The sequence below is a fragment of the Drosophila yakuba genome, chromosome X, assembly GCF_016746365.2.
Source record: "Drosophila yakuba strain Tai18E2 chromosome X, Prin_Dyak_Tai18E2_2.1, whole genome shotgun sequence".
NCBI classification, from domain to species: Eukaryota; Metazoa; Arthropoda; class Insecta; order Diptera; family Drosophilidae; genus Drosophila; species Drosophila yakuba.
In genome coordinates, this window is record NC_052526.2 from 22,340,431 (window position 1) to 22,412,519 (window position 72,089).

The window sequence follows — 72,089 nt, forward strand, 5'->3', positions numbered from 1 at the left end:
GAACTCATATTACAGACATCTAGAGAGGGAAAACATGTTCTAATAGTTTACGCCAAACCGATCTCGGCCAGCCTCCGGTGTTGTTGGAGGCCTTCGTTGACCCGCCCTACCAATGGCCATCTTATCATCAAAATTTTCCCTGACGGCCCCTTTGGAAACCTAATCTATTCGCAAGGCCTCATGCTAGCTGCCGCGAAAACTTAGGGAATTACCACATTATAAATCGGATTTTATTACTAGTGCATATAAAAATTCTTAAAACTAGGCATATAAAATAAATTGGAATGAATGTGTAAAAAGATAAATTTTTTCATATAAATAAATTATTGTTTTTGGAGTTCACGAAAAGTGAGGATTAAAAATATATAAAAATTGACAAAAAAAAAATTACAAGACATTAATATACGTGAATTTAAATAGCGATTGTCTCGGATTTCTCTCAGTGTGAATATGTTTAGTTTTTTTGCATTTCCTTTTATGATCTTTACGTTATCATTTATTTGAACATTTTAAGGAAAAAAACAATAGGGACATCTACGTTAATGCTTTTGGTGTTGAACTCATTTTAATTTGGCCAACATACATAATTAACATGGTTTTCTTTGGTGACTCACCCTTTTCTTTGGTAACTTCCATCGGAGAAAGCGCTTTCGGCGACGGCAGCTATTTCATTGGGAGTAAAGTTTTCTTTTTGGATTTAAAATATAAAAATTATTGATTATCTCGCATACATTCTTATCCCTGTTATTTTTTTTTTTCTTTCTCCTTTTAAAGTCGGGACATTTTTTTTTTCCGTGTGGCTTACAAATTGAACACAAATATAAAACACAAAACAAAGAAATCGGACACTTCTCCTCACATTAATTTGCACATTACTTTTTTCCACAATAATAAAAAAAATTCTTAACCTAATTGACTAAAACATAATTATCTTTTCTTTTCCCGTAGTTAGGGTTTTTCTCCCTTTTTCCCTGGATTTTTTTTTTCGTTAAATTTTAAATCGCGTTCTGCGCATTCGCGAGCGGATCGGACTTTTCTTTCGATTTTCAATTTTTATAAATTCATGCTGCTAGCGAAACGCGCGAGCCAACCGACAAAAATCCACTAATCGGCGGCTACTTCTTCCGCGGTCCGTAGGCCTTCCTTGGTCGCAGAAGCTGCAGCCGAAGATTTGTTGTCTGCTTTGCCTTTTAATTCCCTTTTGTGGCCTGACAAAAAAACTGCAATCTCTGGCGCTACCTGGCTGTAGCGCTTCTTCCTTCCGGATCAGTAAGCTGGTTAAACTTGGTTCTTTTAAAACCCTGCACAAAATTTAGGCGATAAAAATCTGGGTCTCTTAGCCCTTTTTCCTCCACTTACCCCAGCTCTCCGCCGGTCCAAGCTATTCGCCAATCTAGTTCGCCTGTAGCACTTGTACTTATTTGGCTTAAATTGCCCACAATCACAAAGCGAACTTTCTCCGCCGATCTTTAACTGGAGAATGGCTGCTGATGACGCCAGAATAAGGCGGCAACCTAGCATCTGCCCGATTTGTAGAAATTTTACTCTCTCTGGGAAAACTGACAATTAGCCCTGTAAGACCCGTGACCCTGCCGCTAACCCCTTCACGCGTTATGCAGGTGGCGCACGCCTCGCAATATGACACCTAGATGGCGTTGCAGTTTTAGCTCTGCCGCAAGTGCCACAATAGTACCTAAGCGTGTCAATTGCAAACCAAGCTCTATGTCTTCAATATATTCAGTGAATATCATTTGTTCTCCTTCAAAGTTATGATTTAAATGATTAGTCAGTTCGATTCCTTGATTAATGACTTCTATTACGTGGTTGAGTTCGCTTATTTGTACATTATTTTTAGAGATGTCGGCTATTTGTTGCTGTAATTCTTTTTTATCTTCTTGATCTAAAGTACCGAATAAGTATTTGTAAATTGTTCCTATGAAGTTAACAAGACCGCGTTTACTGCGTTTTACAATTCTTATACCGTTCATTTCTCTGTTTAGTTTTTCTACGAGATACTGAATTTGTGGTAAATTATTAAAAGGTTGAGTTTGTTTAATAAGTCCTTCAAAAGTATTTTCGGTTTTAGTTAAGTTAATCGATAAGTAATGATATTCATGGTTTATTGGTAAGTCTATTGATCCGGTTTAAAAGATTAGATAACCGTTTTTGGCCTGGATGGGGGTTACTTCTAGATATTGTGTGTTAATTGTATAGGCAGATTGGGATAGCTTAAGAGTGAAGTTTAAGAGTATTTAGTTATAATTGTTTATTAAGAGAGAAGCTCTCGAAAAATATGAGAGAGAAGCTCCCGAAAATAGGAGTAATTGGAGAATCCTGAGACCATTGCGTGGGCGGAAGTTTTTGTTATTTCAGTTGGCCTCGCCAAGTGATCGAATGTTTAGGGGACGACGTTGGCTCGCCACAGAGTCTAGACTTTGGAATATGATGCTGTGCGTAAATGACAGCTAAGCTTAATCGTAGGGCTCTCGATCTTTGATTACATTTTGTTCTTAGACATTAATGTGTGCGTGTTGTAACGGATTGCTACTCGGCTTGGGTGGTGATGGGAGGTATTTGGGACGCACGCGCAATGGTCCAGCTGCTCCTTGTCGGCTATTTGGGGTGGTGGTCTTGTCCCTATACCTCAGCCTGATCTTCCTCTAAATATTCAAATAACTTCGCGTGCAGCGACAAGAATTGGTTGAGGGCTGAAAGAGTTCAACATAAAACAGAAAATCGGACGACAACTACTTTTCCCCATCTTCCTTGCGATCCTCTGATGGCCTCGAGGTCGCTAATGCCCGCCCTGCCTTGGCCGCCTTTCTCCAAAAATCTGCATTGCACAATATACTCGGACGGCCCCTTTTAAGATCACTAACACATATTCACACGGGAGTTATCCTAGCCATAGGCAAACGAAAAGCTTTCTAGCACATTATAAATTTTATTCGTAACACACTAAGAGAATTTTCTTACAGCTAACAAATGGGTAATTCAGCATGGAGGCTAGCAACAAGTGCATGCGCCAGTAACAAAACGTAAACAAAAATGAGTAAAAATCGCATGCGAGAAAAAATGTGGGACCTTAAATAACTATCAGAATTGTATGCGAGTCGAATAATAGAGAAAATTTCGATATTTAGATCTCCACTAATTTCGAGTGTGCCATAGGCACCCAAATGGAACTTAAGAATATTAAAATTAAACAAATCAAATAAAGAGAGCGATTGCTGCTCTGGTGGCAAAAACAACATACATATGTGCGAGAGTTAAAGAGAGACGGACAAACAGAAAAAAATCAGATTCTAATTCCGACATTCCACTCTTGGCCTTGGCCTTGAATTCGCATTCCTCCTCTTCCTTTTCTTCAGAGGCTCTAAAACTTCGACCTAATTTCGCTCGCGGCGGACAGTGGGACAAGGAATCGAAAATTCAGACGTAATTACTTTCTTTCTTTTTCACCAAATTATGTATACCTCATTGATCATTGCCATTGCAATTACGTGATTTAATCACTCACCAACAATCCGGAGTTCCACCGACGAAAGCGCTTCCGTTGGAGTCTGCCGCACCTGTGGGAAACTTAAATATTTTTTCACTCTCTGTATTGGTCTTTGACCCACTGTGCCTTATTGCTTAATCATAGGCTTGCTAAAACTGAACAAAAGAAACAAAAAAAAGGAAGAAGAAGACGGAGCACATAAGGGACACTAAAAAAAATGATGGACTCTTTTCCTTATCTTTCCCTCTCTCCTTCGCACTGCCACTTTTCATTTACATAATAACTTATTCCACTATACAAAAAAAATCTCTCCACTATTTTCCGGCCTTCTCGCTCACTAAGGGGGTTTTTCCCGCGCCGTCGATCAGCGGATTTTCCTCCGGTCGGATTCGTCAAATTACGGCCAGACCGCGCGACAAAACTTTTGCTCGCCCGCCGAACAAGAAACCGCGATTGCAACTGCTGGACTTGGTTATTCTCCCCTCTCCTTTTCGTTCCTCCTCTTCTCGTTCCCTTCTTTAAGTGCGCAAGGGGAACATGGCGACAAAATGGAACGTGGAGATTTCTACGTCATCGATGGCTCTCTAAGAGTAATTAACCAAAAATAAGAGTCCGCCGAAATGGAAAAGAAATTGTGTGCTGCCGCGATTCCTAATTGGGACGTATCTATGCCTGCTTGCAACCCTTTTCTGCCATTCAGAGGCCTAATTCAAAGGTTATTAATTAGTAATCAGCTAAATGCAGCTCCTCGCTACGGGAGTTTCGAGCCGCCGTTTCGTTTCTCCCTGGGCTGAGCGATCCGTCGTTCTCCGAGGAAAATGTCTGCCACCTGGCTCGATGTTAAGCCGTCCGTTTGGCTCGCACTTGCGCTATATATTTAGCGCCAAACCCTGAAACTGGATTCAGCGCTGCCTGTAGATGTATTCCTTTATAAGATTCTTTCGCCAGTTTTCCCGTATATGCCTGCTCCTGGTTCCGTTTAACTTTGAACTAACCTTGTGGACAGCCAAATTGGAAAAGAAAGCTGGCGTCGAGTTGATCTAGCTGGGAAGCTATCTCCGCTCTCTCCAGCCAAACCTACGGTATTTGCCGAAATTTGACAGCTGCCTATGTTGCCTCTTCCTATGCTAAAGCTCTCCCCCGACTTTCTTCGTCTGCCCCTTGTTTCGACGCGGGAACGACATGTAGATGGAGCCACCGCCTTTCTGGCCTGCCGCCCGATTCGTCTTGCCACAAGCGCTACAAATTGCCCCCTCCACAAGATCGGACTTGGGGGTGACACTCCCAAGGCTGATCACACCAAGCTTGGGGCAATTTAATTATTGCCTCAGATCCTTGGCATGGTATCGTCCAACCAAATGTCCCTGCAGATCCTCTATATCGTAATAGGCATTACCTAGCTTTTTCCGCACCCTGGCTTTGAGGTAGCTGGGGCCTAACTTGGCATTATATCCTGCCTGGAAATTACTCTGCTTGTGGTTCTTGTAGAACACTTCCTGGCCAACTTTGTAGGAAACTTCTCTGGACCGAAGATTGTAATTTCGTTCGTTCTTTTCGTTCTGCTTCTTCATCACCTCGATAGCTTTGCTGCGCACTAACTCTAAGGAATCTTCCCTTGAGAACACTGCCGAATGGTCTTGCAGCAAACCCAAGGCTTTCAACAACTTATAGGTGGACCCAGATCCGACAAAATGCTGGCCGAACACCATGTAATAGGGCGTAGTACCCAAGCTGGAATGAATCGCCGATCGTAGAGCACAACAAATACTACTTAGCTCTTCGTCCCAGTTTTTTTGATCAGGCCGAACATAGGATCTTATGGCCGCTATCACCGATCTGTTTACCCTTTCAGACGCATTTGATTGCGGGGAATACACTGCTGTGCGAATATGACTGACTCTGTACTCACGCATAAACTTCTGGAATAGGTCTGACTTAAACTGTGAACCGTTGTCTGAAATAATCGTCTCCGGCACCCCATACGTGTGAAATAGTTCCCGTTGCAGGTATTTTATAACCACCTCGGCTGACAGCTTTTTGACTGCCTTGAGAAAAACGAACTTTGAGTAATGGTCTAAAACGATGAAAATTCCAATATTCCCGCTTCTAGAGCGGGGATACGGGCCCAAGAAATCTATATATAATCTTTGGAAGAATCTTTCCGACTCTGGAGGAACCCCTATTGGCGGTCTCTGAACTGTGTTAGGAGCTTTTGTCATCTTGCAGGTATCACAAGCTAGAACATATGATTTTACGTCTTTTAATAACCCAGGCCAATAACAATGCCTCCGAACTCGCTCTAGCGTTTTGTGAATTCCCCCGTGTGAAGCCATAGGATGATCGTGGGCATTCTTTAAAACATCCTGGACCAAATCCTTCGGAATCCACAACTTCCAGATGAACTGATCGTTCAGGGAATCCCCCGTAGCATGCTCTGTTTTCTTATACGCCAAGCCATCGACTACTTTTATATCGGGTAATTTATCCAAATTCGCTTTGAGCCGATCTACAAAATGCACATATTCTGCTGACTTAAACCCCTCTGAGTCCAAATCGACCAGAGAACCACTATTACCTTCCAATGCCTCGACCTCCTCATTTACTCTGGAAAGTGCATCTGGCACGACATTTAGTTTGCCACTGCGATGCTCGATTTTAAAGTTAAACCGCTGCAACTTCAGAGCCCAACGAGCCAACCGCGAGTGTAAGTCCGGCTGAGACATCAGCCATTTGAGGGAGGCATGGTCTGTAATGACCGTAAACTCGTGGCCTTCCACATAAGCCCTGAACCTGTTAATACAGACTATCGCCGCCAAACACTCCTGCTCTGTCACAGAGTAATTGCGTTGAGCTTTATTTAGCTTCTTGGATACGAACGCTATCGGATATTCGTCGCCATCGGAAGTTTTCTGCACCAAGACTCCGCCGACACCAGTCTTACTTGCGTCACACTGCACAAAGAAAGGTTTTTCGAAATCCGGACTGCGCAGAACCGGAGCTGAACATAACATTGTTTTTAACTGCTCGAATGCCTGCCTTCCTTCCGCGGTCATAACGAATTTCTGTCTTGGCTTCAACAAATCGGTCAGAGGCGAAGCTACTGACGCAAAATTCTGGATAAATTTTCTGTACCAGCCGACCATGCCCAAGAATCTCCGGAGACTTTTAAGAGAGTTTGGCAGAGGGAAATCGGTCATGGCTGATACTTTGTCGGGATCGATTTTTATGACCCCTTCTCCGACAATATGTCCAAGATACCTCACGGAGCGCATGCAGAATTTACTCTTTTCTACGTTCAACGTGAGTCCAGCCGCCTTTACATGCCCTGCAACAACCTCTAATACCTTCAAATGCGATTCAAAGCTGTCCGACACGATCAATAAATCGTCCAAATAGACAAAAACCTCATTTCGCAATTCCGCTGGAATGACTTTGTCCATTAGTCGCGTCATTGTTTGCGAAGCATTGGTCAGTCCGAAGGGCATAACTTTGTATTGATAAAGTGGCTTTCCAGGTATTGTAAATGCCGTCTTTTCGCGAGAATCTGGGTCGAGCGGTACTTGCCAATAGGCATCTTTAAGGTCTAGGCTGGATATGTACATAGCCTTTGGAAGTCGACCCAAAATTCCATCTATCTGCGGGAGCGGATAAGCATCCTTTTTGGTCACCGCATTGACCTTTCTACTGTCCAGGCAAAGCCGAACCTTTCCGGGCTTTTGCACTAAAACTACTGGGGAGGACCAAGCACTGTCGGACTCCTCAATGACCCCGAGCTTTAGCATGCGATCCACCTCTGCGTACAGGAGTTTTTCTACAGCCGGTGAGACCGGAAAATGCCGTTGCTTTACCGGCTTGGCATCCCCCACATCAATTGAATGCGAGAGAATAGAAGTTCTACCTAAACCGACTTCAGCAAAAGATGGAAACTTGCCTATGACTTTTTGTAAACTCTCGCGCTGCAAAACAGTAAGATCATGTGTTGTAGATTCTATTTCAGAAACTTGCATCTCTGGCGGCAGTAAATCGAATTTAGACCAAAAGTCAATGCCTAAAATTAAATCTTGGCTAAGAGATGGTGCTAGGTGAAGCTCAAGATTTCTTTCCTGAGTTTTATATCGGACCGGAGTATTTATTCGTCCTAACACTTCCTGCTTTTTCCCATCTGCAGTACTTATCGAAAATAATCCGCGCTTAAAAGATACTCGATTACTAATTATCTGCTGTGCTAAACTACCACCTATTACGCTTACTGCTGCTCCTGTATCCAATAAACCCAAGACGATGCGATCTAAAACTCGCACCTCGGCATATGGGCGTTTATCCTTATCTTTGAACCTGATTGCATTAATTGATTTGAGGGCTGCCCAGTAATTTCTCATGCGCTGAGCATTCCTTGAATGAGACTTTTGACGCTCTAGATACGGCTGCACATTTGGGGAATTTGAACTTAAATCTACTAAACTTGGCCACACCATCGTTGAACTGGATTGTGCAGCTGCATTGGAACAATCTATGGGTTTGATTTTGGGCTCGACGAGCGTTGGCGTTGAACACACAACGATGGCCTCGGTTGTGTGTTCCCTTTCGAGTTTTTTTGACATTTAGGGCACGAAGGTTTGTACGTATTTGGTTTCCCACAACCATAACAAAATATTTTGCGCTTCGCTTCACAGTCGTGGTAGCGATGACCCTCCTTGTGGCAATTCCAGCAGAGCAAAGCCATAGCTCCAATTTCTGCTTCGCCCTCCGCCTCGGAAAACTCGGACGCATTATCGGACAATTGCTCTTCCAACAGCTCACAACCTTGTTTTCGGTATGGAACAGCCTTCTGATACCCTTGGGATTTCCGTACGTCTTCTAAAAAGCTTTCCCTACGCCGGCATACTTCCCTCAGTTTTTCCACTGTGCGGATGGGGAGATTAAGAAGTTCATGTCGAATTTCTGGCCTTAAATTTCTTTTTAATATCTCAACCATTTCCATCTCGGTTAACGGCATATCCAAGCTATCACCCATATCCTCTATAGCACTGCAAAAAGAATCGAAGCCTTCCTTATCCCGCTGCTTCCGATCACGAATAGCTTCACGGATATCCAGATCAGTGCGTGCATCTCTGAATTGCTTCCGCAACGCCATACACAAAGATTCCCATCTGAGATTCTGGGTTTGTTTGTGGCATCTCCAGTAGAAATCTCGCGCTTTCCCTTCGAACAAAAGGCTAGCGTTGCTGCTTAGTACTGAGAAATTACCATCCAAAGTTTGGCCAGTCAGCGCCTCTACCCGATAAATAAAATTGTCGACACTAATTCCTTCCGGATTCCCACTAAACCGAAGCTTCCAACTGTTTACGATATGGCCAACCTTATCTGGCCTTTGGCTGAGGTCCGAATGGTTGCTCCTTGGCGTTTCGCGTCTCGAGCCTGCTTGGCCACCCAACTGGTCCAATACTATATCCCCAAAAGAATTATTTCTCAAATCCCTTTCTTGACTCTCGCCCGCAGTGGCCTGAAATTGGGCAGATAGATTTGCCTGAATTAATTCGGACATTTTTTCCGATAACTGCACGAGCAAATCGTTTTGCATGGACTGGACAGCGTTGACCACCGCGCTTTGGATCAACTCTGTTTGAGCCTTTCCCAACCCTGCTGAGTTTGAAGAGCCACTCGGAGTCTGCTCGCTTGCTACTAAAACTTGTGTTTTCTGACCTCTGGTGTTCTGAGATGGTGTGGCCGCTTTTTCAAAACACACCGTGTTGCACGTGGGACAGGTAGTTTTATTTTTTGAATGTGCTACTATGCAAGACTGATGGAACTCGTGTCCACATTTGGTTCGGTAAATTTTCCCACCTTCTAAACTAACTTCACATAGGGGACACCTTGTTGCGGCTGCTCCCTCGGAATCGGCCATTGCTTCCAGTAAAAAAAATACTTTAGTTTGGGCTTAAGAAATTTTATAATAAAGACTAAGATAAAGATTGCTTTTAATTTGGATATTTTATCCCTAATAATATTAAAAGATTAAACAGATATAAAGTATTTAAAAGATTTTTGAGCGATAAAACGAGATTTGATATATCATAAATAAAATTTGCCTTTTGGCATAGGTTTTGTAGGAGGCGATTCAAATGCGGCCGTTCTCTCTTCTTGTCACAAACGAAGTGTTCTTTATTTTCTTCGTTCCGTTCCTTCTTAGCCTATTACATGTATGTATTGGTGTGTCAGTTGCTGATCGTGCGAACGGGACGCACAAAGTAGTGTCCGTAAGCACGATCTTAACATTAGCGTAAAATTGTACTTAAAACTAAGAGTATGTATATCTAGGACTGTATGTACAATCACTGTGTGTATGTTACGGTAGTGTGCCTGCTTGCTACAATCGGCCATCCTGACCGGAGAGCTCCTGATCTCTACAAACATGTTTACTTTTACTTTTGTTTATCCATGGGCGCATATTTGCTACTGCCCAAACTCCCTTGTATGGAAGTCTAGACTGTTGAAAACCTTCAACGTCCTCCACGACATACCTATCGTTACGCAAAACTTTTGTTATTCTATATGGACCTTTGAACTTGGGGATTAATTTTTTGGATACGCCTATATGCGAGTCGAAATTCTTGATCATCACCAAATCTTCTTTTTCATACTTATAAGGATCTTTCCTTTTCGAGTCTGTTCGTAACTTGTTGTATTCTTGCAATTTATTGATGTTTTTGCCAGCATTTTCTCTAATTTTCTCAAAATTTATGTCATCATTTGTTTTATTTATTTCTTCTAACCTTTCTTTTAAACTATCTATAACTCTGCCTTTTTGAGATACTCCAAACAGAACTTTACTTGGATGTTGGTTAATTGATCTTTGCATTGTATTATTTAACGCATATTCGACCATTTCTAAAACAGTGTCCCAATGCAGTCCTTTGTCTGGTTCAGTTAACTTAGCTATAATGGGACCTATGCTTCTGTTCACCCTTTCGACCTGACCATTAGCCTGTGGAGAACCGGTAGCTATCTTTATGTGTTTTATTTCACTTTCTTTCAAGAAATCTTGAAATTCCCCAGAGGTAAAACATGTCCCGCGGTCCGAAATAATACATTTTGGCCTACTGTAAGCCCTAAAATAGTCCTTTAATGCAACTATTGCTTCCTTTGATTTTGTTGTTTTTGCAGGATATAGTCTTACGAACTTTGTAAACGCGTCTATAATCACTAATATGTGTTTGTTCGACCTACTTTTATCAACAGGACCATAATGGTCTATATGTACTACATCAAATGGAATATTTACTTTGGGAATGTTGTGAAGGAATCCCTCTTCTTTTCCAGACTTTTCAGAATAAGCTATACACTTCAAACAATTGCTAATGTGTATCTTGCATTTCTCTCTAACTTTGGGAAACCAATAGCTTTTTGAAATAACTTCTACCATTTTGTCTATTCCAACGTGTCCTAATTGATCATGATAATTAAACAACACGTGGCTTTCCATTTCGTTCGGTACATAGAATAAGAGAACTTCCTTATCCTTCTTTCGATAAACTATTCCATTACGCATTTCGTAACCTTTGAGTTCTGATTGTTGTAGCTGTTTAGCTATCGTTTTGATCTTCTCGTCTCTGCTTTGACAAATAATTAAATTTTCCTCAAAAGAGTTACAATCAATTGTTAGTATGTTTGTATTTCTACTTAGTGCATCTACGTGCTGCATGCGCTTACCGGACCTATGTTCTAAGATGTAATCATAATCTTGTAGAAACAGCGCCCACCTGGCTATTCTTGGACTTAAATCTTTTTTATTTAATGCTAGAGTAAAAGCACTACAATCTGTGACTATTTTGAACTCAATTCCTTGAAGATAAATCCTAAAACGTTGCAAAGAGTAAATCACCGCGAGGGTTTCTAATTCGAAACTGTGGTACTTTGCTTCAACATCAGTCGTTCGTTTTGAAAAGTAAAATACTGGATGAAACTTATTGTCTTTCTTTTTCTGCATAAGAATAGAACCGAACCCTAAAGCGCTAGCGTCGCAATGTAGTTCTGTTGGATCTGTAGGGCTGTACAATGCTAAAATAGGAGCTTCTAGAAGATTTCTTTTTAATGTTTCGAAACAATCTAACTCTGTCGCACCGAAATCGAATTTTCTATCTTTTCGTACAAGATCGTATAAAGGTTTTGCCTTTGTTGAAAAATCTTTTACAAATCGTCTAAAGTAGGAGCACAACCCCAGAAAACTCTGAACTTCATGAGTTTTTGTCGGCATTGGAAAATCTCTTACTGCTTGCATGCCTTTTGAATCTGGTTTAATACCATCACCTGATATTACATATCCTAAGTACTTTATTTCACTTTGAAGGAATTCGCATTTGTCTATTCTTAATTCCAGTTTGTTATCTACTAATCGCTTAAACACTTCTGTTAGTATTTCTATATGGCTTTTACTATCTTTTGTTGCTATCAAAATATCGTCCATGTAAATGAGGACCTTGTCCTCTTTTACCAAATCTGCGAAAATTCTATTTACAAATCTCTGAAAAACTGCGGGGGCATTTCGTAAGCCGAACGGCATTCTGAGCCATTCGTACTGTCCCATAGGTGTAGTGAACGCGGTGTATTTAATTGAGTCCTCGTGCATATGCACGTGAAAGAACCCGTTTCTAAGATCTAATTTGGTGAAAATTACTTTTTCAGAAAGTTTATCAATAAGGTCGTCTATCAATGGAGTAGGGTAGTTGTCTTTTAGCATGTTTTTGTTGAGAGTTCGATAGTCAACGCACATTCTTAATTCTCCTGACTTTTTCTTAACTAGAACAATTGGTGATGCATATTCTGACTCGCTTGCACGTATAATCCCGTCTTTTAAGTAATCGTCTAATAAATTCTGAACTTGACTTTTTTCTGCATATGATAATCGCCTTGGAGGATAATTGAATGGTTTTGTGTTGTCAAAATTAAGTTTCATTTCCCATTTTACTGCTGGGATTTCTGGACGTTTCGCATTCACGTAAAGTTTATCAAATACGTCTATTAATCTGTTTCTTAGATTCGATTCACACTTCTCGTTAATATTTAACTGACTGCATTCTATTGGATCGGGGTATTCAATTGATAGTATTTCTAATCCGTCATAAGGACTACTTGTTTTGCTCTCATTTCCATTATTTATATTAATTGAACACTTATTTCCATAATTTTTGACATTAGCCACGTCATTTTCAGATTTTCTATCATTTAAACCATTATCTTCAGAATTTTCATTATTTAAAACAGCATTTCCGGAATTTGAATCATAATTTTCACAATATCTATCGTTTGCAATAAAATTTTCAACATTTCTATCATTTGAACGATCATTTTCACAATGTCTATCATTTGCAATAAAATTTTCAAAGTTTCTATCATTTAAACAATCATTTTCGCAATGTCTATCATTTGAACTATCTTTTTCCCTAACAATCTTAAAATTACTAATTTTCATAAAATCTCTTCCCAAAACTGTTCCATATGCCATCGATCTGTCTGTCACAATTAGTAACTCAAAATTTAGAATTTCTTTATTGATAATAACGAAACATGATATTTTTCCAATTATATCTAAAGGGCTACCGTTTAAGCCAAAATAATTTTTAAGAATCTTTCCATTTAACGTAATATCTTCCTTTTTCAAAATTTTTTCGACGTATGACTTCTTTATGAAACTAATTGGACTTCCAGAATCGATTAGGCATTCTAAAAACAGGCATTCATTAGGTTTTGAACTAAAATAAATCTTAAACGGTCTTACATATTCGTTGTCGGATACGAACTTCCTCTCAGTGCAGTTGTACACCAGATGATCCTTACTGCCACATGCGTAGCAGGCTCCATACTCGCGCTTGGGCTTGCGGCAGTCGGCGGCGAAATGCCCAACAGCATTGCAATTGAAGCACCTTTTTGGAGGCGCCGAACCAGGTTCCTTATCGAACGAAACCTTAACACGTCCAGCCGGAGAAAGTAGCGGTTTACGTAACGAGACCTTGGCAAATGCGTGCAACATCTGCGCAGACGAATTAAAACAGTGCATGTGTGCCTGTTGTCGTAGAAGGGAGTCGGGAATCCCTTCAATGATGTTGTCGATTAGCTCCTCATCGTCTATTCGAATCTGTGTAGCCAACAGCGTTTTTTCTTTGAAGTATGTGGAGAAATCTTCCGACGGTTTCCACTTGCGCTCTTGAAACTTGCGTCGAGATATTATTTTGCTCTCCTTACCGTGGAAAGCTTCACCAAGTTGAAATAGAAGTTCTTGAACCGGCAAAGTCAGCAAACGTTCCGAAGAGTGCAACCAAATTTGAGCATGGTCCTTTAATTTGGACATCACTAGCATGCGAATTACATCGTCGCTTAGCTTAAACATTTTTGAGACCGCGTTGAGCTGGGCGACCCATGTGCTAACATTGAGTTTGTTGTTAGAAGCACCGTCGAATATCGGAATCATTTCCTTGGCCATTGCTAGCAATGTTTGTTTATTTACAAATGCTTCCTCCGATCTGGCATCTCCGCCAGCGACTTCTTGATCTTGAGTGGCATCCTTGTGTTGATTTGGTTTGGCAACACTGCTTCGAATTAGTGGGGTAGCCTTGTTATGACCCGATGTGGCAGCGCTGTTTTGATCCGATGTGGCAGCGCTGTTTTGATCCGATGTGGCAGCGTTATGGCGTCGAGCAGATTCCAATTTCAACATTTCGTTTTCCAATTGGAGCAGCCTTAGTTGACGCTGCATGGCGTCGAACTGCGTAGAAACTTCTGGAAAATGTTCCTCGCGTGCCAACTCCGAATCGCGATGATTGGTAGATGTTGAGGGCCTGGCGTCGTCATGAACATTCATGCTTTCAGCATTGGTGCAGTGTTCGCTGCTTGGCGGCACCACTCCAGCGGCGGCGTCCTCGATCATGCTCCTTGGGCTTTCCATGTCGACCTCTGGTGCTGACTCTCCGACGATTTCGTGCTCCAAATCATTGTTAGCGATTTCGCCTTCTAATTCGCCAATCACCGGGCAAACTCCTCGGGCTTCTGGGGGCACACCGTTCAATCGCGCCGCAAGCGTGGCCTTGTTACCGCTTTTCTGCATGCTGAGCTTTTCACACCAATTGCGCAGTTCTGCTGCTGTATAATCGTCCGCACCGATGGTTTCCATTTGATTATATTTAAAGATATTGATTTTACTTTGCTTCGTAGGTTGAGTTTTTTGTGAAAAAAAAATTCACAGTAATCCCACTTCTGAATTTGTAGGAGGCGATTCAAATGCGGCCGTTCTCTCTTCTTGTCACAAACGAAGTGTTCTTTATTTTCTTCGTTCCGTTCCTTCTTAGCCTATTACATGTATGTATTGGTGTGTCAGTTGCTGATCGTGCGAACGGGACGCACAAAGTAGTGTCCGTAAGCACGATCTTAACATTAGCGTAAAATTGTACTTAAAACTAAGAGTATGTATATCTAGGACTGTATGTACAATCACTGTGTGTATGTTACGGTAGTGTGCCTGCTTGCTACAGTTTGCTCCCCGCAAAAATAATGTTAGCAACTTTCGGAAGATTGGGTAAAAGATAGCTGAAAAGAGATTAGAAATTTGCTGCTTATGCAGAGTTAATTGGCTATGTTTTGCTAAACTGCGATAACGACAACAAATATATTGCCAGCCAAACTCAGATTCAATTAGCAGAAATATACCCTACTTTGGCGAATCGGTACATCGTTTTCGTTGTGAAGCGTGGCCAGTAGCTTTCTTTTAAAAGAAAAACCAACTGTGACTCCTATTCACCTCACAAACGCGACGCCGTTCGACCGTAAACAAATTGGAGTCCATAGCTCAGACTAATTATCCGTGGCCAGGAGTTGAGTTACTTATAACTCTATCGCCTGTCAGTCCAACGCGCCTAATTAATCTTTGCTGCCAATCCCGGAAAGAAATTAAAGAGAAAGATTTGTCTCTATTTTACCCACTTTATCAGGCGTGGCTAGCTCTGAGCTTGCGGACAAGTTAACAGGCTATAGATCCTATGCACCTAATAACGCGCTTAAACTGAGACGAGAAATAGATTTGAGGTGAGTGTCGCGGCAACCGTTGGCTGAAAGGTCAACACCAGTTTCAGCCCACCGTGATCCTACTGTCCTCCCAAAAATTTAAGAAAATGATGAATAGACGAATTTTCTGCATGTGTTGGTGTTTTGGTGTTGATACCAATGTTTTTCGACTAGTGAAAACGACTTTCAGGCCCCACGTTGGGCGCCAGATTATTTAGAAAGATAATTATCACTGTAACGGATTGCTACTCGGCTTGGGTGGTGATGGGAGGTATTTGGGACGCACGCGCAATGGTCCAGCTGCTCCTTGTCGGCTATTTGGGGTGGTGGTCTTGTCCCTATACCTCAGCCTGATCTTCCTCTAAATATTCAAATAACTTCGCGTGCAGCGACAAGAATTGGTTGAGGGCTGAAAGAGTTCAACATAAAACAGAAAATCGGACGACAACTACTTTTCCCCATCTTCCTTGCGATCCTCTGATGGCCTCGAGGTCGCTAATGCCCGCCCTGCCTTGGCCGCCTTTCTCCAAAAATCTGCATTGCACAATATACTCGGACGGCCCCTTTTAAGATCACTAACACATATTCACACGGGAGTTATCCTAGCCATAGGCAAACGAAAAGCTTTCTAGCACATTATAAATTTTATTCGTAACACACTAAGAGAATTTTCTTACAGCTAACAAATGGGTAATTCAGCATGGAGGCTAGCAACAAGTGCATGCGCCAGTAACAAAACGTAAACAAAAATGAGTAAAAATCGCATGCGAGAAAAAATGTGGGACCTTAAATAACTATCAGAATTGTATGCGAGTCGAATAATAGAGAAAATTTCGATATTTAGATCTCCACTAATTTCGAGTGTGCCATAGGCACCCAAATGGAACTTAAGAATATTAAAATTAAACAAATCAAATAAAGAGAGCGATTGCTGCTCTGGTGGCAAAAACAACATACATATGTGCGAGAGTTAAAGAGAGACGGACAAACAGAAAAAAATCAGATTCTAATTCCGACATTCCACTCTTGGCCTTGGCCTTGAATTCGCATTCCTCCTCTTCCTTTTCTTCAGAGGCTCTAAAACTTCGACCTAATTTCGCTCGCGGCGGACAGTGGGACAAGGAATCGAAAATTCAGACGTAATTACTTTCTTTCTTTTTCACCAAATTATGTATACCTCATTGATCATTGCCATTGCAATTACGTGATTTAATCACTCACCAACAATCCGGAGTTCCACCGACGAAAGCGCTTCCGTTGGAGTCTGCCGCACCTGTGGGAAACTTAAATATTTTTTCACTCTCTGTATTGGTCTTTGACCCACTGTGCCTTATTGCTTAATCATAGGCTTGCTAAAACTGAACAAAAGAAACAAAAAAAAGGAAGAAGAAGACGGAGCACATAAGGGACACTAAAAAAATGATGGACTCTTTTCCTTATCTTTCCCTCTCTCCTTCGCACTGCCACTTTTCATTTACATAATAACTTATTCCACTATACAAAAAAAATCTCTCCACTATTTTCCGGCCTTCTCGCTCACTAAGGGGGTTTTTCCCGCGCCGTCGATCAGCGGATTTTCCTCCGGTCGGATTCGTCAAATTACGGCCAGACCGCGCGACAAAACTTTTGCTCGCCCGCCGAACAAGAAACCGCGATTGCAACTGCTGGACTTGGTTATTCTCCCCTCTCCTTTTCGTTCCTCCTCTTCTCGTTCCCTTCTTTAAGTGCGCAAGGGGAACATGGCGACAAAATGGAACGTGGAGATTTCTACGTCATCGATGGCTCTCTAAGAGTAATTAACCAAAAATAAGAGTCCGCCGAAATGGAAAAGAAATTGTGTGCTGCCGCGATTCCTAATTGGGACGTATCTATGCCTGCTTGCAACCCTTTTCTGCCATTCAGAGGCCTAATTCAAAGGTTATTAATTAGTAATCAGCTAAATGCAGCTCCTCGCTACGGGAGTTTCGAGCCGCCGTTTCGTTTCTCCCTGGGCTGAGCGATCCGTCGTTCTCCGAGGAAAATGTCTGCCACCTGGCTCGATGTTAAGCCGTCCGTTTGGCTCGCACTTGCGCTATATATTTAGCGCCAAACCCTGAAACTGGATTCAGCGCTGCCTGTAGATGTATTCCTTTATAAGATTCTTTCGCCAGTTTTCCCGTATATGCCTGCTCCTGGTTCCGTTTAACTTTGAACTAACCTTGTGGACAGCCAAATTGGAAAAGAAAGCTGGCGTCGAGTTGATCTAGCTGGGAAGCTATCTCCGCTCTCTCCAGCCAAACCTACGGTATTTGCCGAAATTTGACAGCTGCCTATGTTGCCTCTTCCTATGCTAAAGCTCTCCCCCGACTTTCTTCGTCTGCCCCTTGTTTCGACGCGGGAACGACATGTAGATGGAGCCACCGCCTTTCTGGCCTGCCGCCCGATTCGTCTTGCCACAAGCGCTACAAATTGCCCCCTCCACAAGATCGGACTTGGGGGTGACACTCCCAAGGCTGATCACACCAAGCTTGGGGCAATTTAATTATTGCCTCAGATCCTTGGCATGGTATCGTCCAACCAAATGTCCCTGCAGATCCTCTATATCGTAATAGGCATTACCTAGCTTTTTCCGCACCCTGGCTTTGAGGTAGCTGGGGCCTAACTTGGCATTATATCCTGCCTGGAAATTACTCTGCTTGTGGTTCTCGTAGAACACTTCCTGGCCAACTTTGTAGGAAACTTCTCTGGACCGAAGATTGTAATTTCGTTCGTTCTTTTCGTTCTGCTTCTTCATCACCTCGATAGCTTTGCTGCGCACTAACTCTAAGGAATCTTCCCTTGAGAACACTGCCGAATGGTCTTGCAGCAAACCCAAGGCTTTCAACAACTTATAGGTGGACCCAGATCCGACAAAATGCTGGCCGAACACCATGTAATAGGGCGTAGTACCCAAGCTGGAATGAATCGCCGATCGTAGAGCACAACAAATACTACTTAGCTCTTCGTCCCAGTTTTTTTGATCAGGCCGAACATAGGATCTTATGGCCGCTATCACCGATCTGTTTACCCTTTCAGACGCATTTGATTGCGGGGAATACACTGCTGTGCGAATATGACTGACTCTGTACTCACGCATAAACTTCTGGAATAGGTCTGACTTAAACTGTGAACCGTTGTCTGAAATAATCGTCTCCGGCACCCCATACGTGTGAAATAGTTCCTGTTGCAGGTATTTTATAACCACCTCGGCTGACAGCTTTTTGACTGCCTTGAGAAAAACGAACTTTGAGTAATGGTCTAAAACGATGAAAATTCCAATATTCCCGCTTCTAGAGCGGGGATACGGGCCCAAGAAATCTATATATAATCTTTGGAAGAATCTTTCCGACTCTGGAGGAACCCCTATTGGCGGTCTCTGAACTGTGTTAGGAGCTTTTGTCATCTTGCAGGTATCACAAGCTAGAACATATGATTTTACGTCTTTTAATAACCCAGGCCAATAACAATGCCTCCGAACTCGCTCTAGCGTTTTGTGAATTCCCCGTGTGAAGCCATAGGATGATCGTGGGCATTCTTTAAAACATCCTGGACCAAATCCTTCGGAATCCACAACTTCCAGATGAACTGATCGTTCAGGGAATCCCCCGTAGCATGCTCTGTTTTCTTATACGCCAAGCCATCGACTACTTTTATATCGGGTAATTTATCCAAATTCGCTTTGAGCCGATCTACAAAATGCACATATTCTGCTGACTTAAACCCCTCTGAGTCCAAATCGACCAGAGAACCACTATTACCTTCCAATGCCTCGACCTCCTCATTTACTCTGGAAAGTGCATCTGGCACGACATTTAGTTTGCCACTGCGATGCTCGATTTTAAAGTTAAACCGCTGCAACTTCAGAGCCCAACGAGCCAACCGCGAGTGTAAGTCCGGCTGAGACATCAGCCATTTGAGGGAGGCATGGTCTGTAATGACCGTAAACTCGTGGCCTTCCACATAAGCCCTGAACCTGTTAATACAGACTATCGCCGCCAAACACTCCTGCTCTGTCACAGAGTAATTGCGTTGAGCTTTATTTAGCTTCTTGGATACGAACGCTATCGGATATTCGTCGCCATCGGAAGTTTTCTGCACCAAGACTCCGCCGACACCAGTCTTACTTGCGTCACACTGCACAAAGAAAGGTTTTTCGAAATCCGGACTGCGCAGAACCGGAGCTGAACATAACATTGTTTTTAACTGCTCGAATGCCTGCCATCCTTCCGCGGTCATAACGAATTTCTGTCTTGGCTTCAACAAATCGGTCAGAGGCGAAGCTACTGACGCAAAATTCTGGATAAATTTTCTGTACCAGCCGACCATGCCCAAGAATCTCCGGAGACTTTTAAGAGAGTTTGGCAGAGGGAAATCGGTCATGGCTGATACTTTGTCGGGATCGATTTTTATGACCCCTTCTCCGACAATATGTCCAAGATACCTCACGGAGCGCATGCAGAATTTACTCTTTTCTACGTTCAACGTGAGTCCAGCCGCCTTTACATGCCCTGCAACAACCTCTAATACCTTCAAATGCGATTCAAAGCTGTCCGACACGATCAATAAATCGTCCAAATAGACAAAAACCTCATTTCGCAATTCCGCTGGAATGACTTTGTCCATTAGTCGCGTCATTGTTTGCGAAGCATTGGTCAGTCCGAAGGGCATAACTTTGTATTGATAAAGTGGCTTTCCAGGTATTGTAAATGCCGTCTTTTCGCGAGAATCTGGGTCGAGCGGTACTTGCCAATAGGCATCTTTAAGGTCTAGGCTGGATATGTACATAGCCTTTGGAAGTCGACCCAAAATTCCATCTATCTGCGGGAGCGGATAAGCATCCTTTTTGGTCACCGCATTGACCTTTCTACTGTCCAGGCAAAGCCGAACCTTTCCGGGCTTTTGCACTAAAACTACTGGGGAGGACCAAGCACTGTCGGACTCCTCAATGACCCCGAGCTTTAGCATGCGATCCACCTCTGCGTACAGGAGTTTTTCTACAGCCGGTGAGACCGGAAAATGCCGTTGCTTTACCGGCTTGGCATCCCCCACATCAATTGAATGCGAGAGAATAGAAGTTCTACCTAAACCGACTTCAGCAAAAGATGGAAACTTGCCTATGACTTTTTGTAAACTCTCGCGCTGCAAAACAGTAAGATCATGTGTTGTAGATTCTATTTCAGAAACTTGCATCTCTGGCGGCAGTAAATCGAATTTAGACCAAAAGTCAATGCCTAAAATTAAATCTTGGCTAAGAGATGGTGCTAGGTGAAGCTCAAGATTTCTTTCCTGAGTTTTATATCGGACCGGAGTATTTATTCGTCCTAACACTTCCTGCTTTTTCCCATCTGCAGTACTTATCGAAAATAATCCGCGCTTAAAAGATACTCGATTACTAATTATCTGCTGTGCTAAACTACCACCTATTACGCTTACTGCTGCTCCTGTATCCAATAAACCCAAGACGATGCGATCTAAAACTCGCACCTCGGCATATGGGCGTTTATCCTTATCTTTGAACCTGATTGCATTAATTGATTTGAGGGCTGCCCAGTAATTTCTCATGCGCTGAGCATTCCTTGAATGAGACTTTTGACGCTCTAGATACGGCTGCACATTTGGGGAATTTGAACTTAAATCTACTAAACTTGGCCACACCATCGTTGAACTGGATTGTGCAGCTGCATTGGAACAATCTATGGGTTTGATTTTGGGCTCGACGAGCGTTGGCGTTGAACACACAACGATGGCCTCGGTTGTGTGTTCCCTTTCGAGTTTTTTTGACATTTAGGGCACGAAGGTTTGTACGTATTTGGTTTCCCACAACCATAACAAAATATTTTGCGCTTCGCTTCACAGTCGTGGTAGCGATGACCCTCCTTGTGGCAATTCCAGCAGAGCAAAGCCATAGCTCCAATTTCTGCTTCGCCCTCCGCCTCGGAAAACTCGGACGCATTATCGGACAATTGCTCTTCCAACAGCTCACAACCTTGTTTTCGGTATGGAACAGCCTTCTGATACCCTTGGGATTTCCGTACGTCTTCTAAAAAGCTTTCCCTACGCCGGCATACTTCCCTCAGTTTTTCCACTGTGCGGATGGGGAGATTAAGAAGTTCATGTCGAATTTCTGGCCTTAAATTTCTTTTTAATATCTCAACCATTTCCATCTCGGTTAACGGCATATCCAAGCTATCACCCATATCCTCTATAGCACTGCAAAAAGAATCGAAGCCTTCCTTATCCCGCTCCTTCCGATCACGAATAGCTTCACGGATATCCAGATCAGTGCGTGCATCTCTGAATTGCTTCCGCAACGCCATACACAAAGATTCCCATCTGAGATTCTGGGTTTGTTTGTGGCATCTCCAGTAGAAATCTCGCGCTTTCCCTTCGAACAAAAGGCTAGCGTTGCTGCTTAGTACTGAGAAATTACCATCCAAAGTTTGGCCAGTCAGCGCCTCTACCCGATAAATAAAATTGTCGACACTAATTCCTTCCGGATTCCCACTAAACCGAAGCTTCCAACTGTTTACGATATGGCCAACCTTATCTGGCCTTTGGCTGAGGTCCGAATGGTTGCTCCTTGGCGTTTCGCGTCTCGAGCCTGCTTGGCCACCCAACTGGTCCAATACTATATCCCCAAAAGAATTATTTCTCAAATCCCTTTCTTGACTCTCGCCCGCAGTGGCCTGAAATTGGGCAGATAGATTTGCCTGAATTAATTCGGACATTTTTTCCGATAACTGCACGAGCAAATCGTTTTGCATGGACTGGACAGCGTTGACCACCGCGCTTTGGATCAACTCTGTTTGAGCCTTTCCCAACCCTGCTGAGTTTGAAGAGCCACTCGGAGTCTGCTCGCTTGCTACTAAAACTTGTGTTTTCTGACCTCTGGTGTTCTGAGATGGTGTGGCCGCTTTTTCAAAACACACCGTGTTGCACGTGGGACAGGTAGTTTTATTTTTTGAATGTGCTACTATGCAAGACTGATGGAACTCGTGTCCACATTTGGTTCGGTAAATTTTCCCACCTTCTAAACTAACTTCACATAGGGGACACCTTGTTGCGGCTGCTCCCTCGGAATCGGCCATTGCTTCCAGTAAAAAAAATACTTTAGTTTGGGCTTAAGAAATATTATAATAAAGACTAAGATAAAGATTGCTTTTAATTTGGATATTTTATCCCTAATAATATTAAAAGATTAAACAGATATAAAGTATTTAAAAGATTTTTGAGCGATAAAACGAGATTTGATATATCATAAATAAAATTTGCCTTTTGGCATAGGTTTGCTCCCCGCAAAAATAATGTTAGCAACTTTCGGAAGATTGGGTAAAAGATAGCTGAAAAGAGATTAGAAATTTGCTGCTTATGCAGAGTTAATTGGCTATGTTTTGCTAAACTGCGATAACGACAACAAATATATTGCCAGCCAAACTCAGATTCAATTAGCAGAAATATACCCTACTTTGGCGAATCGGTACATCGTTTTCGTTGTGAAGCGTGGCCAGTAGCTTTCTTTTAAAAGAAAAACCAACTGTGACTCCTATTCACCTCACAAACGCGACGCCGTTCGACCGTAAACAAATTGGAGTCCATAGCTCAGACTAATTATCCGTGGCCAGGAGTTGAGTTACTTATAACTCTATCGCCTGTCAGTCCAACGCGCCTAATTAATCTTTGCTGCCAATCCCGGAAAGAAATTAAAGAGAAAGATTTGTCTCTATTTTACCCACTTTATCAGGCGTGGCTAGCTCTGAGCTTGCGGACAAGTTAACAGGCTATAGATCCTATGCACCTAATAACGCGCTTAAACTGAGACGAGAAATAGATTTGAGGTGAGTGTCGCGGCAACCGTTGGCTGAAAGGTCAACACCAGTTTCAGCCCACCGTGATCCTACTGTCCTCCCAAAAATTTAAGAAAATGATGAATAGACGAATTTTCTGCATGTGTTGGTGTTTTGGTGTTGATACCAATGTTTTTCGACTAGTGAAAACGACTTTCAGGCCCCACGTTGGGCGCCAGATTATTTAGAAAGATAATTATCACTGTAACGGATTGCTACTCGGCTTGGGTGGTGATGGGAGGTATTTGGGACGCACGCGCAATGGTCCAGCTGCTCCTTGTCGGCTATTTGGGGTGGTGGTCTTGTCCCTATACCTCAGCCTGATCTTCCTCTAAATATTCAAATAACTTCGCGTGCAGCGACAAGAATTGGTTGAGGGCTGAAAGAGTTCAACATAAAACAGAAAATCGGACGACAACTACTTTTCCCCATCTTCCTTGCGATCCTCTGATGGCCTCGAGGTCGCTAATGCCCGCCCTGCCTTGGCCGCCTTTCTCCAAAAATCTGCATTGCACAATATACTCGGACGGCCCCTTTTAAGATCACTAACACATATTCACACGGGAGTTATCCTAGCCATAGGCAAACGAAAAGCTTTCTAGCACATTATAAATTTTATTCGTAACACACTAAGAGAATTTTCTTACAGCTAACAAATGGGTAATTCAGCATGGAGGCTAGCAACAAGTGCATGCGCCAGTAACAAAACGTAAACAAAAATGAGTAAAAATCGCATGCGAGAAAAAATGTGGGACCTTAAATAACTATCAGAATTGTATGCGAGTCGAATAATAGAGAAAATTTCGATATTTAGATCTCCACTAATTTCGAGTGTGCCATAGGCACCCAAATGGAACTTAAGAATATTAAAATTAAACAAATCAAATAAAGAGAGCGATTGCTGCTCTGGTGGCAAAAACAACATACATATGTGCGAGAGTTAAAGAGAGACGGACAAACAGAAAAAAAACAGATTCTAATTCCGACATTCCACTCTTGGCCTTGGCCTTGAATTCGCATTCCTCCTCTTCCTTTTCTTCAGAGGCTCTAAAACTTCGACCTAATTTCGCTCGCGGCGGACAGTGGGACAAGGAATCGAAAATTCAGACGTAATTACTTTCTTTCTTTTTCACCAAATTATGTATACCTCATTGATCATTGCCATTGCAATTACGTGATTTAATCACTCACCAACAATCCGGAGTTCCACCGACGAAAGCGCTTCCGTTGGAGTCTGCCGCACCTGTGGGAAACTTAAATATTTTTTCACTCTCTGTATTGGTCTTTGACCCACTGTGCCTTATTGCTTAATCATAGGCTTGCTAAAACTGAACAAAAGAAACAAAAAAAAGGAAGAAGAAGACGGAGCACATAAGGGACACTAAAAAAAATGATGGACTCTTTTCCTTATCTTTCCCTCTCTCCTTCGCACTGCCACTTTTCATTTACATAATAACTTATTCCACTATACAAAAAAAATCTCTCCACTATTTTCCGGCCTTCTCGCTCACTAAGGGGGTTTTTCCCGCGCCGTCGATCAGCGGATTTTCCTCCGGTCGGATTCGTCAAATTACGGCCAGACCGCGCGACAAAACTTTTGCTCGCCCGCCGAACAAGAAACCGCGATTGCAACTGCTGGACTTGGTTATTCTCCCCTCTCCTTTTCGTTCCTCCTCTTCTCGTTCCCTTCTTTAAGTGCGCAAGGGGAACATGGCGACAAAATGGAACGTGGAGATTTCTACGTCATCGATGGCTCTCTAAGAGTAATTAACCAAAAATAAGAGTCCGCCGAAATGGAAAAGAAATTGTGTGCTGCCGCGATTCCTAATTGGGACGTATCTATGCCTGCTTGCAACCCTTTTCTGCCATTCAGAGGCCTAATTCAAAGGTTATTAATTAGTAATCAGCTAAATGCAGCTCCTCGCTACGGGAGTTTCGAGCCGCCGTTTCGTTTCTCCCTGGGCTGAGCGATCCGTCGTTCTCCGAGGAAAATGTCTGCCACCTGGCTCGATGTTAAGCCGTCCGTTTGGCGCGCACTTGCGCTATATATTTAGCGCCAAACCCTGAAACTGGATTCAGCGCTGCCTGTAGATGTATTCCTTTATAAGATTCTTTCGCCAGTTTTCCCGTATATGCCTGCTCCTGGTTCCGTTTAACTTTGAACTAACCTTGTGGACAGCCAAATTGGAAAAGAAAGCTGGCGTCGAGTTGATCTAGCTGGGAAGCTATCTCCGCTCTCTCCAGCCAAACCTACGGTATTTGCCGAAATTTGACAGCTGCCTATGTTGCCTCTTCCTATGCTAAAGCTCTCCCCCGACTTTCTTCGTCTGCCCCTTGTTTCGACGCGGGAACGACATGTAGATGGAGCCACCGCCTTTCTGGCCTGCCGCCCGATTCGTCTTGCCACAAGCGCTACAGTGTGAGTTGTTACAATAGTATGTGCGGTTTTGTACTTAGACATTAATGTGAAAGTGTGAGTTGGGGAGTTGTGGGTGTAGAATGAATATGTTACTATATCATATATATATACATATCTTTTAATTTTATAGTTACTAATAAAAAGCGTCTGTATCTGCTATAGTGCGGTGTAGTACTATTACGGTCCAACATATGTTGCGTGGATTAGGGAAAACCCACAAAAACCTATACATCCCGTTAAGTAAATTTATTGTTAAATTTAGGTCAAACGATGTTTCAACGTAAGAAAAAAAAATTAATAAATAAAATTATAACAGCCTCTTGAATTTCCATGAGATTTTTTCTCTTCAGTTCAGCAAATTCATTTGATCTGTCACAAAAACGTGACTTTACTTTTATATTTAATTTTGTTAGTAGGGAATTTAGCCAAATAGCTTCACTAACTGCCTCAAATAAGGCCATGTATTCTGCTGCTGTTGATGAAGCTGCCACCGAATTTTGCTTTATATATTCATGTATTCCAACATTAAACATCTTGAACAAGTATCCAGTTGTAGTTTTCATATCTGATTCACTTCCACCCCAGTCTGAGTCCACATAGCCAACCAAAAACTCTTTAAAATTTGAGTTTTTCTTGAGAGATAACTTTCTTTAGGCATTGCCAAATGCCAAATTTTCTCTAGCCAAACCCCCTTCCTCTTGTCTCTTGTATTGTTCGGAAATGATAACCACGTCGATTTGGTTTTCTAGCACAATTTTGTGCAGCAGGTCATTTGCCGTTTTGCTTCTATGCATATTAGCTTGAAGAATCTCCTTTCTTCCTTTTCTGGCTACGCTAGAGCAGTTCGCTGTCCCAGGGAGGTGTCCAACGTCGCTCCTGTTCTCCGATGCACAGATACAACATCTCGGTGCTTTTGTGCAAGTCTTCATTTTATGTCCACTTTCATCACATCTGATGCAGAGGTCTCTCCTATCCGGTCTGTTGCAGTTATTTTGCAAATGTCCGACCCCGAAACACTTGAAGTATCTCTTTATGTCAAGACACCGCTTAACCTGGCAGCGGGTCTATCCTTTCTTTATCCTCTGCTCCGTCAATATCTTTGACGCGTTCTTCACAGGTAGTGTAACAAAGGCTCGCCTTTGTTCTGACCTATTTACTCCTGTCAGGTGTATTACAATTTCTTGGCTTGTATCGCCTATTCCTTCTCTAATAGCTGAGGTTATTTCATCCTCTTGTGTAATGCTGTCGATGTCTCTGATCAGTTTGACCAATTGCTTAATGGTCTTCACTGTAGCACACTCCTTGAGTGTATCCTTGATGTATTCGCACAGTTTGTCCGTTTTGCTCCCTTTTGAAAGTTCCAGAAGCATATCACCTGACTTGGTTTTTCTAACCGAGTTATTATAACACTTGTTTGACCATTACTTCAACATTTATTCCCAAGAAAAACTTAATTTCATTTAAACCAATCATTCTAAATCTTTTCATTAGATATAATTTAAAATCTTTCATATTTTGTAGGGATGTCGTAATATTAAAAAAATATCGTATCGATGATATTTTTTTTATCAAAGCAAAATGATGATAATATTTAAAATATCACAAAAAATATCGATATATTGATATTTTGATATATTATCAACAACAACAAAAAACAATTTTATTTGAAATGAATAATACATAAAAACTTTCATAACCACATTTTTTTCTTAAAAATAAAAGGTTAACACTTTTCTTAAAGCTAAATATATTTAATGCGAACATACGTTTTTTTATTATTTATAGGATATAAATGTAAGGGGGCGGTGTCGAATTCACTTAACTTTTTTATTAAAAGCTCTTTTGCACAGCCAATTTCGTAAGCACGAAAATGTTTATTAAAGTTATATACTTCGATTTCTTGATTTCTTCTGTCGACTTCCAGCAAAGTGTTCTTATTTAGTAATGCTTTTCCGTGTTCATTCTCCGATAATAATGAACGAATGCTCTGTAAATATGATACGTTATAAATATAGGATAAATAGGGATAAAATTATGAAATAAATACCTTCTTTAGAACGAAGTTTTTTTCATGGTCTTCCTTATGGTCATTGGTTATAGAAGGTTTCTCACAGTTCTACAAAAAGTTATAAAGTATTCAGGAAATCGAATTATAAAAAAAAAATCTTACATTTCTTTGATTCCATGAGCAAAGTGCTCTTTTAAATTCCATCCGAACTCCTAATTTGGGAATCACCTCTTTTAATTCTTCGTCTGTTATATCTTTTAGTAAAGACAAGGTCACTCCAGATTCTACAAAAATAAATAATAAATATAAATATAATATAAATATATAATACATTTCTTTTATGCTGTATTCTTGCATACATATGTACATATGTATGCGTGCATGCGAACACGTGCATAGGCCAGCAACGCTAAATCTTGGCGGTTTTTTTTCGTGCTTTTGTGTTTCACTTTCTTAGTTAAAAATGTTTTCTCAGAATAAAACGAACAAGTGTATTAAACAAGAAACACGAAATTCGCTAATGCATGTAAATTAAAATTGATGTTAAAAAATTATTTAAAAAAATATTTTATTTTTATATTTTAATAAATTTATTGGTGATAAACTTTTTCACTTAAACAATATTACAAGACACTATTATCTGATTTTATCTTCGATCGTTCTCGATCCGATCCCGAAACAGACTGACTCTTAGATTCTAAATCCTGATCCATTCAACCTCGGCCAGAAGCTTTTCTTTGGAAACTTCTTGAACTTTTAATTATGGTTAGAATAAAAGCTTGATGCTGAAATTATTTCTCTGCATTGTGAAATTCAATTATGCTGACCGATGCAGTTTGATTGAAGCGCAATAAGTTGACCATGGTTTGGTCTCCAAGCGGAAGCTGTGTTTTTTTGGAGTTTGATTGTTTATCTTAGCGGGGAGCTAAGCGCTGGCAAAGGCAATGACAAAAACAAAGACAAAGGAAATGCCGCCTAGATTGAAATTTAAAATTTGTTTATAAACTGGGATAGAGTGCTATGTTTACGGGTTGGATAACTCTCCCCCTTCTAAAATGACGCGTCCCGCTTCATTACGAATTTCGTTTAAACGTTCATTTAATTCTGTTAAAAATACTTCCTCATTATTTGGTTTTTCTAGTTCTGGCCGTTTTTGTTTGGTTAAAAATAAAAAATATCTGAATTTTACTATTAATGTAGTAATCAAATACAAAATGAATAAAATTAATAATATAAAAGAAAGTGATATGTTGGTATTACTTATTTTAATGAAGGGATTTAAAATGTTTATATTATCTAGAGAGAGTTCCGAGTTATTGGATAATATGTAATCGGATATTTCATAATCTGTAAAATGGTTTGTGGTTATGTATTCAAGAATTTTACTTTCTAAATTGGTATTTGAAATGTTGTTTATTGTGGTTGTTCCGTTAAATGTTATTAGAAATGACCCATTTAAGTGGGAGTTGTTAACAATATTGTAACCATTTATAAAAATGGCACCATCTTGGATGATATCTATTTCCTTATTTTTTCCCCTTATTTTCTTACAAGTGGATTTTTCTCCATTTAATAATTTGGTAAAACAGGTTTTTTCCTTACTTATAGTACAGTAATTGTTAAAAAGTTCGGTCTTAAATGTAGACATTTCATAATATGTATTGTCGGATTTTGCGACTTGATTGCTTATTACTAGTTTTCCATCGCCTTTTGAAATCGCTCTAGCATAGTATATTTCGCATCTGTTATAAACTATAGGGTATTTTACATAAATTATTAAGAGTTCTTTATGTAATACGATTTTGAACACAGAGATATCCATTAGGTCTGCAATGATTACTGGTCTTAATTCGTGACTTAATATTTCTTTTATTTCTTCATGGTTTAAAATTTTAGTATTAAAGACATCAATTTTAGCTAATGTGATAGTATCGATTCAATTTTGCAAGTCAAATGTTAAAAGTTTTAGGCGATGTTTTCTTAATGGTAAATCTTGGTCCATAAATACATGTTTAAAATCATCAGAAAGTAATTCTATTTCTTTAAACAATTTGGAATTGATAATAAATTGTTTGTTATTATTTTCTATTAAGTCATTGATTGTATTTTAAATTTTGACGAAGTCGTCATGATCCGGAGTTCCAGCTAACCACTTCCACACGGTGTCTAATTCATTAATTCCCCTTTTGGATCTAGATGATGTTAACTGTGATAAAATTAGTTCGATAACTTGTAGGTCGTATGTGATTTCCCATTGTGATCTTTTGTTAGTGTCTCTCTTTATGTTTTCTGTTTCAACATTGATTATTTCTTTATAAAAACTTAAATTGGTTACGTGGAATAAATCGCTATAGGATTCGTAAGTAAGAACATCCTTTTTGTCTTTGAACAGGAAAAATTCGTGATTGGAGTAATCAATTATTTCTGAAGTGGCTATCATTACGAATGGTATTAGAAGTAACAAGAAATGCATTGTCTGTAAATTTAAAACAAATATAATATTTGTTAAAACTTAATATTGTCTTTGTGAATAGTTCTGTTTCTACTATTGATTACTATTTTATTAGATAGGTTTTCCTTAACAATCTGTTTTTTAAATCTTGTTTTTAGCTTATTTCTTTCCCCATGTTTCTTTTCATAAACAACCTGTCCTACATGATATTCTTTTTCTTTACGGCCTTCATTATGTGTTTCTAACATTTTTTCCTGAGTGTTCTTCAGAATGTTTGGAATGTTTTTGTGTTCAATTTTATTATAGAGAATATCAAAAGGTTTTTGGTTTGTTGTAGAATGAATACTCTGATTGAATTCTTTTGCGGCTCTAATAATTATTTCAGAATAGTCAATGAGATTAAATTCTTCTTTTATGCAACGAGCTAATTCTGTTAATGTTGAATGTGCCCTTTCAATTTGTCCGTTCGAGGTACTATGTCTGGGGTCTGCGAAATGTAGAGTTAAACCACATCTTTGTGCAAAGGATTAAAATTGATCAGAGGTAAAGCTCGGTTCATTATCGGTCATAATTACTTTGGCGTGTGGAAATTGTTGAAGTAATTCCATTACTTTATTCTCGATGTTTAGTTTATTTTGAATTTCTTTTACTACTAGGAATTTTGAATATGCGTCAATACAAGTTAAGAAAATAAGATTCTGCGCGTAATAAATATCGATGTGTAAATTTTCTCCCTCTTTAGTTGGGATAGGAGCTTCCCCAATAGGAATTTTAATTGGATGCCTGTTATATTTATTTTCGTTGCAAATTGTACAATTTTTTTTGTATTCCCTTAATTTGGTAAGTAAATTTGGCCAATAATATAATCTATTGATTTGTTTGTAATTTTTGTCTAGTCCTCTATGAGCTCGACAATGTGTTTCTTCTATTATAATCGCCCTATCTTCATTTTTTTCCACGTCTTGTAGAAATATTTTAGTAAAAAGTTATTTTTTAAAGGCAATTGAATATGATAAAGATCTTCTAAAGTGCAATGAATTCCTACCGCTATGTTTGGTGGTAGATATTCCCTTAATATTGTTATTAAATTTTCTGGCGTATCATATTCGATTATATGTCGTGTCTTGTCAAAAACTTTCAATGACTCATGTATTGTATACCTTCCCGTTGTTAATAACAGTTGTTGTTGAAACTGATTTAACGGTTTACGGGTCTCTTGTATTACATTTTCAAAACTACTTTCGGCAGAATGCTGTGTATTTTGATCTGAGCTTGATTGTTCTATATCGCTGTCTGTAAGGTTTTTTAATTTTATTCGAGATAATGCGTCAGCGACGACATTTGTTGTTCCGGGCTTATATATTATTTTTGGGGTGAAACTTTCTATAAAAGAATACCATCTTTTCATTTCTATGTTCGGGTTTTTATCCGAGATTGTAAAAGATAAAGATTGATGGTCTGTTTGTATTTCTATACCGATTACTCCATATAAATAATTTCTGAGATTTTTAAGAGCCCAAACTATGGCTAACAATTCTTTTTTATTTGTGGCGTAAAGTTGTTCGGTTTTATTTAAAGTTTTGGATATGAAAGTAATTGGTTTATTATCCTGTGATAATACCGCTTCGCTAGCTACATCTGATGCGTCTGTTGTCAAAGTGAATTTTTTGTTGTAATCTGGTTGAACTAATTCCACTTGTGCTATTAAATTATCTTTTAGTTCGTTAAAAGCTTTTACAGCTGGATCATCTAACTGTATTGTAATTTTTGTAGACATTCTTCTAGAAATTTTACCATTATCTCCTCCTAAGTATTTGGTTAAGGGCTTGGCAATTTTTGCATAGTTTCGGACAAATTTTCGGTAATATCCAGTGAGTCCTAGGAAACTTCGAAATTCTCTAATGTTTTTTGGAATCGGATACTTCATAATTGTAGAAATTTTTTCAGGATCAGTTTTAATTACATTGTGAGAAACGATATAACCAAGAAATGCTGTATCTAATTTAAAGAATTTCGATTTTTCAACAGAAATTTTCATATTAGCTTGTTGTAAAATATTAATTATTTGAATTAGATCAGTATAATGTTGTTCAATTGTATTTGAAAAGATTATTATGTCATCCATATAAACATGGCAGGTTTTTCCGACTTGTTCTCTTAATATATCGTCCATTGCTCTTTGAAATATTCTGGGGGCGTTTGTTAACCCAAATGGCATACGTAAGAATTCAAATTTCCCGTTATAAATAGAAAAGGCTGTTTTTTCAATATCTGACTCTTTCATTAAAATTTGGTGGAATCCTGATTCCAAATAAATATTTTGACTTTCCTAAGTTAAATAGTATTACAGACGGGTCTTGCATCGGGTATCTGTCCGGTATTGTGCTTTCGTTTAATTTTTTATAGTCGATAACTAGTCGGTGCTTTAGAGTTCCATCTTCGTTTTGACCCTTTTTGGGTACTACTAAGGCTGGTGAATTATAGGGGCTTCTACTAGGTCTTATTATTTGTTCTTTTAACATTCTATCGATTTCATTATTAACGAAGTCTGAGACTGACATAGCATAAGGATATTGTTTGCTATAAATTGCCCTGTCATTGACAGTATTTATTGCTCCTCGAATATCGGTTCGAAAAGGGATTTGCATATTTATTTTAGAATGCTCCTTTTCAATTTTATTCGAAATTTTATTTTCGAAATCTTTTAGTTGATTTGAATTTATTATTAGATTATGAATTTTTTCTTTGTCGGAAAATTCAACGACGGCGTGTTCAGGATTTGTGGATCCCAAACTATTAGTTTTATTGTTGACTGATAATTCAACGTCGGAGTGATCAGGATTTTTTGATCCCAAGCTTTTTGATTGTTATTTGACGGAAATAACATCGTCGGCGTGTTCAGGATTTTTTAATCCAAAACCTTTCAATTGTAATTTGACGGAATTATCATCGTCGGCATGTTCAGGATTTTTTGGTTCCAAACTTTTCAATTGTAATTTGACGGAATTACCATCGTCGGCGTGCTCGAGATTATAAGATCTCCAGCTATAACTACTTCTTTCTGCAATAACTGATTCAGTTTTATATTCTATTTGATTGCTAAAGTATTTTTTTATAATATATTCTTTTAATGGAAGAGTGTTATTTTCTCCAATTAAACACAAATCGTTTTTCTTTTCATTGTCATAACATTCTAGTTTTTCCTTTTTTCCATTATATTCAAGAATACCTTTTTCTACATCTATTTTAGCTCCAATTTTCCTTAATAGATTGTACCCAATTAATAAGTCGGATTCTAAACCTTCTATTTCATAAAATATATGTTTCGCTTCAAATATTGTTAGTATATGGTAATATTTTATAATTGAGTATCCATGAACTGTTGATACTCTCTTGTAAATTGGTAATTCTTTTTTATTTTTATAAATTCCTTTTTTGATATAGCAAGAAGAGGCTCCTGTGTCAATTAATATTTTTAGTTGTTTTTTTGTATTTCTGTCTATTCTTGTTATATGAGGCATTCCTCTGTAGGACCTTGATTTAAAAAATGATCCTCATCAATGTTATTTATTCTCATACCTTTCTGGGCTGGTTGACTTACTGTCCCAGTTGCTTCCCTTTTTAATGGGATTTGTGTTTCAATTTTATGTAAGGCATTAAAGCCAGTTTATTAATAGAATTATGCTGGATGTGTAACAAAAGCTTGCGGGATGACAATTAACTGAGATGGCGCCTCCTCGGCTCTGCTGGCGATGGCTGCAACTTGAAGACTCAACGACTCGACGACTTGACCCTCCGACACACCAACTTATATGCTCGGACTTGATCCCTCGACGACTACTTTCAACTTGACAACTGGACTCTAACTTTTTACGATCTTATGGTAATTTTCTGCTCTTCGTATGCCTTGCACTCGCTATATTTTCTCGACGCTAGTGATGTTACTTCCTTAAAAACTATCGTAATGCTATCCCTTAGTGGGCACGTTGATAGCTATCGATAGCCAACTCTACTTTACATTTATGTGCTTGGTTATGATAATAATTATATCTTTGTGCAAAATTATTATAATTCTGTCTGTTATTATTATACCCCCTGTTGTAATTATTACTCGGACGATAGTAATTATTATTCGGACGATTTTGATACTTTATGGAACTTTTGACTTCCATTGGTTTTGGTGGGGGTTGTACCTTAGAATTGTTATTTGAATTCCAATTATTATTTTGCCCAAAGTTCCCGTTTTGCGGCCAATTATTATTCAGGTTGTTATTCCAATTATTATTCATTCTGTTATTATTATTATTATAATTAATATTATTATTGTTGTTATTATTATTATTCTGTCTGGAATTAACTGTATTAAATCTTAAGTTGTTTCCCTGACCTTTATTTTCATTCCTAAATCCATAATACCTATTTGCAAATTGGGCTCGAAAATTGTTAGACTCTAATTCTTGACACTTTGCCAAAGCATTTGGCAAGTCTGGTGTATTTAGAGAAAATAGTGTTTCTGAGATTGAACCGTTCAATCCAGAAATAAAAATTCTAAGAGCGTTGCTCCTAATTGTTTTATTTGTTTCTTTGGTTATTTCGCTGTCTTTTCCATATGTCATTATGGTTTTATTTATCAGTAATGTCATTTTCTTGTTTACCTCGTTGTAGAATTCTGTAATGGTCATACGTCCCTGCCTAAGGATGCTTAATTCTGATTCGAGAATATGGATTGGGGTTTTATCGTTATAAATAAAATCCAATCTGGAAAGAATTGCTTGAAAGTTTAAAACTGTACCATGGTTAGTTAGAGCATCATGTGCTGCTCCCATGATTTTATTACGTAGAATTGTTAAAGCGATAAAATATTGTTCGCTTTGAATTTTGTATAGACTCATGGCAGTTTCTGCCGCTTCTCTACAGCCTACATATTGGGTTATTTCTCCTGTGAATTTTGGTAAAGATTTAACAACCTCTAGGGTAGTTTCACATTTTATAGTTGGGTCGATTGTTTGGATTTTATAATCTTCCACTACATTTTTGCTAGCGATTATCTGCCCTTCTATCCCTTCAATTTTCTGGTCACTTCACTTAATTGTATACTAATTAATCGGTTAATTAATTCCATCGTCAGATTGCTGGCTATCCCGACCGCAGAGAGGATTGGCGCTGAACCTCCGGTTGCCATTGTTAAATTTAAATCTTCAAAACTTTTTATTAAATTTTCCAGATTGTTTTCTTATATTAATGGTTTAAATAGATTTTAAAAATTTTTTTCTTTTTTACACTTTATAGTATTTTGTATATCCTGATCTTGTTTTATTAAATTGTTTAAAGACTTAAAATTATTTTATTCTGCTCACGATACTTTCCGTTGTATTCTTCCTCAGTTTAGTTGTCCTGATTATTTTCTGTTGGGGTCTTCCTTCAAAAATTTTTTTGTATTCAGCTGTGGCGGGGGATGGCTCTCTGCTCTTCCTTCCTTCTTGGTGTTGATTTTTTATTATATTTTTTTGAATATTTTGGTTATATTTTTTGGTTTGGTTTCATTTCTTTTTATACCCGTTACTCGTAGAGTAAAAGGGTATACTAGATTCGTTGAAAAGTATGTAACAGGCAGAAGGAAGCGTTTCCGACCATATAAAGTATATATATTCTTGATCAGGATCAATAGCCGAGTCGATTTGGCCATGTCCGTCTGTCCGTCCGTCTGTCCGTCTGTCTGTCCGTATGAACGTCGAGATCTCAGGAACTACAAAAGCTAGAAAGTTGAGATTAGGCATACAGACTCCAGGGACATAGACGCAGCGCAAGTTTGTCGAATCATGCTGCCACGCCCACTCTAACGCCCACAAACCGCCCAAAACTGCGACGCCCACACTTTTAAAAAATGTTTTAATATTTTTTCATTTTTGTATTGGTCTTGTAATTTTCTATCGATTTGCAAAAAAACTTTTTGCCACGCCCACTCTAACGCCCACAAACCGCCCAAAACTGCCACGCCCACACTTTTGAAAAATGTTTTAATATTTTTTCAATTTTGTATTGGTCATGAAAATTTCTATCGATTTGCAAAAAAACTTTTTGCCACGCCCACTTTAACGCCCACAAACCGCCCAAAGCTGCCACGCCCACACTTTTGAAAATGTTTTGATATTTTTACATTTTTGTATTAGTCTTGTAAATTTCTATCAATTCGCCAAAAAAAATTTTGGCCACGCCCACTCTAACGCCCACAAACCGCCAAAAACTGTCCTTCGCACTTACACTAGCTGAGTAACGGGTATCAGATAGTCGGGGAACTCGACTATAGCGTTCTCTCTTGTTATTGTTGTGTTCTGGTTTTGTAGAGTTCTGTTTTTATTGAGTTCTGTTTAGTATCGTGTTCTTGTAATTTGTATTAAGTATTCAGTCCACCTTTTTTTTAACTTCTTAATTGGATTATTGCATTAATTAATTTCCAATTAAGTTTTTCCACGATCACTGTCACAGTAGTTAAATGTCGTTGGATTAATGAGGATGTTTTAATTTTTCCTCTAAAAATATGGGTTGTTGGCGGCGCGAGTTCCATTTTATATTTAACTTATTATCGTTAATATTTATTTAGAACTTTTAAATGACACCGCCCCACGTTGGGCGCCAATTAAAATTGATGTTAAAAAATTATTTAAAAAAATATTTTATTTTTATATTTTAATAAATTTATTGGTGATAAACTTTTTCACTTAAACAATATAACAAGACACTATTATCTGATTTTATCTTCGATCGTTCTCGATCCGATCCCGAAACAGACTGACTCTTAGATTCTAAATCCTGATCCATTCAACCTCGGCCAGAAGCTTTTCTTTGGAAACTTCTTGAACTTTCAATTATGTTTAGAATAAAAGCTTGATGCTGAAATTATTTCTCTACATTGTGAAATTCAATTATGCTGACCGATGCAGTTTGATTGAAGCGCAATAAGTTGACCATGGTTTGGTCTCCCAGCGAAAGCTGTGTTTTTTTGGAGTTTGATTGTTTATCTTAGCGGGTAGCTAAGCGCTGGCAAAGGCAATTGTGAGGAGTCTTAAAACTCCCCACAAATCCGGGTGCAGGAGATCGGCGTAGCAACAGCGAAGACGGCTGAAATGCGAGAGGAGTCAAGGGCGGTCAGGTCAAACGGGAAATAATGGACCTTGGACCCCGGCAAAGCGGAGAGACCGTCAATTAACGGTACCGCGCTGGACCTTGGACTCAAACCCGCCAAGGGCATAGAGGTCATACGGTAACGGTGCGGACTTTGGACAGGCACAAAGAGGACGCACCGTGAACTAACGGGACATGTTTGGACCTTGGACCCGAGCGAGAAGTCTGCAAAAGGGGAAATAACGGGATTCCCGCAGCCGATATAAGGGACGGCGCCGGCGCAGCTCGGGACAGTAAATGAGAAGTGCGCGGAGAGCCATACAGCCTCACAGTCGATCGGGAAAAGTACGCGGAGGACACAGACAGTCAATAAGAAAGTACGCGGAGTACCACACGGGCAGACAGCCGATCCGAAACAGTGCGTGGAGAGCTACACAGTGACGCTTACAGGTGAAAGTACAATTGCGTCGAAGCGAGCATTCAAAAAGGATCCCCGCAAGGAAGGACCAGCGAAGGAGAAGCAAACACCAGGACCTGGCGTGGTCAAAAAGGGACAGTGGAGTCAGTGGTCGCAAAGGTGGTTCGGGGAGCAGCCCCAGCTGATCTTACGGACGAAACACCCTGCCCCATAACATCCTAAGCCCCGGCCAAGCCCGCAGGTTGGTCCTTTGGCAAGGGCGACGAGTGCCTGGCTTACGCAACAAGGGACGGTGGAGTCAGTGGTTGCAAAAGTGGTTCGGGGAGAAGCTCTAGCTGATCTTTCGGACGATACATCCTGCCCCATAACATCCTAAGTCCAGTCGAGCCGGCACGGATACGCCGTCGAGGGCGACGCGGGACCAGCTAAGAAGGACGACGAAGGAGAGACGACGCGCGTCCGAAGGCGAGGATCACAGGATTCTCTGTATCAAGTCACTGAATAAAGGGGGTTTAAATCTAAAACTCTGTCTTCTCTTGGTCGGGCAATCACACAAATCATAAATTTGGTGGGACGAACAAACAAACTCTCTGAGCTAGCCGTTGCATTTCGTAGCGAGCAGAAATAAGAAAATCAGTTCGTTACATCTGGCGCCCAACCGTGATTGTCCTGACCAAAAGAATAGAGAAGATGGGGAAATCGTGGCTATACAGCCTGAAGAGGGATGACTTTCCCGCAATAGCGAGCGCCCTAGGCATTAAGCTCGAAGGGTTGGTCGAGGATATGCGGAAGACGCTGTCCGAGTTTATCCAGCAGACCACAGACGAGCCCGAAACGGTCGCCATACTGGAGGCGTTGGAAAGGGAGTACGCAAGGAGACCGGCCCCGGAAATCAAAGTCACCGGCGTGGAAGGCCTGATGAGGAGCCTCGATGTCCACAGCATGATGGAGGCCAGCGGGAGCAGACCCGAAAGGCAGGAAACCGGGAGTGAACGGCGGGAAAGCAGCCGCGAAAGAAGGGAGAGGCGGGAGTCCAGCCGCGATCGGCGAGACATCGCAAGGGTAGCCCCTCCGGATTACGCGAAGGTGGCGAAACAGGTGCGGAAGTGGAGCTTCCGGTACGACGGTCACGACAAGCCATTGGAGTTCCTGGAGCAGGTGGAGTGGTCAGCAATGACGTACGGCCTGGATATCAACCAAATCCCGCGAGCGATGCCGGAACTGCTGAAGGGCAGGGCTCTAAAGTGGTTCATCGCCAACAACAGATTCTGGGAGACATGGGCTGAATTTATCCACAGCTTCCAAGAATTTTTCCTGCCCAGAGGCTTCATGACGAAGCTGGCAGACCAGGTCAGGCAGAGGAAGCAGCGGCATGCCGAGTGCTTCAAAGATTACATGGTGGACATGCAGACCCTAATGCGGCCTTTGGGGATGTCCCAGAAAGAGACCTTGGAGAGGATAAGGGAGAACAGCACTCCAGCTCTTCGGATGTTTGTCCGCCCGTACGAGTGCCGACACCTGAATGCTCTGATGGTCCTGGCCGACGAATTCGAGGAACTGGACTCCCAAAGGGAGCGGTTCGAGTCAGAGCGGACGCACAGAGCCCGCCACCAGCGGGATTTCCAAGGAGGGGAACAGCACGCGGTGTGCAGAAGGTGCCAAGAGGAGCCCACAGGACCATCGAGGCACGAAGCGGACGGGCGAGGACCAGACCCGGCGCGGCGGGGGTTTGTGTTAAACCCAGCGCAAGCCTGCCATAGGTGCGGAAGCCAGGATCACTGGATGCGGGAGTGTCGGAACCGACCGATCACATTTGCTGGACGTGCGGGAGAATCGGCCCGAAGACCGCAGAATGCTGCCCAAGATCGGGAAACGCCATGCGACCCCAGCCTCAGAGGGGCAACCAGGGTTCGCAAGGTGCTGCCCCTCAAAATTAATGGGCAAGCTGAAGGCGGAAGAAAGTCAACTGTCCGCCACAGTGCTCATAGACGGAATGGAAGTTAAGGCCACGATGGACACCGGAGCCACAGCAAGCTTTATTAGCCAAGAGTTGGCGGACAGGTTGCGGGCAGTGGGAGAGGTCGTAGCCACGAGAAGAGAGGTGCGGATGGCTGATGGACGGTTTGAGGAGGTCACATCGCTGCTCGAAGTGGACGTAGGACTGGGAGAGAGGACCGTAAGAATGCAACTGCTAATCCTCCACAACATCATCGACGCTCTATTACAGGGATGGGATTTCCTAACAAAAGTTGGAGCCAGGATAGCATGCGCGGGTCTAAGCGCAACGATACCTGCGGGACAGCTGGTTCGAAGCAATGTACGCGAGAAGCTGTCAGTGGCAGCTAGATAAAGACGGAAGATAAAGACGGCTTCCTGAAGGCAGAGCTAGCAGAGTTGGGAAGAGTCCAAGGGACGTCAACGGTGGCGGTGCACAGAATCACGATGAAAGACGATCAACCGGTCAAACAGCGCTACTACCCGAAGAACACGAAGATGCAGGTGGAGATCAACGCCAAGGTCGACGAGTTGCTACAAAAGGGGTGCATCGAGCCGTCTAGGAGTCCGTACAGCTCTCCCATAGTGATGGTGAAAAAGAAGACGGGTCAGTGGCGTTTGTGTGTGGATTTCCGCCAAATAAACGCAAAGTCCGTGAAGGACGCGTACCCGATGCCAATGATCAACTACATTCTGGATCAACTAAGGGAGGCGAAATACATAAGCAGTCTGGATTTGAAGGACGGGTACTGGCAGATTCCGTTGGCAGCAGCAAGTCGGCAATATACGGCATTTACGGTGCCGGGAAAGGGCCTGTTCCAATGGAAAGTAATGCCGTTCGGACTGCACTCCGCATCGGCAACGTTCCAGCGGGCGTTGGACCAGGTGATAGGACCAGAGATGATGCCACACGCATTTGCGTACTAGGACGACATAATTGTGATCGGACGGACACTACAAGAGCACAAGCGTAACCTGAAGGAGGTGTTCCGGAGGCTGAGGGCGGCAAACCTGAAAGTTAACGCAGATAAGTGCAAGTTCTTTCGAAAGGAGCTACAATACCTGGGCCACCGGGTGACGGATCAGGGCATCGGAACGGATCACGGCATCGGAACGGATCCGGAGAAGGTAGCGGCAATAGCTCAGCTAAAGCCCCCGGGAAACGTTAAGGAACTGCGACAGTATCTAGGAGTGGCGTCGTGGTACAGACGTTTTGTACCGGATTTTGCAACGTTGGTACAACCACTGAACGCACTCCTAAAGAAACAAGCAAAATGGGAATGGACTGACGCCCACCAAGAAGCATTCGAGGCCGTCAAAACTAGGTTGGTCGCCGACCCGATCCTGGCATGCCCCGACTTCACACGGACGTTCGTGCTACAGACGGACGCCAGCGACTACGGGCTGGGCGCTATCCTCACACAGCACTCCGAGCAAGGCGAGCGGGTCATATCCTACTCCAGCAGAGCTATGAACGGAGCGGAGAAAAATTATTCTGCAACAGAGAAGGAGTGTTTAGCAATAGTGTGGGCTGTCAGGAAATTAAGACCGTACCTGGAGGGCTACCATTTCAAAGTGATAACGGATCACATGGCCCTGAAGTGGCTGAACAGCATCGAGAGCCCGTCCGGAAGGATCGCGAGATGGGCATTGGAGCTCCAACAATTCGACTTCGAGATTTCATACAGAAAGGGCCAGCTAAACGTCGTAGCGGACGCCCTGTCGAGACAGCCGCTGCAGGAAACGAGCCGCAGGATAACTGCGAAGGAAGAAGGGCAACCGGACGAGCAGCAGGAGTGCAGGTGGATAGATGAGATGAGGAGGAAAATAAAGCAGGAGCCCCAAAAGTACCCGGACTACCTGGAGGAGGCTGGCCAATTGTATAGGCACATTCCGCACCGGGCAGGAAACGAGGATGTGGTGTCATGGAAGCTGTGTGTACCAACCAGGGAGAGGCAGCGCGTCATGGCCGAGAACCACGACATGCCGACGGCGGGACACCTGGGAAGTCGGAAGACTATGGCGAGGGTGGCAGCCAGGTACCACTGGCCAGGAATGCACCGAGACGTCAGGAAATACGTAAGGAACTGCGAGAGCTGCATGAAGTACAAGCCCAACCAACTGCAAGCAGCCGGGAAAATGCTGACACAGGTGCCGGAAGAACCGTGGGCCACCGTATGTGCGGACTTTGTGGGCCCATTGCCGAGGTCAAAGCACGGCAATTCGATGCTGCTGGTCCTGGTGGACAGGTTCTCCAAGTGGACCGAGATCGTTCCGATGCGTAGGGCGACCACCGAGACGCTGCGAAAGGCCGTGCGAGAGCGGATAGTGGCCAGGTACGGAGTGCCAAAGGTCATGATCACGGACAACGGAGTCCAGTTCACGAGCAGGGCATTCAAGAGGTTTTTGGAGGAGCTGGGTGTAAAACACCAGCTCACGGCTCCATACACTCCACAAGAAAACCCGACCGAAAGGGCCAACAGGACCGTGAAGACGATGATCGCGCAGTTCACGGGGGCCGATCAGAGGACATGGGACGAGAACTGGCCAGAGCTGCAGTTGGCGGTGAACACGAGCGTGGCAGAAACCACTGGATACTCGCCGGCATTTATAACGCAGGGAAGAGAACCGAGGCTGCCGAATGCGTTGTTCGACGAACAGACGGCCGGAACGGGCAGATGTCCACAGACGCCGGCGGAAAACGCGGGAAAACTGAAGGAGATCTTCGAACTGGTGCGGAGGAACATGGAAAAGGCAGCGCAGGATCAGGCGCGCCACTATAATCTCCGGAGGAGGCCGTGGAAACCCAAGGTGGGCGAAACTGTGTGGGCCAAGGAGCACCACCTATCAAAAGCAGCTGAGGGCTTCGCGGCAAAACTGGCACCGAAGTTCGACGGGCCGTTCAAAATAAAGAAATTCACGTCGCCGGTGATTTGTATTTTGGAACACGCCACAACGAAGAAGACAAAAACGGCTCATATTAGCGATTTGAAGCCGGGAAGCGCGGGCGCCGGCGGGCCAGAGGACAACGAGAGCGACACACCACAATAAAACCCTTTCGCGAAGAAGGGGGGAAGACGATACAGGGTATCGAGAAGTCGGAAGTCGCAGTTAATCACTCACACACACACACACACACAAAAGGCCTGTTGGAGCGCGAGAGCGGGACAGGGAGGGTACACAGCCGGAAAACCGTTAACGGCTAACGCACACGATTGCGAATTCCGTAGGAGGCAGGTGCACGGAGGAGAATCCCGTTACCGGTACAGGCCCCGCGGAATAACGGCGGAAAGGAATAAATCGAAAACCGAGGTTTCGTCGCGGCGGAAAAAGCTAGAGGCTTTCTTTTGAAATCAAGTCGGCACGAGATGAGCAGCTACGTAGAGAACAACCGGGAGGTGAGGGTGACCGGCACCGGGGAACAGCCCGGAGCGATATGGAGGGCGGACTCCAAGTCCTACCTCCAGCTTCTGGCGTCACCCTTGGTGTCGCGATCCCCATCCCCGGTCCAGGAGGACACGGAGGAGGTGCCCGACACGGAGCTGTCGGAGGACGAGGCGATGGAGGCGATCCACGAAGAACCCGTGGATTACGTGTCCCTCTCCTCAGAGAGCGAGGAGGACGACGGGGGTGAGACCGTCACCCCGGTGGTATCTTTGGAGGAGGACGAAGGAGGCCGGAGCGCGAAGGCGAGGATGGCCTACCGCAGCGTGCGGCGGGCGACACAGGGCCACGGTCGGATTCGGCTGGGAGAGGCGATGCCGTCGAAGGACCCGCGGGAGGTGCGCGAGTTCGCGGAGGCACGGATCGCCACGCTGCGGCGGTTCGAGCGGATGGTGGTGGAGCGGAAGGCAGCCGCCGCCAAGGCCGCGTGGGAAAAACGCCTGTCGGAGTGGCAAGAGGAGGAGGAGGCACTGTGGGTGCCCCACGCACCGTCGTTGCCACCACGGCAGCCGCCGTTGCCACCGACACCACCGCCGCCGTCGCAGCCGCCACCGCCACCAACAACGCAGCAGCAGCAGGAGCAGCCGCAGCCGCCGACGCCGGAGCCGCAGCACCCGGAGATGCCGCAGCCACCGACGCCGCAGCCACAGCCGTAGCTGCCGCCACCGGCGCAGTCACAGCCGCCGACGCAGCAGCAGCCGCAGCCGCCGACACCGGAGCCGCAGCACCCGGGGATGCCGCAGCCACCGACGCCGCAACCGCAGCCGCCGTTGCCGCCGACGCCGCCACCGGCGCAGCTGCAGCCACCACCGCCACCACGCACGCCAACACCGCCGCCAGCACCACCGACGCCGCCGCCGCCGCGCACGCCGACGCCGCCACCCCAGGACGAGGAGGGGCCCCGGTGCGAGCGGCAGCAGTCCTGGGAAGTGGACCAGGCGCACGTCGCGTAGACGCTGCGCACAATCGGCTTGGGCGGCCGCCGGTGGCACCAGCAAACGGTGACGTGGACATGGCCCGCACCGCCGGAGGACACGCCGGAGGCCTGCGTGTGGGAGGAGGTAGGCGCGGTCGGGTGGAGGCCAATGGAGAAGCGAGCGCGCGACCCGCAAGTTCGCGCACGGGTAGAGGTCGAAGACGCGGGAGAGAACCCGGAGAAGGGTCCGTGGGTGTGGCCCGTACCACCACCACCGAAGCTCTCGCGGCAGGAGTCGTGCCCCGAGGCAAGACCGCCACCGCAGCGACCATGCCTCCGCAGGCAGCAGTCGCTGGGCGGGAAGCCATGGAAGGAGCTCGAGCGCGCGGAGTGGCCACCCAGAGTGGTCGAGGAGGCCGAGGCCCAGGCGAGAAGAAGCCACAAGGACCGCTGGGCCAAGCTGTTCCCGCTGGACGGCCAGCGGTTCCGGCTGAAGGTGCGTCGCGGCGGGGCCATTCAGGTGTACGTACCCCAATAAATGAAGTTGAAAAGCGAAAACGACATTCTGAGAGTTGTGGGTCAGGGGAGGGTAAGGGCACTTTGTTGCTCACAGTAAAAAAATAGGTGCGAGTCATCTTCAGCAGCCAACAGGCACGCGGGCCAGCAATCGGACGCGGGGCCAGGCACGCGGGCCGGCAAATCGACGCGAGGCTGCCGCAGGCGCGGAGACGGAAGAGGAGGCCTCCAGGGCGCTTGAGGACCAGGGGCAGCCGCCCGGAGCATGTAGGGGCATTTCATCCGAGATCCCTGAAGAAGGGCCTCCAGGGTGCCCGTGTCCAGGGCCGGCAACCCTGGAGCATTAAGGGGCTTCATGGCATGTCCGAGGAGCTACAAAAAAGAGAGGATGTGTAAATATGGCGGTTTTCTTACAATAAATTCCGTAAACTTACCTCCATTGAGCTGCAACTCCGAAATCCACGTGTCTGGAGAAAATCGGGATGGGGGCGCTACGATAATAGCGGTCGATCGATAGTGAGATCGATAGGGAACAAAAATACTGGATATTAAATTGATTTTCAACACGCTGCCACACTATTGGCAGCAATCGGCACGACATCGGAACATCGGAATAGGAAGTGGCAACGCCGGTCGCCAATATCGATAACTCGATCGCGCAATCAGCGATGGGACAATATCGGTAGGAATCGGAGGTGGCAACGCCGGTCGCCAACATCGATAAGTCGATCATGGTGAGTATCGGTGGAGTTGCAAGAGATGCGAAGCGAGGAAGAGGCGGCAAGTTTAAATGCGGAGCTGGTGACGAGAAGCGGATGGCAACAGATACAGGAGGCTGGAGAAGGGCGCAAAGATCAAGATGCCGAGTCGAGACGTCGAACGACAGGGTCTACTAGGCTGAGGCTGCCGGGCTGAGATCAAGGAGGCGCAGGTCGACGTGAGGAGAATGGAACGGTGAGGATCAAGATGCCACGTCGAGATGCTCGAATACGCTGAGACGTAAGGCTGCGATCAGGAAGGCGCAAGGAGGTTCAAGATGCCAAGTCAAGACGCTGAACGACGGGGTCTAATAAGCTGCGACTGCCAGGCTGAGAACAAAGGGCGCAGGGTCGACGAGAGGTGATTGAGGAAGTTGCCCATGCAAGGAGACACCGAAGCAGAGGACCGCCGGAAGCAGCATTCTTTTGAAATCTTCCGAAGAAAGGGGGAGATGTGAGGAGTCTTAAAACTCCCCACAAATCCGGGTGTAGGAGATCGGCATAGCAACAGCGAAGACGGCTGGAATGCGAGAGGAGCCAAGGGCGGTCAGGTCGAACGGTAAATAATGGACCTTGGACCCCGGCAAAGCGGAGAGACCGTGAATTAACGGTACCGCGCTGGACCTTGGACTCGAACCCGCCAAGGGCGTAGAGGTCATACGGTAGCGGTGCGGACTTTGGACAGGCACAAAGAGGACGCACCGTGAACTAACGGGACATGTTTGGACCTTGTACCCGAGCGAGCCGTGTGCAAAACGGGAAATAACGGGATTCCCGCAGCCGATATAAGGGACGGCGCCGGCGCAGCTCGGGACAGTCAAGAAGATGTACGCGAAGAGTCGATACCGAGTGACAGTGAAACGACGGGAACACAAGTGCGTCAAGCGGGCATCCAGAGTGGATCGCCGCACGTGAAGATCAGCGAAGGACGAGCGAACACAAGGACCTAGCGTGGTCAGAAAGGGACAGTGGTCGCAACGGTGGTTCGGAGGGAAGCGCTAGCTTAACTCGTGGACAATACACCCTGCCCCATAACATCCTAAGCCCCGTTCGAGCCCGCAGGCTATCCTTCGGCGAGGACCTAGCGTAGTCAGAAAGGAACGGTGGAGTCAGTGGTCGCAACGGTGGTTCGGAGGGGAGCGCTAGCTTAACTCGTGGACGATACACCCTGCCCCATAACATCCTAAGCCCCAGGCGAGCCGGTACGGATCCCCGTCGGCAGCGACGCAGGCGTACGACGGAAGGACGACGAGGGAGCAACGACGTGCATCCAGCGGCGAGGATCACCGAATCCTGGTCAACAAGTGACGATAAATAAAAGTGGTTAAATCTGAGAATCTGTCTTCTTCTTGGTCGGGCAATCACACAAATCATAAATTTGGTGGGACGAACAAACAAAATCTCTGAGCTAGCCGTTGCATTTCGTAGCGAGCCGAAATAAGAAAAACAGTTCGTTACAATATGTGCAAAGAATTTACATCGAGATGTCATTGAAGTTTATCGAGATCATTAAAATAGGCTAAGACTTCCAATTTAAATTTACAGTTTTTAAAATCTTTTTTATCTTGATTTAAAAGCTGTGCCTGAGTTGTACCGAGTCATTTGTCAAAGCACTGTCATTTACAACATTTTCTTCGTATTCTTTACTTTCTTCAATAAGCCAATCTTAAAAGATCTTTACATTTTTCGTTTCACTGGAGGATCCCATCTTAGCATAAATTTTGGGATTGTCATAGTTGACAAAACGATGGGTTTGGAGTCATCAGAAGTTTAATTATTAATATAAGGAAATCGTCTATAGGCCCCAGTTTTTAGGGCATCTGAAAGCGGTTCACAAAACTCTAAATCTGTTAAACTTTCCAGTTTCGTTGTAATCCCAATTAATGTTGGAAGCAAATATCCCAAGTATCAGCGACTTTCACCCTGTAGAAGCTCAATAGCCTTCGCAAAAATATCGTTAACGAAATTCATTTCCTGCAAAGAATTAAGTTCTGTTGCACTAAAATATGCCTTGGTTAATTTAGTGCATATGGCTTTTAGAGGTTGCTTCACTTGTAAAAAGCGGCTTATACTGTAACGAACTGATTTGCTTGGTCTGCTCGCTACGGAATACGTGCGGCTAGCTCAGTAGAGTTTTGTGCGTTCGTCCCACCAAATTTATAGAATAACGTGATCACCCGGTTACCAGTAATAACACTTGCAGTTTTCGTTCTTGGGTTTATTCGTGCTTGGACTCTATAAGGCCGTAGTGCCGTATAGATTGTCCAACGAACTCGTTCCGCTGTCTCGACGCCCCCGTCGTCCTGAGTGGTGGACGCTTTGACCGTGGAGGAGGCGGTGGAGATGGTCGTGGCTGCGTGATGGCGACTGGAAATGCAACAGCTGTAATAACACCAGCTTTGCCTGGCGCAACGAATGCAATAGATGCAAGACTTCCAAGGGCGCCGACGAGGGTGGCGAGCGGTGGTGGCGGCGGAGGCTACGACCCCGGAAATGATCGCGGATCCGGCGGCGGTGGATATCAGAACAGAGATCGCGGCGGCAGCTCGCAAGGAGGCAGTGGCGATGGCGGCTACTCGCGATTCAATGACAATGGCGGAGGACGGGGTGGCCGAGAAGAAGGTGGTGGCGGCGGGGGCAACCGCCGTGATGGTGGTGGACCCATAAGGAACGATGGCGGCATGCGTTCAATTTACGTATTAATTGTAGCGAGTACCCCTTTAAATGTACTTTTAAATTTACCAGTCAGAGCCAATTATAAATTATAATTGCCAGCACACATCTTCATTTTAACCGATTTTCTAGCCAAACCGGTTATTGCTTGTTTTGAATGAATTATATTATATAATTATGTAATCTAATTTAACAATTGTAACTGTAACATGGTACATTCAACTCCTCACAATACTACCTTGAACGAAGTTCCACCTGGTAGCTTAAGATGACAAATTTTCTCAACTTTGTCTGCTGCAATTGTTGACCGGCTTACATAGTTCCAAAGTGCCGTAGCTTTTGCTAGCGATGAGTGGTACAAACGTTTAAAGTAGATGTTCTCGAGTGCTTTTTTTGCGTCTTTTGTAACCAGTAGGTTAAGCGTGTAAGAAGCGCATCAAAATGCATTGGTAGAACAATTTCATCCTTCTCAATTACGTCAATCTCAATATTCTTCAGATTCCTCTAAGAATTCAGGCTTAATTGATTCCATCCGGTAAATGTATGATAGCTGTAGACCTTAAATGCTTTACTAAAATTCGATGCGTTGTCGGTAACAATGCTGCATCTCTGAGACTCTTTTAACCCATCAAGATAATGAATACCTGCCAATGTTTATCCAATTAATTTATTCAATAAAATATATAATGCCAAATGTCAGCCGTAGTGCAAACAAACGCAAGATTTTGAATTTTTTTTTTAAATATCTTCACTATCTGCTCTGCGTATATCCAACATCGTCCTTATAGTTTTCCTGCACGGAATATTTACCGAACGACCAGCAAATGCACCCAAAAGCGATATAAAACTTGCCTTTTCCACGGTAGATAATGGCAGCATTTCAGCGACAATATGGTTGCATATTTTGTTGTTCAGCTATAAAAAAGTAATTTAAATATTATTGAATTATTATAAAATATATTTTTTTTTCTTTACCTAGCTTGAATTTTGGCAACAGAAGAAATTTGGTTGCTTAGGCTCTGATGATTTACCCTCTGCCGTGTTTGCCACTTTTGATTTGATAGCTTCATATGGCTCATTGCTGTTTGGATGGACCCTCTACAAAAAAGTATTATAGAATGATATAATTTTAGTACTTCATTTACTTTTACTAACATTTACTTTTGTGACGGAATTTTATTACAGAAAAATATTACATATATGTGAGTATATAAAATGGAATGGCTACATCCCCTTCAGTACCAAAATTCCTTGCTCGTATTTTTCCTCGCCAGAGTTTGAAAAACATAAACAAATCTCACAGGCTTTTTCTAGCAAAGTTTCAAACACCGAAGTCAAGCCAAATTTTGTCATGGCTTTGCTGCTGCCTCTGCCCGCAGTTCATATTTGTTGGTTTTTTTTCGAAGTAGTAGTTCGGAGCAGTGACCGAAAATGAGAGTGAGAGATGAGAGGAGATAAAATCAGAGTCGAGAAAAAACGCAATGTATAGACTTCTAAATACGGCTCTAATAATTGGTGAGATATTTATATAGTTTTAAGTGTATATATAATATATATATGTTGATTTAAAATCCCTAAAGCTTTTTAAGAAATTAAACTGTCGCTATAGGCAACGCAAATGCGTCCGTTTTAATTATTTCATTATGTCAGAATTTGCGGTTCCGTTTTCCGTCACCCCTTTTCCTTTGCATTTGCAATTAATTGTAAAAGTGACACGTCGTGTTTGTTAACAAATTCAATTTATTTTCAACATAAAATATATAAATCCGGTAAGTAAAATGATTCGTGTTGATAAGTTAGCAAAGCTAATTGCATTCCCAACTGCATGATTTTGTAGATGACGGCCTTGTTGGAGATTTTCGTGAAGGGGAAGGCGAAGAATGTGGCTGTGGAAGTGGCGTTCCCAGTCACATCGGAGGAAGACCTGGTGGCCTTAGATCAGAACATAAGCTCAGGGTCCCAAGAACGCTACGTAAGTAAAGTATATATGGTCTAAGGTATCGTAAAATTCATTCTGTGTTTTTATTTTTTTCTTTCAGATGGAAGCAATAACAAAAATTTTAAAGAAAATTTTTTTCGTTACAGAAAGCATAAGCACATTAGAAGGCCAGCAGCCAGCAGAGAAGGCCTTGGCCCCAGCACTGTCATGTGTAAAAAATAATGGTAACAAAAAAAGGAAAAAAATAGAAGAAGAATAGAAAAAATAAAAGATTAATTTACCATTTAAATAAATTTTTTAATTTTTTGGGAGATTTTTCTGGATTTACAGGTTTATTCCTTGGGAATTCCTCAGGATTTCCTCGGGAATTCGTCGGGAAAACCCCAGGATTCCAGAGGATTTCCTCGGAAACTTCGAATTCCTGGCCACGAACGCCTGTTGTATGAAAATTCCTCTCAAATTTGTATGTGGACTTCCCCCAGGATTCCTCGAGGAGTCCTGGGGACTCCCTAGGGATTCCTTAGGGAATCCTTAGTGACTGGTACTGAAGGGATTAGATAAAATCGAAACCGTGGTATCTTCAAGAGGGCACAGCAATTCCGAGACGTCTTGTAGAATATCGACTTCTTCTGCTGTAAACGGCGACGACGCATTGTGACTCGACCCCAATGCAATTGTTATAGATTTATTGATTATTATAATAATCTTTATCATTTCCTATACGCTGTTCCAGCGAGTGGGAGTCTCTTGAAGAAGAGTAAAAGCGTTCTCCACACCCTGTGCTTCCTTGAACTTGGCTTATGCGATCTGACTCTTTTTAAAAAATGCTATTACTTTCTTGCCTTTTGTCAGAATTATGTCAATTTCTGGCAGCTTTTATATATCCTGAACCAGAAGATTAATTATATGCGCTACGCACGGTTTACCATTTAAATAAATTTTTTAATTTTTTGGGAGATTTTTCTGGATTTACAGGTTTATTCCTTGGGAATTCCTCAGGATTTCCTCGGGAATTCGTCGGGAAAACCCCTTCCTTGAACTTGGCTTATGCGATCTGACTCTTTTTAAAAAATGCTATTACTTTCTTGCCTTTTGTCAGAATTATGTCAATTTCTGGCAGCTTTAATATATCCTGAACCAGAAGATTAATTATATGCGCTACGCACGGTAAGTGCTTGTTGTCTGTAACAACGCACACAATTTTATTCGAAATGCCCCAATAATCAAGCACCGCCTTAATGATTTCGAAAATATTCTTTGCATTATGATTGGTAGTTTCCAGGAGCTACCTTGTTGCCAACACTGCAGACTTGAGCTCGAAGCTATGTGTTACGTAATGGCAAGTAACAGTAATATTACCCTCATTTGCTCTTGAGGTCCACAAATCTGTGGTTAAAGCCATATGATCGGTCTCCGCCAATATGGAATTGAGCTTGTTTTTTAAGGCGTCATATTTGCTTGGGAGCACCACGTCGCGCAAGTGCGACCTACTTGGAAGCTTATAACGCGCGTCCAACTCCTTTATAAGCTCCCTAAAGCCCTGGTCTTCCAGGTTCAGTACGTGCTCCTATAAAACAGATATACTAATTAAGGGGTTACACCACTGTAAGTCAACAAAATGTAAAAAGTATTTTTTAATACCAATATTGAACTACTAAAAAACATATGTATATTTTAAACAATTCAAACAAAAAATGGTGACTCGAAGCATTTCTTCGCTGGCGTGAATTTCTTTAGTTATTTTCGTTATTTCGTAGTTAGTAAGCTTGTGCAGTCCTTCATTCACAAAGCTAACGACATCATTTAGACCTTCAAATAAAGAATCTTGAATATCGCAATAAAGAAAAAACCAACAGAACTAAAGCTTCGATTTATTATACCCGTTACTCGTAGAGTAAAAGGGTATACTAGATTCGTTGAAAAGTATGTAACAGGCAGAAGGAAGCGTTTCCGACTATATAAAGTATATATATTCTTGATCAGGATTAATAGCCGAGCCAATCTGGCCATCTCCGTCGTCTGTCCGTATGAACGTCGAGATCTCAGGAACTACAAAAGCTAGAAAGTTGAGATTAAGCATACAGACTCCAGAGACATAAACGCAGCGCAAGTTTGTCGATTCAGGTTGCCACGCCCACTCTAACGCCCACAAACCGACCAAAACTGCCACTGCTATTTTTTCATTTTTGTATTGGTCTTGAAAATTTCTATCGATTTGCAAAAAAACTTTTTGCCACGCCCACAAACCGCCCAAAGCTGCCACGCCCACACTTTTGTAAAATGTTTTGATATTTTTTTCATTTTTGTATTAGTCTTGTAAATTTCTATCTATTCGCCAAAAAACTTTTGGCCACGCCCACTCTAACGCCCACAAACCGCCAAACCTGTCCTTCGCACTTACACTAGCTGAGTAACGGGTATCAGATAGTCGGGGAACTCGACTATAGCGTTCTCTCTTGTTATGATTTGATTCGGTTTAATTTCGGTTCAGTGTGCGTATATGTATATATCCAGTCATAAAATAAAATGGTGATCAAAAATGGTCTGTCAGTAATGTGTACAAACGAGATGGCAATAGAGAGGGCTGCATCACACAATAAAAGAGATGGCCGCCCCAGCATGCATACTGCGCCATTGCTGGTTTTTTGTATGTATGTGTGTGTGTGTGTTGTTATGAATGCGTAAGAAAGGGACAGATTGTGAGTGCTGGAAGTTCGTAATGGCGTAAAGAGCAGGGATGTCTGCGCCATTGCTTTTCAGCTCTTTTTTTAATCAATGCGTTAGAAAGGGACAGATTGTGAGTACTGGGAAGATCGTAATTGCGTACAGAACAGTGATGCCCACGCCATTGCTTTTCAGCTCATTTTGATCTATGATTATAAACTATATAGGTTTTGAATGCTTATGTTGGAATAGTCCAATCCTATACAGAAATACCATTTCAGTTCACGCAGAAAAAAAATGACCACCCCCCAAATCGTGGCGGTGAACGATAACAACCTTGCCGAAGCCCGTCGGCAGCTAAAAGACATAATGCCGTTTAAGGGTAATCCAGAAACCCTCTACACCGTCATAAGCAGGGTGAACTACGTGATTTGACTCTACCAAACTAACGAAATGCGACAAAGGAGCACCCCGTTAGGAAACGAACAGAAAAATGGTGCAGTTAAATCGGCCACCAGCGCGGCTGCGCAATCTTCTTCAGTGGCCGGCTATGCAGAGGCGGATAATGTTCGTAGGAGTTTGACAGAGATCGGCGGCTTAAATTATTTGATCCAAACATGACCTTCGAGACCTTTTGGAGTCCTAGTCCCGATTCGTGGCCATAGGCAACGTCTGTCGTCCGACCGCTGTGAAAGCGCGAATAAAATTGCGAATTAAATCAAATTTCAATCCTTACCAGCTGATGTACCTAAATTTTGTGTCTCCGAACGGCATTAACCTACATGGCGTTACGTAACTCTTACGCAAGTCTTCTATGATTTTTATATGTGAACTTTGCTGAAACAAAAGGCCAAGAATAATGAAAACACTGTCTTGAAAATTCTAATTATACTTTCTAACTATTTAAGTAATTCCAAATAAAGTTTAAGTTAATTTTAAAGTTTCCCTTGCTCAATGTAAAGAATAGGGTAAACGAAAATGTCTCTTTATCGCTTTTGTTTAGCCCAAGAACTGCACTCAATTTTCAGCCACCTTCGGGGAGATCGATCTTCCGCCAACGGACATAATGTCTTTGGAATAAACAAACGAAAGGCTAAAGAAATTAAATTTATTCTACCCTATACTAAAAGTTAAACCTGAATTAAATATAGCAAGAAATTAAATGTGGAAGAGCTCTATAATATCAAGTTTGTGAAAGGGTTTTATAATATCGCGTTCCTCTTTTTGATCTTATTTATTTCGCTCACCAGCATAGACTGACTCTCTCTAATTTACATCAGCTTAACATAGTCTTAGCATAATTTTAACATTGTTTTCGTGTAGTATAAGTATCGATATCTCAGTGGGACCAGAGGGTTAGACTACTACATAAATTAATGAATTATCGCTACCCAAAATTAAACTTAATTTATCGGAATTTATGAATTAGAACGACATGAAGTCAAAGAACAGAACCAAGCTAGAATAAATTAAATTTAAAAAGCTGTAAAAGATTAAAGCAAACTAAAGTAAACGTCTACAATTAAACATATTAATTTCTAATTCTATTATTATTATTAGGATGATATACATACATATAATTTATTTCCCTATTTATCTTAAGACCAATGAATTCCTTATTGTCTAATTAAATAATGAAATCATAAATCCCTGTGTTTTTACCAACTCGAATGATGACTCCACGGTCGTAAGGCTCAAAAGGGACCACCAGAGCCGTGCTCTTGCGGCGGGTGATTGTAGATAGGGTGGGCATTATGCGAGCACGAACAGCATATCTCCGCAAAAAAATTATTTTCTCTCCGACAATCTGTCCTTTCTGCAAACCTCCGCTTTTCTTTTTCTCCTCAGTAAATTTTGTTTATTATATCTTCCGGCTTAGTTATAGCATCTAACTTTGTCGCAGCACGCTCAATTTCATGACTTGTTTAAAATAATGTGTAGTCCTGTAAGGTAGCTTGTCTTCGATCTTGGCCTAAAAGTAGGCACATATTTAGATCATTCTTAAGGTCGTGAGAAATGTTAATTAGGCCGTCATGTAGAACATTTCTCCAATTAAATTGTATTATTTTCCATTATCTACATCTATACCTTACACCGCTTTACACTTTACCGACTGCTTGTTAAGCAGATCGGCAACAGCCAAGCAGATCAGCAAAAGTTATTCCGATCGGAAAATAAATTCCGCATTATGTTAGGAAACTAATTTAAGTTATTTTGTAAAAGAGAAATAGTACTTAACGGTTGTCCTGATCGTACGGTAAACCACTAACAGTTGGTTATGGGCCTTCAGCAAGCTAAGTTTTCGGTTTGAATAATTCAAAGTAATTAAATGGACTAACACGCGTCCGGTTGAAACTCGAAATAAATAAAAACTAATTTGCGGAATTCGACAAAATGAGTGTGTCAATTCAAATAGAAAAATTAGGCGACGACAATTACGACGTATGGAGCATTTTAATGCGTAGTGTGCTTATAACAGCAGATCTATGGAAAGTCGTTTGGGGCCAATATATAAAGCCAGAAGATGGCTCTGAAGATTCCGAAAGATGGAATATGCTCGATCAAAAGGCCCTGGCAAGTTTGTTTTTAAATTTAAAAGCAACGCAGTTAATGCATATAAAGGCATGCACAACAGCAGCAGACGCATGGAAAAAATTGTGTGATGTACATTTGCCAGGTGGCCCGATCAGAAAAGTGCAGTTATATCAAAAACTATCAAGGCTGAGAATGCTTGAAGGGGATAACGTTGTTCAATATGTCAATAAATTTGCTGAAACAGTCGACAAATTAGCTGAGATGGACATAACAATTAATGATGAATTAAAAAGCATCATGTTGTTATCCAGTTTACCAAATTCGTGGGAAAATTTCGTCGTAGCGATCGAAACACGCGACACGCTGCCGACGTTCGAAACGGTAAAAGTGAAGCTTCTGGAAGAAGAAGCGCGCAAGCAAGAGAGGGACGATCGCGAAGGTTCTGTCCAAGCCGTGTATGTACATACAAAATTACATGGAACTGCAAAGCAAAAACAACGCGAAGAAAATAACCTTGAAAAACATAGTTTCAAGGGCAAATGCTACATTTGCGAGAAATTCGGACACCGAGCACGAGAATGCCCGAGCAAAGAGAGGCATAAAAAACTAGGGGAAAGCAAGGAGAAATCAAAATGGTTGATGCATATTAGTGCTACCACTCAAAGGAAGAACATATGGTGTGTTGATAGTGGTGCCACGTCGCATATGTGTTGTGACAAGGGATTGTTTACATCTTTCATGAATAAGGAAACATCGATTATGCTAGCAGCTGATAAGTTCGTGAAATCGAGCGGCATCGGGACTGTCATGCTTAAATCACAAAATGTAAAAATTGAATTACGAGATGTAATTTACGTTCCATCATTGCATATGAATTTTTTATCAGTGAGCAAGTCCGCGGAGTACGAAAACATAACTACTTTTGATAAAAAGGCGGCGGTGATAAAAAATAAACAAGGTGAAGTGATGATGAGAGCAATGCAAGAAGACAATTTGTATTTATTTACAAGTAGCTCTAAAAACGGTGCGGTTCATTTGTTGAATGATTCTTCTCGCATGGCAACATGGCACAATCGGTTTGGTCATTTAAATTTTCAATGTTTAAAAGAAATCAAAGAAAAAGAGCTAGTAATTGGCATGGACGTTAAAAATATGTCGGTGAATATTAATTGCGACACATGCAATATGGCAAAAATACACGTATTGCCATTCCCACAGAATAGCGAGAGAGCTACGCAAAGTGTACTGGAACTAGTTCACAGTGACGTGTGCGGGCCAGTGAATGTTAGTTCTTTAGGCGGCAACAAGTATTTCGTCACGTTCATAGACGACTATTCAAGGAAAATATTTATATATTTTATGCATGCGAAGAACGAAGTGTTTGATAAATTCAAATTGTTCAAATCATATGTCGAGTGCCAAACGGGCAAGAAAATAAAAGCTTTGCGAAGTGACAACGGGACAGAATATGTAAACCGGCAGTTTACAGAGTATTTGAACACCTGCGGCATAAAAAGGCAATTAACGGTTCCGTATACACCACAACAAAACGGCGTCGCGGAACGCGCTAATCGAACGATCGTCGAGATGGCCAAAAGTATGCTGATTCATGCGAAATTAGAGGAGTTTTTGTGGGCCGAGGCCGTGTCCACAGCTTCATATTTGCGTAACAGGTGCCCTTCCAAAGCACTCATGGGCGCTACACCCTTCGAAATATGGCAAAATAGGAAGCCATCCGTTAAACATTTACGAGTGTTCGGATCTCGCGCGTTTGCACTAGATAAGACAAGAAAAAGCAAGTTCCAGGCAAAAGGAAAAGAGTATATATTTGTAGGATACTCTTCAACAGCTAAAGCTTACCGTTTATACGATCGTGAAAAACGTATCATTGTTGCACATCGTGATGTCAAATTTGTAGAGGGTGAGTTTGATAACCCTGAATCTGAACAATGCACTATTTCGGAACAAAATAATGACTTCGCTACAAACATCATTCACCTTGAGTCAAACATCCAAGTACCAGAGCAGCAGCGGCAGGCTATGCCCATGGTGGGCGAGCAGAGCAGTAATTCTTACGACAGCTATGACTCCGGTGAAGAGGAGGAGGAGTTTGTAAGCGCAAGCGATGAAAAACAAATTCTCACTGAGGAGGAGATCGTACCAGACGTACAAGAGCAAGAAAGCAACGCACCTCGACGTGGACCCGGCAGACCAAAAATTATTCGCAGTGGTAAGTCCGGTAGACCCAGAAAACAATACAACAGCCTCAATTACATTGAAGACATTGAGACGCCACAGTGCGTTGGAGACACTTTACGAGGCGAGCATGCCCAAGACTGGAAGACGTCAATGCAGAAAGAATATGATGCTCTCATTTCAAATAACACATGGACATTGTGTGATTTACCTCCAGCATGCTATGCATGCACCAGGTTGACATATCAAACGCATATTTAAACGGCAGACTTCAAGAAGAAGTGTATATGAGGCAACCACAAAACTTCATTGATGAGAAGCATCCAAACAAAGTATTAAAGCTTCAAAAGGCGATCTACGGACTTAAACAGTCAGGGCGTGTCTGGAATGACACATTGGACGAAGTTTTAAAGAGCATTGGTTTCAGGCGCAGCAAAAATGAGGCGTGCCTGTACGTAAAGCAGCAGCAGCAACAACACAGTTACATTGCAGTATATGTCGACGATCTAATCATCATCAGCTACGACGAGAACGAGATCAGCGCGATTAAGAGGAAGATCGCAAATAAATTCGACATACATGATGGCGGCCAACTAAATTATTTCCTTGGCATGGAAATCCAACGAGAAAGTACAAGAGGGTCGATTTCGCTATGCCAGAAGCAGTTCATCATAAACCTATTGGATGAATATGGCATGCAAAATTGTCGTCCCGCAGCTACGCCGCTAGACCCTGGTTATAAGATGGGTTGTAGAAATGAGAATTGTGTCAAGGTAAATATAACACAATTTCAATCATTAATCGGTTCCCTTATGTATTTAGCAGTCTTGAGCCGACCAGACATTTTGCATACAGTGAGCAAACTGTCGCAAAGAAATAATGATCCACACAGTGAAGACGAGACTGCAGCGAAACATGTTTGAGATACCTCTCAGCCACGGTTGATCTCAAAATCACATACAGCAAGTCCGGCGAACAGGTAATGGGCTTCGCCGACGCAGACTGGGCAAACGACCTGTCAGATCGCAAATCATACAGTGGGTATGCATTCTTCCTTGGAGGCAGTGCGTTTTCATGGACTTCAGCTAAGCAGAGCGTCGTCGCCATGAGCAGTACAGAAGCAGAGTACGTTGCTTTATCCACGGCTGCAAAAGAAGCGGTGTATCTTCGCTGTTTGCTTTTAGAGATTGGATGGTCATTAGATGGACCAATAACCATATGTGGCGACAACATAAGTTCTCATCATATTGCGAAGAATCCAGTACACCATAAACGCACTAAGCACATATGGTAGATATTAAGTATCATTTTGTTCGTGAAAAAGTAGAATGTAATGAAATAATTCATGAATATGTACCCACTGATAAAAATGTTGCAGATGTACTAACGAAAGGCTTGTGTAAGCAAAAGCAACAGAATTTTGCTAAGTTGCTTGGATTAAATTAATTTTCGTTTTACATCACATATATATAGCTTAAGAGGAAGTGTTGAAATTACGTTATAATTTAAATAAGCTTTATATGTTTTGATCTGGCAACGCTCAATTATAGCTTAAGAAGTCATTGTGAAATTCCCATTACTCAGTTTCAATTAAACCGTCAACTACACCACTACGTTCTGTTGTTTATTTGGTCGGTCGGTCTAGAAGCACTTAACGGTTGTCCTGATCGTACGGTAAACCACTAACACTGATTTCTCTTTCACAGGCAACCACTTGAAGTGCTTCATCGTGGAAAATTCAAAGTGAGTAATATAAATTTTTTTACATACATAAATGAGAAAGCAGCTGCCAAAAAAGAAAATCAAATAATTAGCTACTGCAGCGCTACTTTTTTCCAAGTCCACTGTTTATCAATAATATCGATTTGCCAAAAATTTTTTGCCACGCCCACAAACCGCCAAAACTGTCAGTGTTGAAGACTCTCCTTCGCACTTCCACTATCTGAGTAACGGGTATTAGATAGTCGGGGAACTCGACTATAGTTATCTCTTGTTTTTTTGTGGAGATCAATTCAAAAGCACGCGATATAAATAAGAGTGTGATACGAGACGAACAAGCAGTCGCGATGCCAAACATTGCCCCCCTTTACTCTACCGAGAATTGGTAGCCAGAACCAGCGCTTGCATGATCGCCCAACTGCAATTTACCATCTGCTCGGGGAAGTTATGCTCGTAGTTCGCTACAGTCCGTGTCCGAGGTCTGGGTAAGCAATACCACCACCCTTTGTTCACACATGAACACGAATATATTTAAAGACTTACAATTTTGGGCTCCGTTCATATCTTATGTAAATGAATCGAGAGCGATAATTTATATTTAGGATTTTGGTATCTAAGGCGACATGGGTGCATCGCTCAAAAACATGTAATCTAAGTGCACGCTACATGAGTCAGTCACTTGAGATCGTTCCCCGCCTCCTAAAATAGTCCCTTAGTGGGAGACCACAGATAAGGTCCTCGCCGCTCAAGATAGGCAGATGTGCCCGAGCGTGGGACCTCGATAAGGCGGGGACGATTTACTTAGGCCTCTGCGTAGGCCATTTACTTTAAGATCCGATTCTCATGTCACCTACTTAAACCGAAGGTATCTCCAAATAAATCCAGTTTCTTACAAAAACTCAACGAGTAAAGTCTTCTTATTTGGGATTTTACATTTGGTCAATCGAGCCTTTAATCGACTCTGCAGTTTCCCCCTACCAAAGGTAAGGAACTCAGAGAAAGGCCAGCTCCTTTAAGCATCTTACAGCTAAAGGTAGCAAAAATAAATGACTCTTGTTTCCCCCTACCAAAGGTAAGGAACAGAGTATAAATATAAAAAGCAAAAAGATACAAAAGAATCTTTTATGTTTTAAAACAAGCACCTTATAGTCTATAGCTAAAGGTTGCTTTGTGTACCATTATAAATTGTGGTAAGGCGTGCTTGAGGCCATACATCAGCAATTGTGAAATTAAAAAGTGCATAACAACAGTGCCTTATAAATACTCTAATAGCATGAAATCAGCTCATAAAGAGAGTGCAGTGTATATGCCAAAAGAGCATAAATTAAATAAAAAGTGCCTGAAAACAGTGCCTTATAAATGCTCTAATAGCATTAAATCAGCTCATAAATAGAGTGCAGTGTATATGCCAAAAGAGCATAAATGCCGAAATAAATGGCTAAAAAACAAAAAATCTGACTGGACTACAAAAATAATAAAACGTGCAAAAAAAAAAAAAAAAAATCATCTTTAAACATCGACGGAGCCTTAAAGAAGAGAAGGAAGTCAAATTCAAAGGAGCCTCTACCAGCAGCAGAAGCAGCAACAACAGCAGCAGCAGAAGCAGCAACAGCAGTAGCAACAGCAGCAACAACAGCAGCAACAGCAGTAGCAACAGCAGCAGCAACAACAACGACATCAGCTAAGTCAAAACAAGAATTTTCTGTTTATCCAAACACACATATATATATAAATACATATAAAATACATATACACGTACTATATATATTAAGAAATTACAAAAAATTTTCAAAATGATGTCAGAAAAGACTATTCAATTCCTTAAGAAGCAGTGCGAAATTATTTTGGAAATTAGAAAGTTGGAAGTAAAACCAACATTAACAGATGTAGAAATTCTAAAATTAAATGAGCTTCAAAAATGTTTCATTGCTAATCATAGCAATTTGTTAAAGATCGGCGTTGTCGATCATGAATATTTTAACACGAAGCAGTATGATTTAATAATGATGGTGTTAGAAAAAATTAAAAATAAAAATGAAAAAATTAAGGGCGAGTCGGTAGAAAACACTTTCCCTAAATCAAACACTGTCCCTAAATCAAACCCTCCCCCTACATTAAACCTTGAAATGTGTGGTCACCCTGAAAAAGAGGGTATAGCACAAAACAACGCCTTAAAAGTAGAGCAGGCATTTCGAAATAATGTTGGCCAATTTCGAGTATATCTAGAAGATACGTCTAAACTAATAGACAGTAGTCCAGATTTCCTTAAAATAAGGAAAAATAAAATTGAATTTTTATGGCATAAAATAGATAACCTGATTGAACAGGTGAATAGTCATTTTGAGAGTTCGCTATTCGAAGAAGAAATTAGCGAACTTGAATTTGACAAACAAAATATTCTTACAGCCATTAATAGTCGACTCAGTGGCACAATAAATAAAGCTGAAATGTCGACGGTTGTTAAGGCGGAGGAGTTACCAACCCTGCCTAAAATACAGATACCCACTTTCTTTGGTGATTCCAAAGAATGGGATCTTTTTAATGAACTCTTTACAGAGCTCATACATGTGAGAGAGGATCTCAGTCCTTCTCTCAAATTTAATTATCTAAAGTCAGCATTAAAAGGAGAAGCCAGAAATGTGGTTACTCATTTACTGCTCGGCTCTGGAGAAAATTATGAAGCCACTTGGGAGTTTTTGACCAAGCGATATGAGAATAAAAGAAACATATTCTCAGATCATATGAATAGGCTTATGGATATGCCAAATTTAAATTTAGAATCCAATAAGCAAATAAAGACATTTATTGACACGATTAACGAGTCAATTTATATTATAAAATTAAAGGCACAATTACCAGAAGATGTGGATGCAATTTTCGCTCACATAATTCTTCGGAAATTCAATAAAGAATCACTCAATTTATATGAAAGCCATGTTAAAAAGACAAAAGAAATACAGGCACTTTCTGATGTCATGGACTTTTTAGAGCAAAGGCTCAATTCTATATCATCATTCTCACAGGAAGTAAAACCTGTAAAGAAAATGATTAATAATAACAAGAATAAAAATTATAGTGACAATTGTGCATATTGCAAACTACCAGGGCATTATTTAATTCAATGCCATAAATTTAAAATAATGAATCCAGCAGAACGGTCTGACTGGGTAAGAAAAAATGGGATTTGCCTAAGATGTCTGAAGCAAATGTATAAGCGAGCAGCTTTGTTCGACTTGTCGTAAACCTCACCACACGTTACTTCACTTTGCAGGTCATAATCCAGAAAAAGTGAATACGTGTAGAACAACAGGTCAAGCCTTGTTGGCCACGGCCTTGATTCAAGTAAAGTCGAGGTATGGAGGCTTTGAACAATTAAGAGCATTGATTGATAGTGGCTCTCAAAGCACAATTATTTCAGAAGAGTCTGCACAGATTCTAAAATTGAAAAAATTTCGGTCTCATACTGAAATAAGTGGAGTATCTTCCACAGGAACGTGCATCTCCAAGCACAAAGCGGTTATTTCAATAAGAAATTCTCCGAAAAATTTAGAAATTGAAGCAATTATTCTCCCAAAACTTATGAAGGCACTTCCAGTCAACACGATTAATGTTGATCAGAAAAAATGGAAGAACTTTAAATTAGCCGACCCCGATTTTAATAAACCGGGTCGCATTGATCTAATCATTGGAGCAGACGTATATACTCACATTCTGCAAAATGGAGTTATAAAAATAGACGGTCTCCTTGGGCAAAAAACTGATTTCGGGTGGATAGTTTCTGGATGTAAAAAATCCAAAGGAAAAGAAACCATTGTAGCCACAACAATAGAAATAAAAGAGTTAGATCGCTACTGGGAAGTGGAAGAAGAAGAAAAAGATGATATCGAGTCTGAAATCTGTGAAAATAAATTTATCAAAACGACAAAAAAAGATTCAGATGGGCGATACATTGTGTCAATTCCATTCAAGGAGGATGTCACCTTAGGAGATTCAAAGAAACAAGCGATAGCTCGTTACATGAATCTGGAGAAAAAACTAAAAAGAAATGAAAAACTTAAGGTTGACTACACTAAATTCATGAATGAATACATGGATTTAGGACACATGATTGAAGTGAGTGATGAAGGCAAATATTTTTTACCGCACCAGGCAGTGATTAGAGATTCAAGCCTTACGACCAAATTAAGAGTAGTTTTTGATGCTTCAGCAAAAACTACGAATAACAAAAGTTTGAACGACATAATGTGGGTTGGGCCACGAGTTCAAAAAGATATTTTTGACATTATTATTAAATGGAGAAAATGGGAATTTGTTGTTTCGGCAGACATTGAAAAGATGTACCGACAAATTAAAATAGATAATAATGATCAAAAATATCAATATATTTTATGGAGAAATTCTCCAAAAGAAAAAATTAAAACATATAAATTAACCACAGTCACTTACGGAACTGCATCTGCACCATATTTGGCTACCAGGGTTCTGGTAGATATTGCAGATAAATGTAAAAATCAAGTTATTAGTGCAATAATTAGGAATGATTTCTATATGGATGACCTAATGACTGGAGCTGATTCGGTAGAAGAAGCTAATAAGTTAATAACATTAATTTCCCATGAATTGCAGAAAGTTGGATTCAACTTAAGGAAATGGATTTCCAACAATTCCAAAATATTAACCACTGTGGAGGACACAGGGGACAATAAGGTTCTCAATATTATCGAAAATGAATGCGTTAAAACTTTAGGACTAAAATGGGAACCTCAAAATGATTTATTTAAATTCAGCGTAAATTGTAATGATGAATCAAAAAATATAAATAAGCGCGTTGTGTTATCAACGCTAGCAAAAATATTTGATCCGTTAGGATGGTTGGCACCAGTCACGGTTTCAGGAAAACTTTTTATTCAAAAACTTTGGATAAATAAAAGTGAATGGGATCAGGAATTATCCATAGAAGATAAAAATTATTGGGAAAAATATAAAGAAAATTTATTATTGTTAGAGAATATTCGAATCCCAAGGTGGATTAATTCAAACAGTTCTTCAGTCATTCAGATTCACGGATTTGCGGACGCCTCCGAAAAAGCATATGCTGCAGTAGTCTATGCTAAAGTAGGACCTCATGTTAATATAATAGCTAGCAAAAGTAGAGTCAACCCTATAAAAAATAGGAAGACAATTCCCAAACTCGAGCTGTGTGCAGCTCACCTGCTTAGTGAATTAATCCAAAGACTAAAAGGATCAATTGACAATATAATGGAGATCTATGCTTGGAGTGATTCCACGATTACCTTAGCATGGATTAACAGTGGTCAAAGTAAGATCAAATTTATAAAAAGAAGAACGGATGACATTCGGAAATTAAAAAATACTGAATGGAATCATGTTAAGTCAGAGGATAATCCAGCAGATTTAGCATCCAGGGGAGTGGATTCTAACCAGTTGATCAACTGTGATTTTTGGTGGAAAGGTCCGAAATGGCTAGCAGACCCAAAAGAACTTTGGCCTCGGCAGCAGTCTGTAGAAGAACCTGTCTTAATAAATACGGTATTAAATGACAAAATAGATGATCCTATTTACGAATTAATAGAAAGGTATTCCAGTATAGAAAAACTTATACGTATAATAGCATACATAAATAGATTCGTGCAGATGAAAACAAGAAATAAAGCCTATTCATCAATTATTTCAGTAAAGGAGATAAGAATAGCGGAAACAGTTGTTATTAAGAAACAACAAGAATACCAGTTTAGGCAAGAGATAAAGTGCCTTAAAATCAAAAAGGAAATCAAGACAAATAATAAAATATTGTCATTGAATCCATTTTTGGACAAGGATGGGGTTCTAAGAGTTGGAGGAAGATTGCAAAATTCTAATGCAGAATTTAATGTTAAACATCCAATCATTTTAGAAAAATGCCACCTAACAAGCTTATTAATAAAACATGCTCATAAGGAAACATTGCATGGAGGGATAAATCTAATGCGAAACTATATCCAAAGAAAGTATTGGATTTTCGGGTTGAAAAATTCGTTGAAAAAGTATTTAAGAGAATGTGTAACGTGTGCAAGGTATAAACAAAATACAGCTCAACAAATAATGGGTAACTTGCCAAAATATAGAGTGACGATGACATTCCCGTTTCTTAATACTGGAATAGATTACGCAGGTCCTTATTATGTTAAATGTTCAAAAAATCGTGGCCAAAAAACATTTAAAGGATACGTTGCCGTATTCGTTTGCATGGCCACCAAAGCCATACACTTAGAAATGGTAAGCGATCTAACTTCAGACGCATTTTTAGCAGCACTCAGAAGATTTATTGCTAGACGGGGAAAATGTTCCAATATCTATTCAGACAACGGAACAAATTTTGTAGGAGCTGCAAGAAAATTAGATCAAGAGTTATTTAATGCAATACAAGAAAATATAACGATTGCAGCGCAGCTTGAAAAGGACAGGATTGATTGGCATTTTATTCCCCCGGCAGGACCTCACTTCGGAGGTATTTGGGAAGCTGGAGTTAAGTCAATGAAATACCATTTAAAGCGTATAATCGGCGACACTATTTTGACTTACGAAGAAATGTCAACTCTTTTATGTCAAATAGAAGCATGCTTAAATTCAAGGCCATTATACACTATAGTTAGTGAGATGGACCAACAAGAAGTTTTAACACCAGGTCATTTTTTAATTGGAAGACCACCTTTAGAAATAGTCGAACCAATGGAAGATGAAAAAATCGGAAATTTGGATAGGTGGAGACTTATCCAAAAAATGAAGAAAGATTTCTGGGTTAAGTGGAAAAGTGAATATTTGCATACGCTCCAGCAAAGGAATAAATGGAAAAAGGAAATTCCTAATATAGAAGAAGGGCAAATAGTTTTATTAAAGGATGAGAATTGTCATCCTGCAAGATGGCCTTTAGGAAAGGTGGAAAAGGTGCATAAGGGGAATGATGATAAGGTCCGAGTGGCTAAAGTAAAGATGCAGGAAGGATATATCACTAGACCCATTACTAAAATTTGTCCCTTGGAAGGAATAAAGTCTGTTGACAAAAATGAGGCTGACCAAGAGCCAAAAAGGCGAACTAGAGCGACATCGGGAATGTCCAAGATCGGAATCATCATGGCAATGTTGTTGTTTGTGTTAAGTTGTCAAGTTTCTAGCGCATTACCTAAAGATATAGCACCAAGATATTCTATAGACAAAATAAATAAAACCTCAGCAATATATCTAGACCCGCTAGGAGATGTTGAGATTGTGAGTACTTCTTGGAATTTGGTTATCTATTATAAAATGGATCCATATTTTAAAATGTTAACAAAGGGTAATGCGCTTATACAAAGTATGAGGAAAGTTTGCGAAAGACTTCATAGCTTTGAAGAGCAATGTAGTCTAGTCTTAGATAATATGCAAAGTCAGTTATCGGAACTTGAAGAAAACAATAAATTGTTTATGATGCAGTCTAGATCTAGAAGCAAGCGTGCTCCTTTCGAATTTATGGGTTCCTTGTATCATATTTTATTTGGTATAATGGATGAAGATGATAGAGAGCAATTAGAAGAAAATATGAAGAATTTGTTAGATAACCAGAACAACCTTGATAAACTAATTCAAAAACAAACATCTGTGGTTGATTCAACTTCTAATCTATTAAAGAGAACAACAGAAGATGTTAACTCCAATTTTAGAAGTATGCAAATAAGAATTGAGAACATGACAGAAGTTCTTAAAGAAAATTATTATGTTTATAAGGAATCAATAAAATTCTTTATGATTACGAAACAGCTACACTCATTGATTGAAGAAGGCGAAAAAATTCAAGCAGGCATTATAAGCCTGTTGATTGATATTAATCACGGTAGGCTAAATACAAATATTCTCAGGCCAAATCAGCTTAAAAAAGAAATTGCCAAAATTCAGCAGAGTCTTTCGGAGAACCTAGTAATTCCAGGAAAACGGTCAGGTACGGAACTTAAGGAGGTGTATACACTGTTAACAGCCAGGGGTTTATTCATCGACGATAAATTGATCATTAGTGCAAAAGTGCCTCTGTTTAGCAGGCATCCATCCAAATTGTTCAGGCTTATTCCGGTGCCAATTCGAAATGAAGATCGGATAATAATGGTGCATACAACGTCCGAATATTTAATTTATAATTTTGAGATAGATTCCTATCACATAATGACGGAAGCCACATTAAATCAATGTCAGAAATGGCAATTAAATAAGAGAATATGCAAAGGAAGTTGGCCCTGGAATTCAGCGAATGATAATGCATGTGAGATTCAGCCTCTAAAGCCAGATAAAGCGGCGAACTGCATCTATAAAACAGTAGTCGACTCTAAAAGTTACTGGGTAGAGTTAGAAAAGAAAAGTAGTTGGTTGTTTAAGGTTCCTGCGAATTCAAAAGTCCGTCTGCAATGTACTGGCTCTCAAATTGAATTGTTTGATTTGCCTCAGCAAGGGGTTTTAAGCATTGCGCCATATTGTACGGCAAGAACCGACGATAAAATTCTAGTTGCCCACCATAACATTCAGTCCGAAAGTGAAGAATTATTATCAACACCTTATATAGGAGAAGTTAGTGAAGTGCCGAAGATTATTTGGGATCCGCTGAAACTATCAATATTAAATCATACTGAGGAATTTGAACGGTTGAATAATGAAATTAAATTTATGAAAGAGAACCATCAAAAATTGAAAGATTTACATTTCCATCATATTTCCGGACATGCTGGATTAATTATTGCTTTAATACTAATGATAGTATTAATAATATATTTCATACGGAAATGTGCTGTGCAACAAAGAATGCAAGCAATAACCTTTGCAGGTCCGTTACCAGTACTATAAATATCAATAGTAAATAAACAATAAAATTATATAACAAATAAAAATATACAGTCCACTATATCGTTGTTTAATAGAAAATGTACTTCTACATAGAAAAAGCAAAATGTTTAAAATAAGTTAATTGAGTACAAATTGTTGAATTAAAAATAATATAAACCATAATTGTAATCCAATAAAATTAAAAGCCAGAAAAAACTAGGGCCATTGAAATCTTAGTTGCAAAATAAATGAACATATATCAAATAAATACAGTCCACTACTGTTATATATGCAACTAATATACTAATGTACATCTCAGCTTTGCTGGCCCTTTGGCAGAATGTTCACACATGAACACGAATATATTTAAAGACTTACAATTTTGGGCTCCGTTCATATCTTATGTAAATGAATCGAGAGCGATAATTTATATTTAGGATTTTGGTATCTAAGGCGACATGGGTGCATCGCTCAAAAACATGTAATCTAAGTGCACGCTACATGAGTCAGTCACTTGAGATCGTTCCCCGCCTCCTAAAATAGTCCCTTAGTGGGAGACCACAGATAAGGTCCTCGCCGCTCAAGATAGGCAGATGTGCCCGAGCGTGGGACCTCGATAAGGCGGGGACGATTTACTTAGGCCTCTGCGTAGGCCATTTACTTTAAGATCCGATTCTCATGTCACCTACTTAAACCGAAGGTATCTCCAAATAAATCCAGTTTCTTACAAAAACTCAACGAGTAAAGTCTTCTTATTTGGGATTTTACACCCTTATTATATCATCCAAATACACCAAACAGTGTTTGTTAAGCAAAGGTCGAATTATATTATTCATGCACCTTTAAAAAGTAGCGGGTGCATTCCTCAGGCGAAATGTCATTTGAATGTATTCATAATGCCCGGTTTTGGTGGAGAATATGGCTTTAGATATTGATTCTGGGTCCTTTTCTATTTGGTGAAATCCCTTTTCGAAATCAATAGTTGTGAAATATTGATATCTTCCTAATTTACCAAGGTATACGTCCATGTTTGGTATTGGTTATCTGTCAGGGATAGTAATTGAATTGAGTTTCCTATAATTAATTACAGCTCTATACTTCATTTTTCAAGAAGCATCAGTTTTTTTTGGTACTACCCATGACTGTTGTATGGCGAATTATTTTCCCTAATTAATCTCTTATTAAGCATATCCTGTGCTTGGTTTTCGACTTCAATTTCGTGCGTTTGAGCAAGTGGATACTGTTTTGAATAAATTGGGGAGTTGTGTTGTATTTAGTATGTGTTTAATGGCATTTGGAAATGTTAGTTTATCCCCTTCTTTATATTGATATTTTTATATATTTATATTTTTATATTTTTAAATTTATTTAATAAATCTTTCCACTATAAGGTAATTTAGGTGATCTAATCGAAACAGTGAATAATCAATTTTATGTATTGAATCCTGGCCTGAATTTTTAATTGGTTCTAGTTTTCTTTCATATTTTCATATTTCAGTTTTCATATCTATTGTGAATCCTGTGTCTATTAGGCATTTGCATGTGTAACCTTTGTATATTATATATTCGTGATGTCCGGGGCTGTTAACTGAAAATTTTCGTTTGGTTCTAAAATATTTTGGTTTTGCTGGTCGTTAATTTGGACGGGTGATACCTGTTGTTGCCCTTTATTAGTAAACCAAAGGTATGGATTTTGGTCATAATACTGTTGGTTATAATAACTGGGTTGAAATTCTTCGTATTCGTGCGCATTCATAACAACACACATACACATTCATACAGAAAACCTGCAATCGCGTAGTATGCATACTGGGGCGGCCATCTCTTTTATTGTGTGATGCAGCCCTCTCTATTGCCATCTCGTTTGTTCACATTACTGACAGACTATGTTTGATCTCCATTTTATTTTAAGACTGGATATATACATATACGCACACTAAAACGAAATTAAACCGAATCAAATCATAACAAGAGCTTCGCCAATTTGAAGCTTAAATAATTATTAAAAGTAAAGCTTCAAAAAAATTATCCTTCCTAATTCGTGCTTTTATCGACCCAACCAGCATTTGTTTATGTCTGGGCGCTTAACCACTACCAACCATACCTACCCATTTTTCCAGATTTATTCGCTGTACACAGATTTTGCTCAAGGCTTTGACAAGGTTTCTTATCTCGCTTTGTAAGCCAAACTTTCTATGTTTGGCATATAATCCACCTTTTTAAATTGAATCATATATGTAAGTAAGCGCGACCCGGTTGGTCACGCCATAGTCGATCCATTTGGCTCGACACTTTACCTAGTTGCAAATTGCATGATGATTAGATGTTCCATTCTTAAATAAATCGAAGCTTTAGTTCTGTTAGTTTTTTCTTTATTGCGATATTAAAGATTCTTTATTTGAAGGTCTACAATATTCCTCGATTAACTTGGCTCGACGTTCCAGACTGGAATGCCGAAACTCCTTCGGCCAAGTTTAAATGAAGCCAATGCAACGACTTTTTGTCCAGCGACGCCCGTGGGAAATGCTGCATCAGCAACCGATACAATTTTAAATAGACGGGTTCGTTCGATTTTGTCTGTGTATCCGCTTTGACGTTGGTTACAAACGTTAAATTTTCGTTCGGCCTGGCAAAGAATTGTGGATATTTCTGGCTATCGTTTCCTAGAATAGCATTAAAATTTTTCAGTGTGGGAAGTAAGAAAAATTTAATGGAAACGTCGGAAATGTTAAACAAATTAGCTGTAATATGGTAATGCTACCGCCTACTAAGAATGGTTGCTCATTGGGTATTGGGGCTGAATATTATTATACCCGTTACTCGTAGAGTAAAAGGGTATACTAGATTCGTTGAAAAGTATGTAACAGGCAGAAGGAAGCGTTTCCGACCATATAAAGAATATGTAGCAAGCAGCCACACTACCGTATACATACACACAGTCATTGTACATACAGTCCTAGATATACATACATACTCTTAGTTTAAGTACAATATGCGCTAATCGTGCTTACGGACACTACTGTGTGTGTCCCGTTCGCACGATCAGCAACTGACACACTAATACATACATGTAATAGGCTAAGAAGGTACGGAACGAGAGAATAAAGAGCACTTTGTTTGTGACAAGAATAGAGAACGGACGCCTTTTATTAGTCTCCTACAAATATATATTCTTGATCAGGACCAATAGCCCAGTCCAGCTGGCCATGTCTGTCTGTCCGTCCGTATGAACGCTGAGATCTCAGGAACTACAAGACCTAGAAAGTTGAGATTAAGCATACAGGCTCCAGAGACATGGACGCAGCGCAAGTTTGTCGATTCATGTCACCACGCCCACTCAAACGCCCACAAACCGCCCAAAACTGCCACGCCCGCGCTTTTGAAAAATGTTTTGATATTTTTTCATTTTTGTATTAGTCTTGTAAATTTCTATCGATTTATCAAATAACAAAGACCGCAGTCAGCGACGATGTTTGTGTCTTCGAAGTCCAAAATTTTTTCAGAATGTTATAGGGTAAATATATGTCGGGGCGAAAATAATGTGTATGCGCTTAGTCGGTATTTACTTCATCCCCATGTTCCTTCTGCTGTTATGAGTGTTTCTATTTATTGTCAATGTGTGAGGATGAGTAGATGAATTATCTATAAAAAGGACTCTGCTAGAATGAGAGCGATAAAGCTGTTGCTGAACGTGGCCACTTGCGTTGCGTGGATTAGAGTGAGAAAGAGACATAATAAAAAGGGAATGTCAAAAATTGCGAAGACAAAAAGCAGTCTGTACGAAACGACGCAAGTGGACTCGTTAAACGCGCGCAGCTTTACAAATTGAGTAGTGAAAAAATCATTATGAGTGAACGTACGAACGGACGACGAGGCTCCTGGCATCAATAACCCGACACATATTATACATACATGCATTATCGAATTTCGAAGACGTATAAAACGTACAAGTGTATAAAAAACAAGACAGAACGCTATAGTCGAGTTCCCCGACTATCTGATACCCGTTACTCAGCTGGTGGAAGTGCGAAGAAGAAATTTCCACACTGACAGTTGTTT

At 41.3% G+C, this 72,089-nt stretch overlaps 3 protein-coding genes and 1 long non-coding RNA gene across 4 annotated transcripts; 1 reads left to right on the plus strand and 3 right to left on the minus strand.

Moving 5' to 3' along the window:
* Positions 1 to 13,021: 13,021 nt before the first annotated feature.
* LOC120321194 lies at positions 13,022 to 18,232 on the minus strand. Its single transcript, XM_039373159.2, has 2 exons — positions 13,278 to 18,232; positions 13,022 to 13,222 (listed from the first exon to the last, which is right to left on the minus strand). The coding sequence occupies exons 1-2, from the start codon at positions 14,664 to 14,666 to the stop codon at positions 13,214 to 13,216; spliced, it is 1,398 nt and encodes a 465-aa protein (XP_039229093.1). The 5' UTR covers positions 14,667 to 18,232; the 3' UTR covers positions 13,022 to 13,213.
* Positions 18,233 to 27,642: 9,410 nt separating this feature from the next.
* On the minus strand, positions 27,643 to 28,337 carry LOC120321755. Its single transcript, XR_005561478.2, has 3 exons — positions 28,005 to 28,337; positions 27,882 to 27,950; positions 27,643 to 27,821 (listed from the first exon to the last, which is right to left on the minus strand). It is a non-coding gene; the product is annotated as an uncharacterized LOC120321755 (long non-coding RNA).
* Positions 28,338 to 39,808: 11,471 nt separating this feature from the next.
* Positions 39,809 to 40,243, plus strand: LOC122319609. The gene has a single exon (XM_043207135.1). It carries the CDS (start codon positions 39,828 to 39,830, stop codon positions 40,182 to 40,184), a length of 357 nt encoding a protein of 118 aa, XP_043063070.1. The 5' UTR covers positions 39,809 to 39,827; the 3' UTR covers positions 40,185 to 40,243.
* A 4,525-nt stretch (positions 40,244 to 44,768) lies between these two features.
* On the minus strand, positions 44,769 to 45,172 carry LOC120322392. Its single transcript, XM_039377571.2, has 2 exons — positions 45,140 to 45,172; positions 44,769 to 45,077 (listed from the first exon to the last, which is right to left on the minus strand). Exons 1-2 carry the CDS (start codon positions 45,143 to 45,145, stop codon positions 44,769 to 44,771), a joined length of 315 nt encoding a protein of 104 aa, XP_039233505.1. The 5' UTR covers positions 45,146 to 45,172.
* Positions 45,173 to 72,089: the final 26,917 nt, after the last annotated feature.

Excerpts from the sequence above, each read along its gene's own strand:
- LOC122319609 (XM_043207135.1), top strand. The coding sequence starts at position 39,828 with ATGGAAGTTAAGGCCACGATGGACACCGGAGCCACAGCAAGCTTTATT.
- LOC120321194 (XM_039373159.2), bottom strand. The coding sequence starts at position 14,666 with ATGGAAACCATCGGTGCGGACGATTATACAGCAGCAGAACTGCGCAAT.